The following is a 51,384-nucleotide window of genomic DNA, read 5'->3' as shown; positions in this document are numbered from 1 at the left end:
GATTACTCATTTGATAAAGGAAATATATTTTTTTTGAAAAATTAATTTTTAATTTTTACCCGGAATAAAATGTCGAGTAGCGTTTACTAATTTTCAATTTCTTAAAATTCTATCAATTTCTATGGAATCTCACGAACGTGTATGTGTGTGTGTATATATATATATGTTTTTTTAATTATGATGAATGAGTCAATCATACTTATAAACGATCACCTGTTTGACAAGGGTAAGACAATTAAGAGATGGTTCCTTTTGAAAATAGGATGTGAAACGAAAAATTATTTCACTCCAAATAAAATATCGAGTAAAGTCTACTAATTTTCAAAATTTTATAAAATTCTACCAATTTTCTATTGAATCTCAACTTGTCAATGTGAAACAAAGAAGATACCTTAATCTCCTTATTACGCAACACAATCACTTTTAGAAATGTTCAGGTCAAAATTAGGGTAGTTGGAAAATGGTAGGAGAATCTCTCTGCTCACTCTGCTATATGTTGTCCAACAACTTAAACAAGGTTATGCCCACAAGGAATCTATGACTTTTATCATCGTATAATCAAAAAAGCTTAAATCAAAAGTTGTCTTCCTTGCACAAGAATATATGTCATATTGTTATTCGAGTCTCTCTACCTGCACCAACAAGTTTTGTAGATTCAAATTTTTAGTTAATTCTGTTTGTTTTGAGGATAATAACTCAATTTCCTAGAATTTATGCGCACAATGTCTTAGTTTCAAACAAGCCTTACTCATGTTATTGTTAAAAGAGTAGTGATACAAGGGGCAACACCCGACCCGAATCAGGATCACTCCTGTTGTGGGATCTCGTATTTGTGTCTTGTATAGTTATATTATTATTTTTGTTACGTTGGCACGGGATGTCTTTTGGCATAAGAGAGGATCCTGATTCCACCCGACTCACCCATTGTGTTGGCACGGGATATCTTATGGCATAAGAGAGGATCTTGATTTCACCCGACTCACCCATTGTATGAGGGGTCATTATTGCGTCACCCATTGTATGAGGGGTCAGTATTGCGTCACCCATTTAAGCATTTTCTTTTTTAAAATTATACCAAGGGAACCTACTTATCAAAAAAAATTATACCAAGGGAACCTCATGCGAAGGTCAGAAGGTGATCTTGCAAGGATCATATTCTTATTCTTATTCTTATTCTTCCCAAAATGGATTCTCTTTGTGACAAAGTTCTCACAAGTTCTATACTTGCAAGTATATATGCTACTTAGCCTACTTACTATCTTTTCCCTCCTCTTTCCATTCCTTTTTCCCTCGTTTGATTCTATTCCTTGAAAATCAACCACTTTTTGTTAAAGAAAAAAGCTTTGCATGATGAGCAGAACAATGCTGAATCATAAACATTTTTGGGATAGATTTAGATGCAAAAAAGAGAAGATTATCACTAATTCTGAATTATGGGATTGAATACAGAGTACCATCTATCAACATCAAATTTTCTCTCCACAATACTGGAAACAGAAAGAGACGTGAAACTGAGTTACCAAACATTAATAAACTTCTAAGATGGTTATTCTGATGGAATATTGGAAGCTCGATTACTCATTCAGAAACTGCTTACTTCAAGTATTTAAGGCCAAGGTTTTCTTCTAAAAGGGGAGAAACTATTGCAACTACTGCTTTCTTCATGATCATTTGATTCATGAGAAGAGACCTCTGTGATCCCACTCGAACCCGAAGACGACGACGAAGCAGGGGCTAGGTTTAAATCAGTCCTGCCCTTGGCCATGAAATCATAGAAAGCAGGCCTAGCTTTCTCAACACTCCCAACTCTGTTACCATTGCAGGTCTGTGTAATGGTCTCTCCGTCATTTCTAGTACTTCTTCTTTTCAAAAATATTCGGCAAAGAACCCAATTCTCCAATTGCACCCTAGAGCTCTGTAGCACATTAAGTACAAGAATTACTAACAACAAATCAAAGAAACAATAGCAAGTTTGTTTCTACATTAGAGTGCCACTCAGTAAAAATGGGCTAGTCTAGTGTAAGAGGATCCCGCATTACGGGGGTCTGAGGAGGAGGGTCGGATGTAAACAAGCTAACCTTTAGGTTGTTTCCAATTTTGAAACCGTGACTTTTAGGTCACAATACAACTTTTAGGCATATTCAGTAATTTTTCATTAGGGTAAGGATAAATGTAATAAAGGTATAATATGAGTGAATTCTCACCATGGCCGTGTCCTTTTTTTGTGAGGCAGCGTTGGCTGTGGTTTGGGGACTTTGTGAGGCAGCGTTGGCTGTGGTTTGGGAACCGGCAAGGCGGTACTCGTGCATGATCCAATCAGTTCTAGTGCCATGAGGGGGCTTTCCTCTGTAAAAAACCAGAGTTTTTTTGGTCCCCACAACTCTGCTATGGCTACTAGAAGCTACAATTTGCTTGTCTGTTCCGGTGGCCTTCCAGTAACCGGAAAAAGTGGCTCGGTTTGATCGGTTCCCATTCGGGTATTTGGCTTCCCTGGTGCTGAAAAAGTACCTCTCTTGCTCCGAATCACCTATAAAAGTTTCATAGAGTTTTGTCACTTGAAGTCGAAGAACATTTGGTTCTAAAAGGAGCTATATATTGTTCAATGTGAGCTATATATATGAATAGCATCTTGGTAGTCACATGGAAAATTATATAGTTATACTACGATGACGACGAATGACAATCAATCTGGATATGCCTTGTTATGGCAAGTAGTAGTACTAACTAACCTGGCAAATCCCAAGGATCAGGCTTGAAAACATCGAGCTCCGGGATGATTGAGGCGGGCAGGGGGCACGAGAAGGCCTTGCGTTTCAAGTACTGAACAACGAGCTCTTCGTCGGTGGGGTGGAAGCGGAAGCCAGGAGGTAATCTAAGAACACCATTCTTGACAAAGTTGAGCTTTTCCATTCCAGAAGAAACACCTCACACACTTGAAGTAAAAAAGTCCCAACACTTCAATTCAAATTGAAACCCAAAACCCAACTGAGCTCGAGTTTCTTGGGACTTATGTAGAGCTCTTAGAGATAACCCATCAAAGTGGAGTATAGATGTACATATAACAAGAAAGGGGAAGGAGAAGAAAAGGAAGACACACAAGGAAAAGGTGAAGGGTGGGTATGTGAGTGGGAAAAGTGAGGGTTCTTTATAGACGAGAGGGGGAGAGAGAGGGGGAAATGGAATAAGGTCGAACTGTTTTGCGTAAACCAGACTCAATCTCCTTTGCAAAATGCTTAGGGGCACCAAAAGTTTCTTTTTTCGGTCAAATTAAAGGTTGATTTAATCTGTAATTACCTCGATAATTCAATGAATTAATATTTTATAATTTGAATGAAAATAAATAAATAAATAACATTAATTAGGAAAAAAAAAAAAAGCCGGTGATGTTAATTAAAAGACACTAAAGAGAAAAAATAAATAAATAAATAAATAAATCATTATTTTATTTTGTTAAAAAACCGAAATGGAAATTCACCCATTTTTAAAAGATACTATAAAATAAAAAAAAGAACAAAAGCCAACTTCGACCTTTGTGCATGTGAATAACTGTAGCTGTTAAAAGATCTTTTGAACATTTTACTCTTTCATATAAAAATGAGATTTCTCTCTCTTTCAGATTGAAATTTAAAATTACATGATTCTCCTTTACATGAAGTTGAAAGGTCAAGCTTGAAAGATAGAAAGCATCAAGTGAGTAGTAATTGTTGGACGGTGGAAGAGGTAAATTGGTCTATTTGTGTAAATCTGATTTTCATACAAGGGACCACAGGAAGTTCTGGTTTTGAAGTTGTATGTGACCTAGACCTGGTAAAGGTGAAGTGGCCTCATGTCACGCTTACTGAAGGAGCTCCTTATCATATGGTGAAGTTAAAGTACTAAAGTACCCATGTATTTATGAGTTATATGGTACAGTTGGATGCTTGCAAGAGAGAGACAAGAGTAGGGTGGTTGGTTGGTTAATTATAGCTCAAACACAATGCCTTCACCGCTTATGGCAATACTGTGTGAAACTACAAACTGTAAGATTAATTTGGTAAAAAAAAACCATGTGCGAGTGTCATCATTTGGTGGGCGTTGACCAGTCAATATCCGGCCCGGCCCGGCCCGGCCCGTGAGCTAGTCTGACCTAGGCTGATGGATGGGCGAGCGGACTAGTTGGTCTAAGACATGTTTTCGACAATTAACTCACTTCGAGAGAAGACCTTTTATCTTTTTAAGTATTACAGTGCAAGATGGTCGAAAGTAAGAATTCTGGCAAAACACAGCTCATTGTGGTCACAACAAGCCATTTTAGATTCTTGTTTTCTCCACCATGCCAGTAAATCAAGACCTTTATAATTTCAGTGAAAAAAAAAAAAACAAGCTCTTTTCATCTTTCTTCTCAAGTTTGGGTATGAAAAAAAGATACTTTATTCTTTTAAAAATATATTTAGCTATAATTTTTTATTTTATCCTCTTGAGTGGCAGGGGTGGTTCCTTGAAAGCTACAATGAGCTGGAGATTCTTCATTGACATCTCTTTTTCCACTAATTACTTAATCATTTATTGATTGTAATAAATAAAAATAAAAATAAAACTTCATGGATTATTATTGAAAGGGGTTATTTAGTCATTGTGCAATTTTGTGACGCCCCCAGAGGGGTGGTTGGAGGAATAATAAAGATGGAGGAGTATTTATGGTGTAGGGGTCCGAATGCAACTTGCCTCGTAAGACTTGGAACACTCGTGCCTGATTTGGGGATAAATGACAAATAAGCCATTTTCAATTGATGCCCCCATTTCTAGATTTCTTCTTATCTTCTTGTCTCACTATCTCAGATCAGATGTAAAGAATCTCTATCAATTGGCTGAAATGACCGGAACACCCTTACTATGACTCCTAATGACGTTTGCAAATTGCACCACAACACAAGTAGATCACCATTTTTTAGTCATTATTAACAATCTAACTTTTCCTTGTACATTTTACATGCTACCTTAATAATAGAACATAGTACTAATTTTGCACCAAACTAGTGTTTCACCAAAATAAGATGTAGTTATAGGTGGAAATGAATGGAGGGCCCCAAAAAGGTCAAAAATGGAGGCCCCAAAAAGGTCAAAAATATCAGTGGATATATAGCTAACAGAGGATGAAGCATCATTTATCAGTTTTGAATTTCCAACAATGGATGGTCTAAAAAGCCCATTTTTTATCCGACATTGCACAAAATTCTACAACCCAATAAGGGTATTAAAGTAAATTAATTTATAGATGAATTAAATTAATTCATGAGCAAATGTTTTAAGAGACTTGAATCTTTTATTGTTTAACTTGAGAGACAGATCTGTTAAATAGAATCTTATACTTTTCAATTTATTAGATTAAATAAAATAAAATAAAAAGAGCAACAAGAAGAAGCAACTTGATTATATAGGGAAAAAGGAATATTTTTTTGGGACAATTTTATGGAATTGGAATGAAAAATAAAGAAAAAAAGACAAATCTCGATAAATAAAAAAAAGAAGATTAGATTCCCAACAGCAAATGTTCTCAACCCACTTGTTTGGTTGTTTAAGAAGAAGGGTTAAGTGTGAAAAGAAAAGTTTGTCTTTTTGTAATCCAATTTGCGGCTGTGATTTTCCTTTCCTAGTGTCTCTCTTATCTTCAAAATTTTGTTTGGTTAGGAGTCAGAGGAGTTTGCGTGTGGGTGTTGAAGAGGGTTTTTGGGGGAGAGAAACGTCAAAGGGCTGCAATTATTGTGTGGTTTCAAGTAAAAAATGTTGTTCAGTGGAACATTTCTTTATGCTTTTAATAATAATCTAAAAGCTCTCTCTCTCTTCTCTAGTGGGCCTTTGGTTGGGGTTTTTGGGAATTTCCTTCTTCTAACCCTCTTTTTCTTTTATGGGGTTTCTGTCTAATTGAAGAGTATTTTGGTTTACACTTTTTGAGGTTGCCCTCCTTTGAAGCATTTGAATACCATGGTGTGTTGGGATACGCATTGACTTTTTTTTTTTTTTTTTTTTTCATCTTTTAGATGATGTAATAATATTTTATATATACGAGCATTATTCAATAGTGTAAGACAGCCTAGTTTGTCGAGCAAATGCCTCATGTTCGAGTCTCTATTCTTTCTTGTTTGTTAGGAATACATATATAGATAGATGGATAGTGGGATAGAGATCTAGAAGTGGGATTTTATTATATGAATAGATGGCCTAAAAGTGTAGTCCTTATGAAAATATATATATATATAGAGAGAGAGAGAGAGAGAGAGAGAGAGTGGGAGAGAGATTTAGAAGTGGGGTTTTATTATATGGATAGACAAAGGAAATTATTAAGTGAAAAGAATTGCATCAAGTAAAAGAGGAAATGATGTTGAAGAAGAAAATAGAAGTGATTTATGTCAATCATTCAAGTATTATGATCTTGTTTCTTGAAGCATCATTCCATTTGTTTCAACTAGTGTCTACATTACTGTCACCATGATTTGGATATAAGTAAAACGTTTATGCTTTAAGTTGGATTTTTCTTTTCTTTTTTTCCCTTTCTTTCTTGAACTAGACACATTTCGTTAGATAAGTAATACACACTATTCCCAAAAAAAAAATAGAGAAATTGATACATAATTTCCGAACACACTAGCCGACATGCAAGCAAATGAATCAACTTTGTCTAAGTTTTATTCTGTACGTCCAAATTAGGTTCTAAAATCTTCCTAATTAAATCCTTATTTGTGAATGATCCAGAGACCTTCACGAGGTGATTGTGCATGGATGACGCTTTCAAGATATACAAGGAAAAAAAAAATTACCAAGTATTATATGTTCCTGCTACATTTTAATTATAGTTTCAATTGTTTCAAGCTCTACTTAGTCTATACATGTTTGTGAAATTCAACTAAGAAGTCTCAATTCTTTTTTATATATGGCTTTTTGCATGAATTTATTTATTCTTGTTAGTACACATATTGTAACTATTAAACGTACATTGAATGTACTTTTATGTGTATGAGACGTAATTTGTAACTAAAAGCATCTATGTAAAATAACAAAAATGCAGTTGCTTTCCTCCCACGTGCCTACTTATAAATGTGGAAGACTTTTTATTCTTTTTTGGTAAGAAATGTCAAGCCACACATGACATCCAAGTAACTTCCTCAAAACTCAAATGAACAAAAGATGAGAACAAAGTTGTCTATGGTCATGTGAACATCAACCTAAATCGAAAGGAACATTTGTTTCCCTCATTCTTCGAAGGTGAGTTATGCTTCCACTCTAAAGCAAACTAGATCACCTTTAACTTTACTGCACATGTTTTTTTTAAAAATAATAATAATAGTTTTAAATAACCAGGTATTCGGGATTTTTCAACAACTAAATATCCAGAACATCGTTCAAAACACCCTCTCCACACAAGTCGGGTAAAGCTCGAGCTTTCACCTACGAACATAACTCCCAAAAAAATGTTTACACTCGAGACGTTGAACCTTAAACTTGATACTTAATAAGGCACGAGCTCAAGTAGCATAAGGTAGGAGGTCTTTGGAAAAAAAAACTTCTGACCTAGATCCAAACAATTTAAATAGAGATTAGCCCATGGTTATGGCTGGGCAAGGCTCAGTTTGAAGTTTGCCTTTGGGCCCAAAAATGGCTGGTCCTCTAGACGAACATAAAAACTTGAGATTGCATTTTCACACGTTTCAAGCCAAGGAACTGTTTTTTTCTTTTTCTTTCTTGGGCAATGACATGGGCTACACACAGCCAGAGGGAGTGTAGGCTAGTCCTCTCACTCCAATATATGCTAGCACACAACTGTGTGAAGCTTTTATGCAACCCTGGTTATTTGCACGTACCATGTTGTTCAAGCGGTTGAAATATTCTGTGTGAAAATCTGTGTTCGATCCTTGCACTCTCTCCCTCCTCTCCAACCGGGCACGCCGGGAGATTTTTACAGCTAACCCCTGACATTCTTGCCATTGACCCAAAAAACTAAAAATAAAAATAAAAATAAAAATAAAAACTCCTTAAAATACCAAAGGTTCCCCTCCCCATAACCTTGCCATGCCCTTTTTTTGCTGTTGTCCTAGCACCATATATCTTTCTGTATATATATAGTGTACAAAATCAATAAAAACAAGCCAATTAGACAAAGTATACGAGCGAAAGCCTGATTGCCTCATATGGAACCCCTTATCTATCATAAGCTGGCAGTAGAAGATGGCGATTCAGTCATGGTTATATGATTTATTGATCACAAAAAGTATGCAATTAAGCAAAATTTATTTGAGCAGAAATAACATGAAAATTCAATATACAATAATTGATTGAGACCTTATTACAGAAGTTCGATGTCTTACATCTTACCCAACAAAAAAGACTAATACAATAGGGCTACCAAAGGCGTGTCAAGTAGGAACCATCAAAGCTTGGCAAACTTGGGTTTTCTTTTTTGCTCATATGCTGAGACTGCCTCTACAATATCATCAGAGATGAGGACACCAGAATTCCAAGTAGCAACATAATCCAAACCTTGATCCAGTGTCAGGTCCCGACTTCTGAGTAACACAGCCTTCGTCCCAGTCACAGCAAGAGGAGACTTCGCAGCAATTCCTGAACATAGAATCTCTTAGTAAAACAATCAAAACACATTCAACAGCAGTGTCTTCACAGGCAGGGGAATTGAATCTAGGTCGTGACTGATCCATCTATCATCAACCCAAAAATTGATGCAACCTGCTGCCACTTCATAGTCTAATCCTTTAACCAATAGCTTCAGTATTAAATTGAACAAACCTCATATTGTGAACGTTTGATTCGGTTTGGACAAATATTCTTTTACTTATTTATTTTTAACAACGTTAAGAAAATGGTACCATCTTACAGCCTGGTTTTTCTTCTCTACAAAAACCCTGATTTACACATGTATAGCACATCTTAAACCTCAGAAACTAACCTACTGAAAGCTTAACTTTGACAGCGCAAACAACAAACATGGGAAATTTTGAAAACAAAAAGACATAATATACAATGATAAAGTTTATTCAAATTATATTATTTAAAATTGCACACCAAAGTCGGCATGTCTTTTTTACTTATTTTAAAAACTTGATTAAGATGTCAAATCTTTAACTTGCAAAGCATTTTCTAAAAAATTTCCAGTGGTTGGCATGAAGATTGAAAATATTTTCCAAATAAACAAATGTCTCATTTTGCTTTTATTTTAGTGACCCTTCCTATCTGTATTTTCATGTACCTAAATTTATCAAAACTCATTTGATCTACGGAAGTCCAAGCTGAATCCTTGAGTTATTTGACCAACTAGGGCTTTCTTTGAAGAGATACAACATGTAGTAGCCAACCATTCTTTCCTCCACCCTCACTCTCCCTTGTTCCCACTCTAGGATACAAAATAATAAAAAAATTCCAAATTCAACTACCCTCTGTAATACCCCGATATTTTAAAGGATTTATTAATTTGAATTAATTACTTTTATTTTATTTTTAAATAATTTATTTGATTCAATTTGAATTAATTGCGTTTATTTTAATTTTTAATTGATTTGTTTTATCGAGTGCTTAGATTAATTGTTTTATTTTATTTATATTTCGTGAATTATTGATATGATGATTGTTGTGTGTGTACTTAATTATTGATTGAATTGTTGGTGTGTTGATTTTATTGGTATGGTGTGACTTGATTGTAATTTTTGTTTTGTTTATTTGCTTCATGTAATTAGTTTTTAATTTAAGTGTTTATTTAATTATTTAATTTATTTAAATTAATTGGATTTGGGCTTAAGGGAAGTTGGACCAAAAGATGTGGTCTTGGGCTTTTATGAAACTTTATTTGGTTAATTAATAAAGGCCCATGATTATTTAATTATTTAAATGATAAACTTTGTATTAATTATAAATATATATATATAATTATATATAAATATAATTAATTAATAATTGTTATGGAAAGATATATATATATATATATATATATTTATATAATATATGTTTATAGATATAAATTATTTAAAGATTATTATTTTAATTCATAGTCCTAGTTGGAATAGAATTTGGATTTTAATATGTATATACACATAAGGTTTTAGAATTAAAAGTTTACATGTTAGAAAAATAAGGGAGGCAGAGAAAGAGGAAAAAGAAGGCCGACAAAGAGGAGGCCGAATCTGAAAAGGAGGACGTTTGGATTGAAAGAGACAATCAAAACTTGAAGCGTCGGTTTCGTTTCGAAACCTTCAGGCGAGTTCTTTTCTAACTTTCCTCTTAAACCTCATAAGGATTTCACCTTGAGTATCAAAATCTAAGGTTAAATTTATTGATTAAATGATGGTTAGAACGGAATATTTAAAATATGAATTATTATATATATTTTTTGAATTTTAGATTTTTATTGTTGTATATTTTGTTTACATCAACAGATAGGCTGGATTTGGACCCAAGAGGGGTTAATTAGTGTTTCTAAAATTTCTGGAATTTTTCTTAAATTTTCTGGAATTTTCTGATATTTTTCTGATATTTTTGGTAATTTATTAGAATTTATTTTTATATATTTATTGGAAATATATATATGTATATTATTTATACATATAAACACTGTTAGTGGAACGGCGCCTCAATAGGGAAGCAATTCAGTGTCGCGCGGTACATAGAATAATGGTGCGCACACTGATCTAGACCATTAGATTACTTAAATATTAATGGATTGATTCAGTACATTGCGGTACATGATATGTTAATGCACATGCGGAATCCAGCGGTTAGATTTGATTGATGAAAGGGAGATAATCTGGTGCGGGTGCATACATGTGAGCTCAAGTGAGCTAATCTGGTGTGGGTGCATTTGTGTGAGCTCAAGTAAGCTAATCCAGTGTGGGTGCGCTCACAGTAGTGTTTGAGCTCATCCAATTATTTTGTCTGTTTGTGACATAAAATTAAAACGGTCATAACTTAGTTATCTTAAATCGAAATTGGGTCATTCTTGAGCTAAAATTCAAGGATTTTTCGTCCTCTTTCCAATGGTACTAATTTCATTATCAGATTCCCATCCTACTAGAAGATATTTACGTTTTAATGAGACGGTGTCGGAAAACTATTTAAACTAATATGGAGTATTTATGGGAAACCATTTGTGACGATATTTAGTGACGTTTAATTTACGTAAATGTCATTAATTAATAGTTTGGTGATGGAAGGAGTTATATATATACTTAATTATATATGTGTATATATGATTTAATTAATTTATGTGTAGGATGGAAGGAACTATATGTATATATATATTCATTAATGTATATGTATATATGATTTTAAATAATCAAGGATTATTATTGAAGGTATTATACATATATATATTATATAATATATGGGTATATGTATATATCATTTAAGATAATTAAATTATTATTCTTATTTGATATATTATATTAGGCTGGTTATTAAATTAATCTTATACATATAATATGCATGAAATGATTATGTGTGAATTAATTTATTTTTAAGTTTAAAGTTGATATACAGTTGAATTGTAGGCATGGATGAGTTGCCATAGGCGTAAGTATTTTGCTTAAGTATTTGTATGAATAAAATACATATACAGAAAGCATGGTTGAATTGTTAATTTAAAAGTATAAATATATATACTTAAAGGATGCATGGTTGAGTTGCCAATGTATAAATAAATATATTTATAATGGCATGGTTGATTCGCCAAATGTGTAAATAAATATACTTGTGGAGGCATAGTTGATTTGCCAATGTATAAATAAATATATTTAAGGAGGCATGGTTGAGTTGCCAATATATCAATGAAAATATTTATAATGGCATGATTGATTTGTCAAAGCGTAATTAAATTGTTATGTGTTAGATGATTAAAATATCATCTATGGTTATTGTATGCATAGACTGGATTAGGATTAGATATTCTTAAATTAGAATAGTCTAGTACTTACAGGTTAGTGTATTATTTTATGCATATTAATAAAATATTACTGGTGCAGATATAGATGATTTGTCAAAGCTTAGATTTTGGATTTATGATTTAAATAATTAAAATCATTATCGGGTTTGGGATTAAATATAATATTCTTTTTATTATAATTTATTGTTTAAATGATTAAACAATTGACTAGAATGGGATTAAGGTTAAAAGAGTTTCTTTTTAAAATAAATGGTATTGGTTTAGGAATGATTATTATTTTAATAATTATTTAATAGGTATGAAAATTTAATAAACCTATTAATGGATATGATTAGTATAGTATATATAATTATATATAGACATATATATTGTGCTTTATTAAAGTTAAAACTTTATTAGGTTTGGTTTTGATCAGAGATGATCTGTTTATTGGTTTTCAGAGGCCTGGTAGAGTGAACTTGCTCGTAGGGTTTAACCCACGATTTTATTTTTCAGGTTATTAGAAGTTCAAGTCTCAAGGTTGAGGATCCGCAACTGGAAGACTTATCTATTCTTTCTATTTTATTTCAAAGTAGGATATTATTGTTTCAGTTATTATTAATGAATTTATGGATAGTGGATTTTGGTTAAGGGGTCCTTGAGATTATAGGATTTCCGAGTTGTAACCATTGACGAGTTATTAATGAAAATTTTTATAGACTAGTTTTTCTTCAGCATATTGTTTATTCTTTTATTTCATTTTGTATTTTGTGCTTGTTTAAATACTTTAATCGTTTTGATATCCCTTAATTTTGTACGCGGATTTGATCAACTCGTGTTCCGAAATTACGGGGTATCACACCCTCTCCCATTTTCATTCTCTCACAATAAACTCCTCCATCAATCTTCTTCTTTTCTAGTAGCATTTTTCTGTCCTAAAAATAAAACCCCAAATCTAGCTTAACTCCTTCGGTAGCCCCCCATACATCAATGGATGGTTTTGATAGTGATTGTTTAGTGGAGATAGGGTGTGAAGCAATATGATGTAGAGAGAGCCAAGATTTGCATCAAGCAATTTTCACAACCTAACACACCAAGCATCAGAGCAAACAAGACATTCCTTGACATTTAGTTTTTTCATAGAATAATGCTTGGTTTGTAACTATGAAAACAGTTTTCTGAGAACAAAAAACTGAAACAAAAAATAGTATAAAAAACTATGCTTGGTTCAATTTTCAGAAAACTCATTTATAAAAACGTCTATTTTCAGAGAACTATAAAAGATTGTTCTCTGATAACAATTTTCTGTTTTCTGAATTCTTGAGAACTGTTTTCAGAGTTACAAACCAAGCAAGCCCTTAAAATTTACGACTACTCTCTTAATGCAGCCTCTTGTGTATCTTCAATTCTATTTATATAGTTGAATCAGTTGCAATATAAGTTCCTTAGAGAGATTATATGGATATTTAAACTGTAGTGGATTAATGAGAACTTAAACAGTAAACAAGACCCTTTCAAGAAAGATTATGTGAATAAATTTTGAGACTAACCTAGAATATCTAGAGAAAGAACTTTATGGAAATGCACTATCAATGAAATCAATAGAGCTTATAACATGGAGAAGGCAATCCCTCTATACCAAACACTGTTAACTTTCCCTCCAATTTCTTTCTTTCCTTGTCCTCCCATTTCTCTCCAATCAAATCAATCCTTAAGTTTTTAAATTAATGCAATATGCTAAAAGATGGAACCCTAAAACACCCTATCAGGTAGATTAGAACAAATAAATTAAGCAAAAAGGAAAAAACAGAACGGATGAAAGGATCAAATTACCTTCAGCAATAGTTCTAACACCTTCTTCCATGGCTTTCTTAGAAGCAAAAACCCTAGAGACCAGGCCCAACTCCTTCGCCTCCAATCCCGAAAACCTCCGTCCCGTCAAGGCTAACTCCATTGCATTACCGTAACCAACGATGCCTGGCAACCTCTGAAGCGTTCCGAGATCGGCCGTGATGGCCAAATCAACCTCCTTCACAATGAAGAAAGCTTCCTCCGTACAATACCTAATATCACAGGCGGTGATGATGTCAACACCGCCGCCAATACAACCGCCGTGGATACCGGCGATCACTGGTTTCCGGCACCGCTCAATGGCCGTGACTGCCTCCTGAAAGCCCTTGATCTCCCGTCGGAGGCGTTCGCCGGTGCGTCCGCGGTCACTCGGCTGGACAGCCCCGGTGATTGTGTTTAGGGTTTTGAGGTCGAGACCGGAGCAGAAGTGATCGCCGTTACCTGAGAGGATTACGACGCCGACGTTAGGGTTTTGGTCAAGAGAGGATAAAGCCTTGGGGAATTCAGTGAAGAAGTCGCGAGACAGAGCGTTTCGAAGTGACGGTCGATTAAGGTATAGATAGAAAACAGGTGAGTTTGGGGTTTTCTGAACAATTTGGAGAGTGGTGTAATTTTCCATTGTTGTCGTCCACAAATTCCGACAGAGAAAATGAAGAAAATTTGAGGAGCTAGATAAAATTTGAAAGGGTAGGACACACACTCTACGACGTTGTGTTTGTGTAAATGCATAATTTTTCACCGAGTAAATTTTTACTTTTACTCAATTACCATCTACATGTGTTATGTTAAAACGTCAATATTACAAATAGAGATTTTTTACTCATTTCATCATCACATCAACCCCCACCCCCACAAGCAACTCTTTCTCCTCCTTGTGATTTGGCAGGCATACGACTGCAGGTGTCCGGATTTTTATTTTTAATCATGATGTTGTACACTCTTTAAAAAAAATTATTTATTTGATTTAAGAACACATTTTTGTGAAACACATTCCGTTTGCTATAAAACAGAGAATTTTAGAGTTACAATAATCTGCTTTAAATATCAGATGTTGCGCAAGTATAGGATTCCCAGAAAGGAGGGTGATGAGAGCATTAATAATATAATTCATCAATCACTTTATAACATATTGCTGAAAAAGATTACAGACACCATAAAACGTTTAAGAGTAGAAACAACCTACAAATTCTAGCAGAGGTATAACATGAGACGTGTTTGCTCACAAAATTTTTAAATACGTCCTAATCTGATTCTCAATTTACACTCTTATTCCTCTCCTTTGAGGAAAAGAAAAACAAAAGTTGCAATAAAAAGAGAGGAATATTGAGCCCAGTTTCCTTCCCATGATCTCCAAACACTCGGCAAGTTGTTTAAACACGCTCATGGAAGGCTCAACTTTCAATGTCTCTCAACTCCTCTGGTCTGAAAGCAGAAAAGCAGCAAGGTGGAAGATGGAGCTAAGTGTTTTATGTTCGAGTATTACCCGTTAGTGCCATCAAAGCTGCCTTGAGCACTTTGTCTTCTTTTCTCTCGCCAATTCTCTCCCCACAATTTTGCAGCTGCAACAGCTCGTTCCCTTTCCGTATTCTTTGCATTTTCTCTTGGAGAGTCATCCTTCTCAGGTCCTTCAAGGTCCCATTTGCGTCCGGATTCTTCCCCCTCTTCGTTCTTTGATATTCTTCCATTTCTCTCATCTTTGCTTCTTTTATCATCCTTATCCCCGGAAAATCTGTTGCCATGCCCAAGGGACGCGTTAGGGTCATACGCCTGATTCGACAGATAAGAGAGGGCAGTGACCACATCCCCAATGAGGGGACGGGCAGCAGCCTGTTCTTGAATACACATGGATGCCACAGCTAGAGCCTGGTAGAGACCTCGCATTGGAAAATTACCCCGGAGCAGTGGATCTGCCAACTTTGCTAATCTCTTGCGGTCATTGAACAAAGGACGCGCCTGCAAATTCATACAGACATTACCAACAGCCAATTATTACACAGGTAACATTGCCTACACTGGCAGTGTCAACCATACTGGAAAATTCAACATCAATAACAACCAAGCATTTTTCCCAATTACTTGGGGTCGGCTTAAATGAATCCTATTTTTCCATTCAGCTCTATTTAAGGCCATAACCTCAGTCATCCACCATACTGGAAAATAAGGAAATTAAACTACAAGATGATAAAGTGGATTACCCATATGACAAGGTTCTGTTCTGCTTGGGGTCGCTTGTTGTCAATGGCTTTACGTCCAGTAATAAGCTCTAAGAAGACCACCCCAAAACTGTAGACGTCAGACTTCACTGTCAACTGCCCGGTCATGGCATATTCAGGAGCACAATAACCGTAAGTGCCCATGACCCTGGTTGATACATGTGACTTGTCACCCGTAGGACCAAGCTTTGCTAGCCCGAAGTCAGAAAGCTTTGGGTGAAATCCTTCGTCCAATAATATGTTAGATGACTTGAAGTCCCTATAAATAACTGGAGGGTTTGCTTTGTCATGGAGGTATTCCAAACCTTTGGCTGCACCCGCTGCTATCCTCATTCTTGTATTCCAATCTAATGGTTCTTTATCAAGGGGAATATCTGCGTAAAAAGCATTTTAAATATTAATGAAATAAATACTAATAGTTGGTTACATGATTTAAGAGATCCAAATACCAAAAATTATAAAACTTTCTCCAATTATTTTTATATATGATTAAGTTCTTAATATGGCTATCACACATAGAAAAGGAATAAATGAGAAGGTTCACCCTTTTCACTATAGTATAAGATCCTAACACATTCTCATTAGCTCAGCCTACATCCTTTTTGGTCAGCCACAATAGTTTCATCACTTCTATCTAATACGAAGTCACCTCTTCTCCTTGACACTATCTTGCTCAAACCATCTCACAGGTCCTTGCTTTTTTCTCTCTCTTTTTGATCGCTAACTCAACATTGCAAAGCATCATTCAGAAGGATGGAAAGCCTACACAAACCCACTCCACCAGGTCCAATTTAAGGTTCAATGGATCCTTCCTAATCTTCCCCCAAATGAAGCTCATTAGTTACTGTTGTCCAATCACATGCTTCTTTGTCATTCATAGCTGGTTCAGTTGTCGACTTGTGTTCCTACAACAATTAAATTAGTCTCCATTTCTCAATATCAAGCAGTGAATGCAATAGTTTAACATAACTGAGTGTTGTTGCAGTTTCCAAAATGACAACATGCACATTATGTGAAGCACAAATCATCAACATCATCCTGGCTTGTATCCCATACGAAGGAGTTCGGATTTATGTGAAGCACAAATAAAAACAAGAACGATAATGTGATCAGACAAAGGGAATCACATGCTTCTTTGTCATTCATAGCTGGTTCAGTTGTTGACTTATGTTCCTACAACAATTAAATTAGTCCCCATTTCTCAATATCAAGCACTGAATGCAATAGTTTAACATAACTGAGTGTTGTTGCAGTCTCCAAAATGACAACATGCACATTATGCGAAGCACAAATCATCAACATCATCCTGGATTGTATCCCATACGAAGGAGTTCGGATTTATGTGAAGCACAAATAAAAACAAGAACGATAATGTGATCAGACAAAGGAAATCACATGCAATAGAAGGTTACCATGTAGATGATCTTCTAACGATCCCAAGGGCATGAATTCATAGACAAGAAGCCTCTGGTCCCCATCAGCACAATACCCAATCAAATTCACTAGGTTAGGATGATGCAGGAGGCTGAGCATGAGAACTTCCACCAGAAATTCCCTGTTACCCTGAAGCCCATTCCTGTCCAATTGTTTAACAGCAATGACCTATTTAAGACAAACATCATCATCAGAACAAATGCAAAGTCAAGAGAGCAAAAAAATTTAAATAATAAAAGCATGGTCATTACTTGCTGAACAGAATTAAATGTAGCCAATCCTACAATTTATACGAATATATGAGTTTGGTTACAAATATGAAATGATGTAGAATTTGAGATCATCACTATTCTTGTAGTTGGTTGGACCAATTTAAAACCTAAAATGGAATTAATTTCAAATTGAATTCTCCAAAATATCCCTCTTGATGACAAATAAATTAAAATAAGAAAATAACATTCTTCTATAAAGCGGCGGTGGTGTAGGTGGCGGCGGTGGAGGTAGCGATGGTGGAAGGTGGTAGCGGTGGTTGAAGGTGGTCGTGGAAGGCGGTGACAGTGGTGTACGTGGTGGTGGAAGGCAACGGCGGTGGTGGAAGGCAACAGTGACAGTGGCGATGGTGGTGGAAGGCAGCGGCAGTGGTGTAGGTGGTGGTGGAAGGCGACAGTGACAATGGCGGTGGTGGTTGTTGTGGTGGAAGACAGTGGAGATGGTGGTGGTGGAAGGCGTTGGTGGCGACAGCAGTGTGGTGGTGGAGGCGGCGATGTGGTGGTGGAGGTGGCGATGCTGTGGTGGTAACGGTGGTGGCAATGTGGTGGTGAAAATGGCGGCGGCGATGGTAGCAGTTTTTGGACTTTGAACGTGAGGGATTTTTGGGAATGTGAAAAAATATATATATATATATATATATAACTTGCGAATGGAATGGTCATTCCATAGGTTGAGATGTGGAATGAATTTCTTTCTTTTCCACCTAGAATGATCATTCACACTTTTCCTACCAAACAAAAGAATGGATGCAATGGGCATTCCATTCTTGTATGCCAAATAGGGGTGCACAAAAGAATCGGAACCGTGGAACCGGAACCGGAACCGTGAGAACCGGAACCGTTTTTTCCTGTTCTCACGGTTCCGGTTCCGGTTCCAGTTCCAGACCGTGGGAACCGTCAGGAACCGTATATATATATATATATATATATATTTAATTATATGTATACCACAATTGTGTCTACAAATATTTGTAACTATGTGTTGACAGATGACTTAGATTAGTCAACAAGAATCATTACACAGCATGTGGTGGTGGTCCACAAAAACTCAAATCTCAAGTCTCTTATCTAAATTCTAAACTTAGACCTAATCTCTCAAATCTCAATGCTCAAGTCTCATCTCAACTTTGTTCTGAAATTTGATCGGAGCCGCTGCCTCGCCTCGCCTCATCAGTGATCAGTCCTCGACTCCTCTCTGTTGGCCACTTCGCCTCGCCTCGCCTCACCTCGCCTCAACGCCGTCGCCTCCCCTGACCTCTCATCGCCCTCGCCTGAGTCGCCTCCTCTCATCTCCTCAATCCTCATCGCCCTTGCCTGCTCTCAAGTCTCATCTCAAGCTAATCAATTCATCATCACTGTTTATTAACTGCATCGTCTTCTCCCAGAGAGAATCCAAAGCACCGACTTCTGTCATCTCTCTTAATTTAATTTAATTTTTTACTCTCTTTGAAAAATCTGGTACAGGCTTAGAATTGGTTTACTAAGTAGTAGATGATGATGGTTGAAGAAGGAAGTGGTTGTCCGATCAACATCCAATTTCAGCCCAACAAGTCTTCTGTTTTTTTTTTTTTTTTTTTTTTTGAGATAAATTAGAATTAGTTAGAGTTTATTATACTGATATACTCAATTGATGTGAGTGCCGCATGTGATGGTGTTCAATTTCGTCACTGAGATGCCCTTATGTGTAGTTTCTCTACCGTGCATAGAGCAATATTGATTTATGTTATTGTATCTTTAGTTTACACACAAAAAAAATCAAACAATTAACAGTTCTCATGGAACCGAACCGTTTTCTACGGTTCGGTTCCATACTTATACGGTTTCAGTTCCGGTTCCATTTTCAAGGAATCGTTGTGAACGGCTCTAGTTCCGGTTCCGACCGGAACCGTGTGCACCCTTATGCCAAACACAACATAGGGGAAAATATGTACGGATGAACAGTGAATGCATAATTAATTAAAATGACACACACTATTGTTGCATGAAGCTAGACATAAACTCAAGTAAAAGAATCATCAATGTATAATGGAAATTTAATGGAAACATAGTTAATATAAATTGTTGGAATAAAGGGCAAGCCCAGTGCACAACACTCCCGCCATTGTAGGGTGTGGAGGGCTAGATATACATGGAAAAAAGTTATAAGAAATTATTTAAAATTAAATATAATAGGTGAGATGACATATAATAGAAAAGAAAGAAAAAAGTGAATTCATGTGGCCGACACTATTCATATGAGATTAAGGTAAGAATGATGATGATGTTGGTCTAAAGAGTTGGAGCAAAATGCAATCCCCATCCCTTCTTCAACTTTTCTACGTTTGCAAACGGGGATGGGAATCCCACACTCTTTTGTGATATTTGATGTTTGAATTAAAATTGAAATGATCGAAATGGAAGATCATGTAATGCAGGGTAAACTTAAAAACTGGAGCCGTAAGAGGAGTAATAGAAGGAAGGAGTGGTAGGGAAGTTTGATCGACAATGTGAGAGGGGAGCATAAAGCGAAATTTCAAAGCCAATGTAATTCAACAAATACAACATTGAGGCTTTCCACTGTCAATGACTTGAAGTCTTTCTCAGAAGTGTCTCAGTTGCCTTCTTCTATGAAAATTTGAAAAGCATGCTCTTAAAAAAACCCATTTGAAACAACTAAGTAGCAACTAATTAAGTAAAGTAAGAACGAGAGAATTTACCTGACCCGTGCTCTCAAGACGCCCTTTGTACACAGGTCCAAATCCTCCTTCCCCTAAGAAAGAGTCTGGCATGAAATTCTTTGTTGCAGCTGCAAGCTCACGAAATGAGAATATATGGGCAGCAATATTAATATTGGGTACATCCTTCAGACCTGATGCTTCCTTCATTAACCCCACATTGCTTCTTGGTCTTGGCCTCTCTCCTCCTGCAAATTCAATCAAAACACAGATCAAGCACGATTAAGTTGTTAAATCATGCCATCTCGATCAACAATGCCAAGATCAAAACTGTAAGGCCCTCAAAATCTAGCAACACAACTCCAAAATTTTGGGAGTTTGTGGCTTTGGTGCACACAAAACCACAAAAGAGGGAAACCCAATTGAACTATAATCCAAACCAGTTATGAACCTAAGGTAACCTTAATGTTTTCAATTTATTGTTTAAAAAAACAGATCTGAAGGATAAACATGTTTGAAAATGTTTATTTGGTTTATAAATTGGCCAAACACTTCTAAACAAACAGCCTTCAAATTCCAATTGTCAATAGGTTAGCTCCAGTCAGAGTGCAATACCATGTAAAATCTAAATCGCCAAATTGAGCTCATAAACCAATTCAGAACATATAATTATTCCTTCAGTCGTTTGAAAAAGTCAAACTATTAATTTCTTAAAACCATCAAATAGATAAAACTTATGCAACCAAATTAAATATGTTTTTAGATCTCATTTTATCACATAAAAAGCCAATTCTTTACAATCCTCGTCCAATTTTAATTTCAAATCGAGCAACAAAACATGATAAATCTGATAGATAAGATCAACCAAAATCATATACAAAACCCAAAACAACAGAACAATTAATAAAACAGAAATACCCAGATCAGATCAAACAACAATACATCTATATATATATATATATATATATATATATAGGTATAGGGAGAGAGACTTACCAGAAGAGAGTTTAGATATGTTGGAGGTGACTGTTGGAAGACCATCTTTGTGATCATCTCTCTGTTTGTCCGTATTAAACTTTTCATCCTCATCCCTTGAATCAAAACACGGAAAGCAACCCATTAACAATTAATTAATATCACCAAAGTAAAGCTTTCAAATCCCTCTTCTTGAAGAAGCCCTGTATATCCAGAATGATCAATGTCTCATAATCTTTCACCGATCATTTCTCTATCTCTCTATATATATATCCTTAGTTGATATATATCCGATGAGCATGAAGACGACCAAAAGATTAGATGTGAAAAAGACAAAAGCAAATCAACGGAATGGCAAGTAGAAAGAAAGAGCTAACAACAACAAAAATTAGGAAACGCGGTCTTGAATAGAGATGATTGGCAGTGTTGCTGTGACAGAGCAGTGGCCGGCTGTGTATTGCATCTGGTGGGGCTCTCTGTATATATATATATATATATGTTTATAGTGTGTGTATAATGTCTTTATCCATCCATGCCCCTACCATTGACCAAACTATAAATACCCATTTATCTTCTCTCTACTCTCTAATATTAAACCATCAATACCAATATATATTACATAAATTTACATAGATTGAGAGAATATAGTAACTGCAAAGAGTAATAAATCTGGTAAAATGGAAGAGATAGACGTGTCAAAAGGTGGAACAGGCAAACAGAACACAGAGATGCGAGTCCATGGTTGGTTTTTTTAAATGCCTTTTGTGTGGTGTGGTTGGATCTCTCCTGCACATTGATTGGTGCCCACTTTAAATCAATCATGCAATACAAAATATCAAGAGAGATTGATAACGTAATTAATGGATTAAGTTTTGAATTTTTAAATAGTTGTTATAAAATCAAAATTTTAAGGTTGATTATCTCGTTATAATTCAAACTCTTGTAAAGAGTTTATTTTTAGAGAGATTGTAAATTATCATAATTGTATATAAATGTGAGAAAAAAGTTAAATAAAATTTACGATCAATTTTTTTTTTTGTAAATTATCATAATTGTATATAACTGTGAGAAAAAAGTTAAATAAAATTTATGGTCAATTTTTTTTTAAATTGATAATCACACACACTTGTCTCTTCAGACTTTATTTGATCCCCTTGGTTCTTTTTCTTAACTTATATATCAGTATTAAAGTTTTAAACACACAAATAACATGTTATATAAAATTGGTAAAAATATTATATCATAACAAGATATAAACACTATTAAATGATTTAGTTCATTCTCAATCGGTTCATTTCTGCTTTGTGTTGTGTTAGATACGATGATTCTAAATTCGGTTCATTTATGTATTCAGTCAGTTCAAATTAAAATTAGGAAAAGATTTATGTGAACTTTAACATTTTTCTTTATTTATTTGGTAAGAAAGTGTTCATAATTAGATAAGAGGGCTTAACAAAATTACTAGAAAGCCCCTAAGTGTGTGATTTTGACTTTATGATCGGCAAAGTCCTAATTCTCTGTACTTCCTAAAATGTATGTCAATGTTTAGGCAACCTTTTGAAAACTTGGGTGGGGTGCTAGTTTGTTGAGGAAATATTGCTGCCCCCACGTGATGCAATAGCTGAAATCTCGTAATCATGAGTAAGGCAATTGAAGGAGTTTACAATTGAGATAATATTAATTTTAAAATAAAATGTTAAACTAATTTAACATGAATACATAAGTTAATTAGCATAAGCTGAAACGGTTTATTCATTTTGGTGAGCCAAAGTCGAACATTCTGAAGTTTGAATTTGTTGGGTGTTAAATTCTTATGGCTAGCTAATGAGTAAAATAACTACCACCATCATATATGTCTAATGTATATATACTTCAATCTAACAAATGTTATTGATGGCAATGGAATTTGACCCCCTTTTTTTACGCTGCTCAACGACTCTCAAATTACTCCAGCAACAAGAACACCAGTCATGCACTAAAATATAGTAATGGTATACGTACCCACAATGTATATTGTGGTTTAAACCATCCGAAAGTTAAGGTGACAATTCGTATTGATATGTCGTGTTTGTATCGACACAATTACGATACGAACACGATTACGATACGATTATTACTCGTGTAACACGACACAATAGGTGTAAATGAGCCAAGCCTTGATAAGACACGAAAAAACACGTTTAAATCATTTTTGACATAAATATGACATGTTTATTCTACACGTTTAGCTAAATGGATCATGATTTACACGAACATGACACGTTTATCTGACACGTTTAGTTAATCGGATTAATCGTGTCATAATCATATTTATAGGGTCATTTTTTACACGAACACAACACGTTTAGTTAGCTGGTCAATCCGTATCAATACAATTACAACACGAACATGATTAGTTCAAACCTTCTTATCTCTTATCGTGTCAAATATTGCCACCCCCTAATGTGACTTGTGTTCCCATTCTCTTCATATCAAATCAAGTGTCAATCCAATAGGATTTTCTTTGATGCTTGTTTCCGTGATTACAAATATGAGCCCATAGTCCTTGCATGTCTGTTTGAGATTGGAACTTATTTGTACTTTAATTCTCTTGAGAAGATTAGTGAAAAAAAACAAATTAAATTCTTTGATTCGGGATAGCTCAGCGGTAAAGACTCTCTTACCTTAAATCTTAACAGGTTTGAATCCCATTGCCGGTCACCCCGAAAATTTTCATTTATAGTAATTGTCTGGTTCATGTGGGACGGTAGATTGCTCGTGTCAAGTAGTAAATTATGCTTTTAAGAGGTCCAATGACACCTATCGTCAAATATTGTAAATATGTGGATGAAGAATACTACTTCAAAAACAAATAAATAAATAAGTATCAAGGACCTTATGATCCGGTAGTATTTCTCTACCTCCCAGAGTAGATTGTAAGCAAAGACGGACAGAGGGGTGGACAAAGGTGGGTTGTAGCCCACAAAAAAAAAAATAGTATATTTTTTTTCTATACTAATATTAGCCCAGCCCAAAAAATAATAATAATAATAGTATTAGCCCACCTTAGCCCCCTACCCAAGTATCAAAAGTGTTAAAATAGTAATGCGTAGCAGGATTGAAGATGAATTTCTTGTTGATTGTATGATCATCAACCTTGAACGAGAGCTTATTTGGAAAATTGACTTGAAATCTATTATTGACGAATTCGAGTCTTTAAAGACTCGTCGAGCACAGCTTAGATAGATATTTCGTAATATTTGAATTCAAATATTTATCAATATTATGTTATAATTTTTTATTTTTTTTTGCTTTAAGAAATTTTATTATTAAATTTATATTTTATATTAGCCCATCCAACGAGAAATTCTAGATCCACTCTTGATTCTAAGGGTTCGAGTCTCACCAAAGTGAGTGCATAAATGTCTTGTCAATAAACCAAATAAATAAATAATAAAAAAGTAGTAAAATTTCTAAAAATCTATTACTTTAGAAATTATTAGATGGTCTTACACCATTGACACTAGTATAGACTCTTTACCGAAAAAATGACACACAAAAAATTAATTTTTATTAAATTGATCCACCAAGTATCTACCGTTTATCAATTGACTGTGCTTATATACACAGTATATTTCCATACTCTTATATATATATATAGATATACACTTATATTTCCCATACTTATATGACGGTGCTTTATCTCATATTCCTCATTCATTGACCGGGTCATGTATACCGTTGGATAGAAAATAAATTAATCCTCCGTCTATCAAAAATAATTGCCCAAAGCCATGGAAGGTGCCATAGTGGGGCGTAGTCAGCGACTTTAATTTGGTTCATATTCATTCCAAGTCATAAAGCTGGTTTCGACTTTATCAAATTTTTCACACTTATAATATCTTTATTGTCCCCATCAACTATGAAATTAAAGATGTAATTATTCCAAGAATGAAAAGCATAGAAAAAATTTCATATTTACACTTGAAAACAATTTAGTCCTCAATGTTAGCAGTACATGACAGAGAAGAAACGCGCCACCGACAACTAGTTTTAGTCTATAGACCCTACACCAACATTATTTCAAACCCAAACTCCATGGTCAGGGACTTCAAAGCCCGGACCAATTAGTACTACTTTTGTCTTTTAGTAGTTTTAGGTCATTTTCAATTACATTTCTTTAATATATAACATGTTATAAACTTCTTGATTATCAATAATCATATGCTTAAATCACGAATCAAATTTTAACACATCTGGGATGGCAATGGAGTGGGTCCGGAGGATTCCAACCCCATTCCCACCTGATTTAGCATAACTCATTAAACAAAATGGATTAAGGGAGATGATATTTTTTCATCCCTATTTCGCAACTGTGTGAATTTTTAATTTTAATTTTAATTTTAGTTTCAAAATAATTTAACCAATTTAATAATCGTTTTAGAAGAGAGGGTGAAGTGCTGAGCAGATGAAAGGGGATATTTTTTCATTCAATTTTTTTTTATTTTTATACTTTTTAGAGCATGTATATAAGTTCTACAATACACGCACCATCAAGTTAGGAGGGCATTTTGAAAGCGAGGCTTCAAAGACTCACCCTTCGAATTCTTGCCAATACTACTATGCCTCTGTGAATGTTTTATCATTTCTTTGCTCCAGCTTCTTTGACAACATAAAATAGACTAAAAATCTAATATATATATGTATATATATATATATATATATATATTGATTCGTCTCATTAATTTGTGCACGCCATCTAGCCAAATGCGCAGTGAGATTTTATAAAAAAATTATGGTGGTAACATATTTTTAATACATTAAAGTCCAAGCCAACTGTTTAGAGGTTTGTCCCACCTGACCCGTTACACCAACCTCCTTGCTCTTTACCCCAATCCCTCTCAATGTAAGTTTGCCACCAGGACTTTTTATAGGACTGGAAGTTGTTCATGGGTCAAAGTACATATCCACCAACACGCTTGAGATGATGAGTTATTATTTTTTAAAAATTTTAAAAGAATTATATTATATTTTAAATATCTAAAATTAATAATTATTTATTTAACAATCACATTTATAATTAAAAGAACAAATATTTTTTTTCTTCAAAAAATTTACTCTATTTATTTAATTTATTAATCAAATAAGTATTCACATACACACTTTTGATCACATTTCGATTCAAAACTCCACATGTTATACCATCTGGGGGTAGAAGAGCTTCCCTAATTCACTCCAATTAAGTAGCATTGATAATTAATGTTTATGGATTCAAAATTGGCTTAAAAAGTCGTATTATTGTAAGTTTAATTTGGTTTTTAGATAATGACCTTGATCTAATTTGGTCAACTACTCTTAAATAGGAATCAAGTTTTTATATGGTGGGTGTGTTTCAACTTCCAAGATCTAGAGAAACTCTGTGCACAAAGTAATACAAAAAGACAAACAGACTTTTGATGGCATGCGTGAGCTTGACACGACACAAATGAGAAATTAAAATTAAAATACTGTAAATAAAAGAGTGGAAAGATAAGTCTAGTTAGTAGAAGTTTGTGGCGGGAATGAAGGTGGTGTTGGTGTTAGTTATGGGATGGAGATGGGATTCCTTCCCATTCCCGCCTGAGAACCCGCCGGTATTCGCCGCATCCGTAGTACTCCTCCGCCGCCCAACTACAACGTCAACTAGTGAACGCACGCCCGACCCTTTTCTCACTCACTTGGAAACATGTCACTGCTTTAGGTGGACATTCATTATATTAACGCCAACACAATATTACACACTATATAATTACATACTACATAATTATTTCTTCTTCTGCCAATATATATATATATATATATGTGTGTGTGTGTGTGTGTCTATATATATACATATTCACAAAGGGACTCCTGCACCAATTCTACTGCGTCACGTTACAAAAAGTACAAACTGGATTGATTATGTGAATGGGCCTTGATTCCCTGATCAGGTGCCCTTCTGCCACCTACAGTTATTTGAGTTTTATGAACCAAATGAAAGGGAAAAAAAAAAAAAGGAATGGAGAGGGAGAAACTTTAAAATTTACAATTTAAAAACGTTACATAGTGTAGTTGTATTCAGAAATGTTCTGTATATTATTGATGTAGTGGGGATATTTTTAAAAGTAAATTACACTGATTTTTTCTGGGATTTGAGTAAATTATATATAAGTAAATCGTTATTACTTTGTTCTCCATTGAGATTTGGCGTATCTGTTCGTGGCACCCCAGCGCACACCTTAAGCGCTTGGTGGACACCTTCGGAGCACTCCGTGGGCATCCTCAGAGCGCTCAAGGTGCATCCTGACGCGCGCGTCGAGCACTCGTAGCAGAGTAGGGAGAGCTCGGAACAGTCCAGAAATGGACTTTTCGCCCCTTTTTGCATATTAGTTATGATAATATACATTAATGTTAACAACATACGTGCATATACAAAAAAATTATATAAGTGGGATAACTTTGAATAACGATAATATATATGCGACACCCCTAGCGCGTTTTCTTTTCTTGCGAAGTAAATTTTATAAAATAATAATTTTGTTTTCCCTTAAAATGAGGTTATTACTGATTTTTTACATTCAAAGTTATCTTTCACAGTCAACTAACAAATTTAGGGAAGGTCCGAGCATAGTTAGTAAAATACAGTACGGAAAAAATACGGATACGAAAACGTACGAGTATAATTTGATATATTTTTTTTAAACGAAAATATGTTTTAAAAAAATGAAATCGTAAAAATACGAATACGGATGCCTACGTATATAATACGTTATATGCACTAGAAATTTGGGACAAAAAATTCGGCTATACATATCTTATTATTTTCTTATATATCATATATTTGTAAGGACAATAAATAATAGGTAACAAATAATAAAATAAATATATTACAATTAACACTGTCACAATAATCATAACAGAAATAAACTATCTAAATATAATTAATCAATAACCATAGGTCCAGAATATGATCAATTCATCACAAAATTAATGAAAAAAATTATAATTTAATTAATCAACTATGTTGCCTAAATTAAAAATAAAATGCAGATGCCTCTTAGGTACTTTTGAACAAATTTCAATATCTCTACCTTTTACCCCGGATAAATGTGATTTGACTATTGAAATACCTATATGATAATTAGAGTTTTGTTTAGCATGATCCCAAAATGCATCCCTTTTTTTTTTTTCCTTGATAGTTTATATATTTATAATAAATGCATAAGTATATAATGTGATATTTGTGAAAATATCTTTATATTCTATTAAAACATATAGTGAATGTGGTGATTTACAAACTTCCAAAATAATAATAATAATAATAATAAAGATTCTAACAAAATTTAAAAGATCTCAAAACAAAACAAAATATTTATAAATGTCTACGAACATCAATAAAAATCTACGATTCTTCAAAATTATAGTATTCCACAAGGTATATATATGTGTTTCATTACTTTGATTAAAGATCAAACATTGGATTGACAATAATAAGAGATAAAAATATATATATATATATAGAGTGATAGTAGAACAACTGAGTGCTCACAACCTTTCCCGAGATTGCACAACAAATATTATTATTTTGATGGTGTGAAAGAGAAGGGTTATACCAAACAAAAGATGGTAGTTTGTGTTAAGAATGTGTATTTGACAAAAATACATTATTAGAAGTGAACGAAAAAAAATAATAATAATAATTAGGTTATCCAAAAGTATAAACATGAATTAAATGGAGCAACTAAAATGAATAAACGCGTTACATACGGGATGATTAAAAAAAGGCGTATTTTACCGTATCTTTTAATTCTGATTGAAAATGGGCGTATTTTCTCAAAATTTGTACGTACGCGTTTAATTCGCGTATCATATGCGAATTTACTAACTAGGAATCCGAGTAATAAACGTTGAATGGTCCAAAATGTGTCTAATTAATCCAAATTTCAGAAAAGGTAAGTGAAATTTACCCTATTTTTAATTAGAAGGGAAAAGGTATAATGACCACTGTCTTTTATCTTCTCTAAGTAACTCTCGATCTAACCCATGGTTTAGTGTGCCAACTCAGAATGAGACTTCCCTTCTCATTGTCTCCGTTTGGATGAATAGAAGAGAAAAGAAAAGAAATGATAGCATTAGTTATGAGATAAAAGAAAATAAAATAAAGAGAAGAAAATGATAATAATAATCTATATTCATATTTGGATAGCTATGATTCTTAATTGTTTGGATAAAATAAAAGAGAGAAAAGACAAAAATGATAACAATCAAATTACTATTATACCCTTTTAATTAGATCAGACATGAGTGGAATAACCATTTCTTCTTTTTAATTGTTAAGGGTAATTTCGTAATTATAAAAATATTATTTAACCCATTATCATTCATTTCCCTCCATATTTTCTCATTTTTATAAGGATAACATTTGAGGGATAAGGAGGGATAGGCCTATCCCTCCAAACTATCCTCCCTATCATTTCATTTCTCTGTACTAAAGCTATCTAAATATACTACTACTTCTCTTTTCTTTTCTTTTTCTATCCTTCTAAATTATCCCATCCAAACGAAACCGAACTTGTTTAAAATAAATAAATTTGTAAAAAAAGCACATTTGTGCTTTATGTTTGATCTAACAAAGACTAGAATGAGACATCCCCTATTCTGTGAAGCTGAACTGTCCTTAATTAAATCCCACCGTGATAACATGTTTGGTCAAAGGAATGATCGGATACGCTCTCTCTGTGTGACGCATTAGTGAAAAGCAAACAAAAAGATTGAACCAAAATCCCAATTTTCCATGCACGCCTTTCTACTATTGTCCGATTGATACCACTCATCACTTACTAGACAATACACATTCACACTTGCTCAATCTTTCGTCATTATAATAAATCTTCTAAATTAATCAAACCATCTTTGTTGACCAACAACATTCCTAGTTGCTAGTTAAACAATGGTAATCTTCTGGTCGTCAAAGGCATGCAACATGCGCGTCAGAGACAGCATGTCATGTACTAGTAAAAAATACTTTGGAACTCACCCGACAAGAAGCCCCAGACAGCCGTCTCTATATGTACAGTGTACACACTAAACACATATACTATACCTATATATAGCCATATATATATATATATATATATAACCTTATCAGACTTGCCTGCAAAAAGCCTGTTCTCATGTCTCTAAGGTCTCGTCCTCAAAAACCCAGCAATATATATCTATGTTCTACACTTCTTTTTGCTTTTGATTGAATTACTCTCTCTCTCTCTCTCTGATCCAGATGATATATAGCCACCCTCCATAGCTGACATGTTTGCCTCAATATATCACTCCCATTGCTCACTTTTGAGTTATGAAATAGAATATTTGTGTTTTGTCCACAACATGTGCGGACAATTTTCAATCCTTTTAAAGCAAATACTACGTAGACCCTCTAAACGCACGCCTTGCGACAACTACAGACAACACTCCCTCCTATTTTCCAAAACACCCCTCCATCTCACTCGATCCCCTATATAAACCCCGCAAACGTATCCCACCCTTTTCATCAATCATCTTTTATTACAACCACTTGATTCATTTTCTAACTACTCAATTTGCTTGATCATCAACATCACAATTACTAATATGCAATACCAGGCTGAGCATTACCAGGCCGAGACTCACTGGAGTTCTAATTACTACCCATTGGAGCGAGTGGTAAGGTTGGCCTCCGAGAGTGCAGTGGTCATCTTCAGCATTAGTACATGTTGTATGTGCCACGCAGTGAAGAGGCTTTTCTGTGGCATGGGTGTCAACCCCACCGTGTACGAGCTCGACCAGGACCCCAGAGGGAAGGAGATTGAGTGGGCTCTCATGGCCCTCCTCGGCAACTCACGCCCCGCCGTGCCTGTCGTCTTCATCGGAGGGAAGCTTGTTGGGGCCATGGATAGGGTCATGGCGTCCCATATCAGTGGCACTTTGGTCCCCCTTCTTAAGGAAGCTGGGGCTCTCTGGCTCTAAACTTCATGCTCTGATGTATATCTATATATATACTATATATATAAATCTATAGTACTGGAAATTACATTTCGAAACTTTTATTATATACAAGAACTGAAAATCGAGAAGGCTGTTGCTAGGGAGGAGTAAGTTTGTTCATTGCTTTCTTCCTCCATTTTGGGAAACAGTAGTAATGTTGCTTTCTCTTAATTCCATCTCTCGCTCTCGTGTAATGGTTCATCTTCAATGGAGTAATATTGAAATTGATCCATGCTTTGTATTATAGAGATTAGTAAAATACACATCCAACCATATTACTGCTTAATATTGTTGGTCCAACTTCAACCCTCTCCATATCATCGATCAAAACTCAAAAATAAAGGGAAGAAAAAAATTGTATGAACAATTGGCATAGTAAACCTTCATTTTCTTCATATTTTTTATTCCAGCTTCTTCACAAAGAGAGCACCAACCCTTCTTGGGTATTAGATTACTTGAACCAAATACAAAAATTGAACAGATGACTATAATCCTGTACAAAAGACTCTGATCCACTTGTAATCAAATGTTTCCACGTTCAATTTTGCAATTTGTTACTCTCCGGCTTTCGAGCTGCTTCAACTTGTCTCTCAAGTCTTGGATAGTCTCAGAAGCAATCTAATGATAAAAGGTGGTCTTTCTCAGAAGGGGCAGAAAGAAGTACTACTTGTTTAAGAACACAAGAAATAAGAATTTTGCTAACCTTTAGCCTGTTCCTCAAGGCCTCCTCCTCTGAGTCTCGCCGGTTTCTTTCCTCTGCGAAGTTGTTAATGATAGCATCTTGCTCTATGTTCAACTCCTCTATTGTGCGTTCGGACTCCTTGATCTGATCATACAGCATAATGTTACTTGCAATAACCCAATCAGAAAACCAATTTTTGCATAACATCATAAAAAATCTTCAAGCACTTTCATGAAGTTTTAGTTTTTTCTCTCATTTTTTAGCTGTTGATATCTTCTCTCTCCATGCATGCAAGTTTAATTTTTTTTTCTTGTTCAAAAATTCTAATTAAACGTGGTATAATCTCAGAGAACTGTTTTCCTATCTCTGAGCCACATTCAAGTGTTTAAGATTCTCTAGCACCTATATAGAACATTCAAGAAATTTTGAATCTCAAGTGCAAAGTTGAAAAGAGGATACACAACTAGCTTGGCACTTACTTTGGCTTCCAGTAATTCGTTCTTATCTCTTGCATCCCGTAGATCATGCAACAGGTCAACCACTATTAATTCATCATTTTTCTCCAATCTACAAGCAAGAAAAGACATGTTTCACAGTTCAGAAGAAGCACAAGCTAGCAAACATCACATTGCACTGAGATTTTTAGGAAAATTGTAACCTTTCCCTTAATTCACGATTTTCTTCTTTCAACTTGACTAAACTCTCTACATTGGAATTATCAGATGCATGTCCATATCCATTGATGTCAGCTCCCTTTACATTGGAATTATCAGATGCACGTCCATATCCATTCATGTCAGCTCCCTATTTGTCAAAGGAAAAAGACGACAGTGTATAGAAATTTAAACCAGGAAAAATGAATGAGAAGTGTCAGTATTGCAAAAACTGTAATCCAAATAAATCACCAACACCATTTTGTAAAGGTAACGCTCATTTCAGAATACTAGTAATTGCAGCTACTTTGAACATGTGAACATGTGTGTGTGTGAGAGAGTAATTTCTTTGTTTGGATAAGTATCATATTTTCTTACTTTAATACTGATTAAAGGTGTATAAGTAAAAAATGTTTATGTGACTTTGAGGTAGTATTCTACAAAAATAAAGGGCTAGCCCAATCCGTGAGGCTTCAGCCACTGCAGCATGTTACCTCCACGTGTATAGGCTGTTTCCCGTTTTGAATCTGTGACCTTCAGGTCACATTGCAGCAACCTACTGTTGCGCCAAGGACCTGCCCTCCAGTATTCTATAAGGAGGAATCGAAACTACAAACCACACAAGTGGATCAATTCAAGTTGTAAAACAAAACTGCAGATGATACTTTACCTTAAAAAATGAATGGGCAACAATGTGATCAGTTCCTCCATTTGGTGCACAATCTTGCTTGCCTTCCTCACAAGCTGGTGATGCATTGTAATGACTCCTAACTGGTGTGACATGATAGGCCAATCTCGTCTCGTCTTCACTTGTAATCTTTGCATGCGATGTCCTTCCATTTTTTTTGGCAGATTTTGCTTTTGATCCACCATCACTGTATACATGCCCGGTCAAATTTAAACATGAATGGGATTTATCATTATCAGAAGGTGTAGTTTCTCTACATGGTGAAACAGAGTCCTTTGAGTGTCGTCGCAGGGCATAACCAACTTTATGGGATTTATCCTTATCAGAAGGTGTAGTTTCTTTACATGGTGAAACAGAGTCCTTTGAGTGTCGTCGCAGGGAAAAATCACCTTTATGGGATTTATCATTATTAGAAGGTGTAATTTCTCTACATGGTGAAACAGAGTCCTTTGAGTGTCGTCGCGGGGCATAACCAATTTTTTGGCAGTTCGAAGACCTAACAGAAAATTTTCATTAAAAAAAAAACTTTAATGAAAGCAGAGAATATCATAAAGCAAAAAGATAAAAAGAACAAACCAATAACTTTTCTGCATTACAACTAATCGTGCCTCAAGTCTCGAAAGCACTATTGTGCGCTCAAACCCCTGTTTATCATGAGCTGGTTCAACAAAATTAGCTTCCAATACCCCTGTTACACAAAGAAAGCAGAAGGGAAGTGAAACTGGCTAACAATTCACACAAGTGATGTTCAAATGCAGAAAACAATATAGATTACTCGTTGCAGTTCAGGAAACAATACCTATAACCCCACGACCATCACTTCCAGCAGCATTCCAGACCCTCCAAAATGGCTGACAAAACAAAATTTCAGGTAAACAAATACATCAAGTAAAATTCACAATTATTACAAGCACACCGCTCAGCAATTATGCGAAAAAATCATAATGACATGCCATTTCTCTTACCATTCCATGAATAAGCAATTAAAAAAACTAATAATAACTTGCTCATCTTCTTTAAAGAAGTGTATTTTAACTAGTTCAAATTATCAGTACTCATTTTCCCGAAAATACATGGTATAGATCAGTACTCAACTAATACTAGCCAATTAGATAGAGAACAGCAATTTGTATATATATATTCATACACATGCCACAGTAACTGCTAGTTATTAAATAAAAAGGGTCATTACACAGTGCACGATAATCTATGGTGCTGGGAGGGTGGACTGGATACTTAAACTTGGGCATTATTTGCACAAACCAGCTACTTTCAAGATTCAAATAATGGCCTTGCTGGTTATTAATAACTATAACTAATAATGTCATCAGAGAATGTGACAGCACAAGGGCAGAAAAGCTTGGAAACATGAGGGTCCTGCGGATCGGTAAGCCACATAATAAGCTCTACAAGTTACTGTTTTTCGTCAAACCAATTTAAATAAAAATTACCAAATCAGAAAGATCACAGTAGATGGGTTTAACATGTACCTTCTCCCTCTCTATATATGTGTGCGTATGTGTGTATAGGTTTGATCTGTGTTATTTCTATGTAACTTGCCTTTTTAGAATAGACATTATGTTTTTGTCACTGGACAACTTTATTATTATTATTTAAATAATGTCCTCATCAAATAGGCAACAAAAGCATACATAATTTAGGACCAGGTGAGGGACCAAACCAAATTCAGTTTACCATAGAAATACCCCCTCCCCACCCCCAACTCCTAGCATGGCCGTACAATCCATATGCCTATAGTGATGAGATGGACAAGGTTACCCTGTAAATTACCAGCAGATTGCTATCTCTAAGACAATAATGATAATTATAGAGTAAAATATAAGCGCTATATAGACTACACTACACTAAATTAGAATACCCCATCCCCATCCCATCCCCATCCCCTCCCCCTCCCCCTCCCCCTCTCCCTCCCCCTCCCCCTCCACACCCCCACCCCCAACTCCTAGTATGGCTGTACAATCCATATGCCTATAGTGATGAGATGGACAAATTACCCTGTAAATGACCAGCAGATTGCCATCTCTGACAATTGTGATGCTTAAATAGAGTAAAATATAAGCGCTATTTAGACACTACACTGAATTAGCACTTCAAGCAAGCAGCCTCATTTGGAAACCATAATATATAGCATCCTCAAACAATAAAAATGATAAATACAATGTAAAAACTCAGAGAATAACCCAACAACAATAGTTCTCATTCTTTACAAGCAGGAAGCAACAACCACCTATGCAGAAACAGTGAACTCCTTATCTAATAACTAATGAAAAGCGCACAGCCACAACATGAAATTTAAACTACTCTTCATTTGTATTCAGTCATAATACTTGAGAAATGCATGAAAAACTAACCTTGATAAGACGATTCTTATGATAAACATTAAACCCTTGAATATCGATATGATGCTTTGCATCTTTTACAAATCCAATAGTCACAACTGCAACCATCTGTTACAACAGTAGAACAGGACCAGGTAAATATAGTTTTGGAAAGCAGACAGTTGTGCTAAATCAAGCTTAATTATTAAAGCATTACATTTGGATCTTTTGGCACTCCATTAGTGGTAGGAATTGGTTTATATGTAACCTCTTGAGCTAACATCATGTCATTAATTAAATTATGATGATCAATATCTTTTCCACGCAAAATAATTCGGAAACCAGGTGGGAATCTCAGATACAGAATTGATGCATAACTCTGAAAAGAAAGACAGGAGAACACAGTTAGAAAAATATTAGAGGAATCAAATATCATATGTTGATTTATTAAAAAAAACAAATTATACAGTTATCCCCAAGAATCTCATCACATCTGCTGCTGATAACAACCATTGATAAGCTCTTTTGTGAGCATAAGCACAAACTTGATTGTGCCTGCAATTCTGCATGTGTTATTGTGTCAGGGTCTACAAATATCTATAGATCCCCAGAATGATTCATTTTTCTGATTATCCATATATATATACGAAGTTGTACGGAAACAAAAGCAGCCATCAATGTCCAGTTATCCAGGCAATGCAACAAGGCATTCCCAGATCTTTTATAACATTGACTGACCAGCAACAAGATCTCATCAATGCTTCCTACAATGAACATTTATATGACTTGGTAATGCACACCCCAACATTTTATCTTCTGAACCACTACTAACCTATTGATCTCTGAGACAGAGTGTGAGATAAGAAGTTAATATTTCAATGGAAACTTAATTTTAATGTATTGAATCATTATAAAGTCCAGTTGTTCTATCAATGATGTATTTAATGGCAGTAGATATAAAATAAATAAAGATATTTACAATTAAAAAAAAAAAATAACCTCTCAAAAAAATGAGTTGTACAGAACCTAATTCACATTTCGAGAGGATTTATATTCTCTCAAACATGGGCTCAAAGTGAATCCATCTGGCTAAAGTAGCACCTTATGAATATAAAAGCGTTTCAAAAATACAATTTAATGCAGTATTTGGATAAACATAACGTGAAATTAATTTTGGAATGCTATTAATAGAATGAAATTTTCAATTGATGGGAATGACAAGGAAAAAAAGAGGAGGAAAAGAATATACAATCATGGTTGAACAAAGAAATTCACACCACTAGATTTAAAGAAAAAAAAAAAAAATGATTGGGACTTCTTATAAATCACGGTTAAGAAGAGAAAACAATATACCCTTAAAGAATGCCGATAAGTTAAATAGTGTCTAGAGTTGGGATAACTTTTGGACATCTCTATCTTCTTCTCATCTCGACTGACTCCTCTAAGTTGAATGTCCTGTAAACAGATTTAGAAAATACAGCCAATCTTATAAGATTAAAAAAAAAAAAAAAGGGGCCCTCATTAAGGTTGTGTTTAATCTGAGAAAAATAAAATAAAAATCAGAGGATTAAAATTAAGGGCATCAAAAGCATACATGTTTATCGTTTTCAAAATCAAGTTCGAGACTTCCTTCGTCATCCTCCCAAAGATTGTATATTACGATACGTGTACCTCGATCTTTCAATGAATCAAACTACAGAGTGAAACAGTAGTAAAATTAGTAGAAATAGCAAAAGCGGACTACACATAGTTTAACTGTGATCCGCATGGTTGGTGTTTATAAAACAATAACCTAATACGTGCAACTAAAATTATCAGTATAGGGAAAAAAAATCAATGAAAATGCTACAGGAATAGCACAAGAAATCATAATACAGTTAATAGAAAGAAATACTGTAAAAATTGCAATGACAAGCTTGAAAGCTTGCAGAAGTACTCACAAAAAAATACCCTTATTTCGATAATTATATCATGCAACCAATTTTCAAGCAACTTCTGGCAACAGTTTTCTTGTTCAACATATATCCACCCAAATCTCTGAGTTATCAGAGGGCACAAGGATTCAACGTCAAAATGTTGAAAACACTAGCACTAGAATAAAATTATCCTACTACTTTAAGGCCCTTAAAGAAATATTCATATATGGTTTGTTAAATTCTCTGATTTCAACAGGCTAATCTTACCTAAACTTCAGTTAGTAAAGAAAGTCAAGAGACAAATAGTATGCTTACTTTTTTAAGGCTCGTCTTATCCTAAGTTTGAAAAGAGACAAACAGTATGTTTTCTGTTTAACTTAATAAACGCGGAAGGGAGTCAATAATACTGTCCATTACATCAAAGAATTAGCAAAAGCATCCATTTTCATGGTTGCCTGTCTCTACTCTCCCCTCCCAGCACCTGCATATGCAGAAGCAGCAGTAGGTGAAAGCCATTTTTCATCTATTTCGTCATGCTACTTTCGGTTTAGTGTTGTGGTGATAAAATTCGTGGTTTTCTCAATAAGCCAAGGTTCACAATACATTAAATCTCAACAACCATAAGTTTGTTTTCTTTTCTCTTGAATCCAGTATAAAAGCAATAATGCACCATTATTGGTTCCAACATATTTAATTATTTGTTCTGAAAGAAAATCATTAACAATACAAAAACAAAACTTACCTGCTGAAGAAGATCTTCTTCACTTGCAAAAGGTGACCACTGGACAATAGTTTTTAAATTTCTATTCCAGTCCTCGGGAGAAGATCGAATCGACATGTTCCAAGCTCGTCCTCTTTTCTCATAATCAATCTAATCATGCCAGACGAAAAAAAAAAAAAAAAAAGCCCGTCATTAAGAGAATTATCTGATACTTAGATAACCATAAATAAACACAAACACATATACGCACACATTTATAAGCTTTTAGCCATAACATTAGAAATAAAATTAACTTTAACACTACTAATTTCCATGCCTATCATTGTCATATATTTTCTTCTTCGATAACGTTCATTACTTAAGCTTTTGTGTTTGTGCAATCCTTTAAAACACAAGGAACTCATTAAGAAATCATCTTTGGGCACTTATGACAAAAATAAGATGTTTTCCTATACTCTAGTGTCAAAACTTGTTAGGAAACACCCAACAAAATATATATGCACAAAATAAGGCTAATTCACTTAGTTAGAAGTGTCCAATGTCCATGGAACACTATTCCCTTTTCTTATCACACTCACATGACCATGTCCATGATCTACCCAACGATATCCTAATGAAGATGAGAAGTCACAAAAAATAATAATATCAACATGTGTTCTGCATAGATAGTCCTATGTGAAGTTAATGAAACACTTTTTGGGGAAAATGCAAGCATGCACACATACAAGAAAGAATTAGGATGTTCTTACCATGGGAACCACAATATCTTCCTTTCCAGTACCCCTTAGAAATGAGTAGGACAGCATTCCAATACTTTGTGTCGGACTAAGGAAAAAGAAAAGATGATTCGATTAGTTTTTATGTATAGAATAGACATAAATCAACTGGACAAAAAGTCCATGACAAAAATAATAAAGTATCCATCCTGTCTATCAAGCATATATGCCATCATATCACAAGCAATTATGTTGCTTGACTATATTTATTCTTTGGAACTTGGAAGCTGATAACCAGTCCAAATACTAATAGGAAATAAACATGATGGAAACCAATAATAGTTGTGGACATGAGACAACAAAACACCTACCTTCTTATCTCATTCCCATGACATCGTGAGAAAACAATAACGTCTGCCCCAAGCCTCATAGTACTTGTCTTAAAACCATTTCCATCTGGGAAAAAATAAACAATAATAGTAGTGAAGAAAACTTATAATAACATCCAATCAATGATATCATTAAATTGTGATTTTTCCTTCTTTTTTTTTTTTTGTCCTTTCAGCAAGGGAAAGAGCAGCTCACATTGACCAATAGTGTTTGCCAATTTGCTTTTTGCAGAATATCCAAGAGACATACAGTGACGCATTTTGTCAGGAGTCATTCCTCCACCATTATCTGCGATAAAAAATAATAATAATAATAAATAAAACGAGTCCCCTGAGCAAGAATACTAATACAACTTCTCATGCAATGAACTGAAGAATCAGTAAAGTTTTGAAAATATATGAAATTTTCACAATATTGCACCAGTTCCCATGATGCACTCTTGCTAATTAACCTTGACAAATTCTCAAAACACCTTATTTCCCACATGCACCAACATCACAAAATAAAGTAACTGAAACATATAAAATGTCAAAACAACTCAGACATAAAAGTTTGAACTAAACAGAGAATAGGTGATGTGTCATACAACAAATATAATGCCTTGAGAAACAATGACACAGCGTAAGGTCATTAGCCAGTGTGGTCCCCATTAATCAAGAGTACTAGGAGAGGCACACTTGGTATGGAAGAAACTTTTGCCATTATATGCACAACATAACTGCTCTCAAACTCAAACATGTATTCTTACACTTGTTAGTGCCACCAAACTAGCCTAACATGGCATGACACTAGCATGAGGAATAGGTCAGATGCATATTTTCCCCATGTCAAAACATATGGGAATGAAAGAAGAATAAGAGGATTACATCCACTAGAACTCTTCAACATTAGGGTTTTTAGTTTTGTAAAAAAACTTCTGTACATGGGTCAAAATAATTTTTGTAATCTAAAAATAACTATACCAAGTGCATTTGACTAAGCAAATAATTTAGCACAACTATCACATAATCAACTGTATGAGATGCAGAGATTACAAAAGTTGAGCTGCAAAAAATGCTGTTAGGCCTCTGCATCACAAAATCAGCTTTCTTAAGACATTTCAAATTCAAATATGTATTAATATCAAAAGTGAGAATATTATATAACATGGCATGTAGCATACTATTTTCCTCCTCTGGTTCCATAAAGAAAAAGAAAGCCTAGAGAAACCTTTAAATACCACCACAAGAAAAATTGAACAATGGAGTGGCATACCTTCAACTAGCAACATTTTAGTCTGATCTTTCTTGTTTTCCAGCATATCTACATGGACATAAGTAGCTCCATTGCAAACCTCATCTAGAGCGTTGTCCAGAAGCTCAGCAAAAGCTGAATACCAGAAGTACAATCAGTAAAATATAAAAGCTTCTGTTTTTATAGAAAAAAAACAGTAATAAATCAATGTTCACAATTCCATGAAGTTTTACCTCCCAGAGCCCATTTATGGCTGGTAGCATTTGAATGTAAAAACTTAGGATGAACCCTGACACGGTCCATGCCAACTGCAGGAACAAAATAAACAAATTAGAATTTCTGGTTAATATTGCAGTGACAGTTGCTCAATAAGTAAAGGTAACCATGTATGAGGGACGACAGGAGATGAAATTGGCAAACTAATTGCTTTTTCTTTTTTTCTTTTATTTTTTGCGAAATAAGTACTTAAAATTATATGGTTTTTTTCATCTATAATTTTATCTTATGTTCATATAATATTTATCTAATTAAAATGAAAAAATATTGGATGTTCGGAATATATTTCATTTCCGTTTTCTTATTGTATTTGTGCTAATGTGCATATGTTATGCCGTGTAGTATCGTGTGTCCGTGTCATTGTGTGCAATGACTTTAACTTCCATTTTGTGTGAGTTAAATTCTGCAGGAACAATTATTTGTATTATATGATCTCCAATATGTTCTTATCTAAGCCTACCCACCATAAAAGGAAAAAATGAAACTTGAACGCATACTTATACACCAAATCCTATAGAAATTAACCTAATCCCCAAAATTTATCACTTTAATGCAGAATCACAGGAAGAACTTAGATAATTATAGTTTTTCCTTCTTCTTTTTTCACTCAATGTGCTGAATTTTCAAAAATTATCTAGTGCATAAAAAGAAAATAATCACCAAAATTATCAGAATCTGTATTTGCCTGGTTGGGATTGTTTTTTTTTTTCAAAAAAAAAAACCAATTTCTTTAAACAATCAATAATTGATGCACATTAAACTTCAATCAATCACATTAAAGAAGCGTATGGATACTGGTCCTAGTCCTAGAACAATCACTTTTTGCAAAATAATGACAAAAATTAGGGTTTTCAACAATCTTTTCCACCCCCACATATGCAAGACATACACTCGGTGTAGCTTACGGACTAAAATAATTCTATTAAACCATACAAACAACAACAACAACAAAATTAAGAATTACCCGAAAGTGAACCAGATTCATCGCCATTGCTGCCCTCGTAATCTCCTGCTTTCCAAAACTGCTTACAGCCCTGCGTGCAATTACCAACTGTGTTATCAGGTAACGGCGACGAGGATTTCACCATAGAACGATCAGTGTTTGCAACAATGGCTCCCCCTGGCGGAGGAAGCGGCCGTCGAATGGGATCAAGAAATCCAACAGGTAATGCAGCATCAATCTTCAGCCGCTTCTTCCTTCTCAAAATTCCTTCTATATCCAAGTCTTGATCCAAATCAACATCAGAATCAGAATCCGAATCACTGCTACTATCAATATCAATTAAATCGCCCATTGACTGCCCCCTGACACCGGAACTACTCATCCTGTATTTCTCTGGCAATTCGATCGCTTCAATGTTTTCCTCTTTAATTTTAACATCCATGTTGCCCCCAACAAAACAGAGTGAATTCAGGTTTAAAGTAGTAACTTTCTAGACAGAAAAAGTAGAGAGAAGGATTTTTCTGTGCAAGAATCCAATTAATGGCCGCAAGAACAGAAATAGATATTAGGGTTTTGAAGATTCAGGGGGTGAGGGGTGAGGGGAGAGAGAGGGTTGCGTTCGAATTCTATTTCAGTCTCCAACGGCGCGAGTTCGGTTTTCTTATATAAGAATCTTAAACGTAGCACACGTGTGCGATCACGTGAGTACCCTCTTCATGCACCGAGTTGCGACTATTATTACACAAGAATTGGATTCAAGTTGTGTAATTTATCTTTGGTACAGGGCCTTAAGGAGTACAACCGAGCTTCTAAATAATTACAATATTTATAAGTTGTCACTATCAATTAGAATGGTGTATTGTTTCTCATATTTTTTTACTAAGTTCTGGAGAAGTCCAACTGGGACAAAGTCTTCATATTTGAAGAATTACTTTCCTAAAGGCTTATGACTTGTACAGCAAGTTGGTTCTTGGTGATTAAGAGAGTTGTGTCTAATTAGGTTTGCTATTTTAAAGTTTATTGATATGGTAACTTTTTTGTATGCAAGTTGTGGAATTTCTGTCTAATAAAAAGTTGAGTGTTAAAAAGGCTCCAATAATGGAGTTGAATTGAGAAAGGAGAGAAGAAAATAAAGTATATATAATTTGTGTTTGAAAGATGTGAGCGTGTGTATGGTTGAATATTTTTCTTCTTTGATTCATAATAGTAGAGATTTTCTCTTTCCATGAACATAGCCTTAATTTGGATGAACCCACTTTATGCTATTGATGTGACAATGATACTTTCGACTTGATTAAAAGTGTCATACATTTTAAAATTATTATTTTTTAGGGGTACAAATTAATAAGGACAAGGCCCCAATAATGCAAGAATACAGTAGGATACTCAAAAAATAAAAAAAATAAAAAAGTGTAGGGGCACATTTTAACATAATACGGGTCAATTTGTATAAAAATGTAAAAATAAAAATCAGGTTTAAATGTCGGATAACAAACCTAAACTTATTCATATCTTCTGTTTATTTTTTTGCTTGAATTTGTGTTCTCACTTCTAGTTCTCATATCAAAATGAGGATAAATAGATAATAGAAGAAAATGTGAAAATATCTCTTAGGGTGTGTATGGTATTATCAATAAATTGAAAAAAGTTAAATTTTTTATAATAATATATATATATATTTTATTTCTTTATTTTTTTTACATATCCTTGCCAGTATCCATGCCAATTTTTTTTTTGATGGGAGAAAGACCGTGACCGTTACGATAGGAGAGAGAATGATAAACAAATGGCAAAGAGAAATAAAAATTAGAGTTTTGGTGTTTTGATTGATTGAAAGATACTTTAGCACATGTAACAATATATATGGGTAATATCGTAATCATCTAATATAAAATTATAAATGAAGCGAGGCGGGATATCTATACCACTTCATTCTAATTAACCAAAAAAAGAGAGATTAGATCGAGATAATGTATTTATTTATTATTTTTCCCCAATTGCAAGATTTCGTGAATAAAAAATATATCAATATAATTTTTACCCATAATTTTATAAACATAGGATGAAAAAAAGATTTTTTCCTTATGACATATTACCAATAAACCACAATGATTGGAGGGTGTATGTAAGCATTCTTGCTCTGATGGATGGAATAAAATGATGAGAGAGAGATGGTTGTGTCATGGTTATGGGAGAGACCAAGAGTTCTCTCATTGTCGCCGTGATGAGAAATGGGGATAGAGAAAGACGAAGTGATGAAGGAGAAGTAGTTGCATCGCATTGATAAGAGAGAAGTTGCGATGATTTAGATAAGCTACGCTAGAAGAGAGATAGTGGTTGTTGTAATGAGAGAGAATAACAGGTGAATGGTGAAGGCAAATAAAAATTAGGGTTTTTTTGTTTTGATCAATAGAAAGATATTTTAGCACATATACTAATATATATGGGCAATATCATAATCATGCAATATAGACAGTGCAGGGGTGTATATCCCCGTCCTCGCCCCACATTCGCCCCATACCCGTACGGGTTTTCTCCCCCACACCCCAAACCTGCCAAACTTTAATTAACCTAAAAAAGAAATAAAAAAAGTTAGAGATAATGTATTTATCTTAATTTTTTTTCTTCGATGGCAAGATTTCATAGACAGAAAATAAATCATATAATCTTTACCCAATATTTCATCAACATAAAAGGAAAAGGGTAATTTATACAGATTTTTCCTATGATTTGCTCTAATTACAGGGAACACCCTTCCTGTTTCGGAAATTACGCGGACTTCCCTTACTTTTGAAAATATCCTACACGGACCGCCCTTTCGTTCAACGCCAGTCAACGACGAAAATTGATGATGTCATATACTATTTTTACTAAAATTCCTAAAATACCCTTGTCTATATAATTTCATTTTATATTTAAAAGATATATATATATATATATATATATATATATATATATATATAATTAGGAAAAATTGAACAAGCAAGCTTCTGATCGGCCAGCAAATACCAGAAATTAAAAATTTCGACAGTAAAGACACGGTGGTTGTGGCGAGGACGGCGGCCAGAGAGAAGTTTAGGTCTCTTTAATTCTGAACAATTCCGGCAAAAGGAACGGTGACTGCGAACAATTGGGTTTGTGGGTATGACATTTGCGGTTGGGTTTATTGTATACTAATGTACTATGTGTGTGTGATTTGTTGTTACAGAAATTTTGAAACAGATGGATGAATTAGAGAGGCAATCGATGAAGCTGCGAAGGCAAAGACTCATCGAGATTGGAGATTGGAACTGCTTAGTGGCCAAAATCGAAAAGTGATTAGTTTTAAGAATTTTTCTGATGGGAATTGCCCAATTCTTTAAGGAGAAAGAACAAATTGGGTCTTTATTGAGAGTTGCTTTGTCAACAAGGATGATAGCTGATCTGTCATCCAAAACAAATAAATTATTTGAAATTGTAGAAAATGGATTAATAAATAAAGGAATTTTCCAATAAAGGAATTTTCCAAATAAACAAATTAAGGAATTTTCAATTGAGCCTAATTTGGCTCAATTGGAATGCTTCATCTTTGGAAACAATAATTATACAAACATGACAATCAAATTTTATTTTGATTTTTGTTTTACTCAACACATATTCCATCACCCAAATGCACTATTTAAAGACATAGTGATGATGATAATAAAGTCCATATACTATTTGGACTTACTTTGCACTTTTCATAGCATTTTACTTAAGGTTCTGTAATACGTAAAATTGATAGAGAGAGAGAGAGATTGTACTTGAACACGATGCTAATGTATACTAATGTACTGTGTGTGTGTGATTTGTTGTTATAGAAATTTTCAGCCATTGACTTTTGCAAATTACAGTCGTTGGGGAGGTCTGTGTTCATGAATTGGCTTACCTTAAAGAAAACCCAATTCATGAATCGTCGTTGCCGCTGCCAACCTTCACCCACCAGCAAATCATTTTGGCAACCTCTTCCTCCACCTCACGCACTGTTTATCTATCTCTCTCCTCACTTTCTAATTTTACGCACACACTACAAATATACACACACACACACACAAAGATGGAGGAAAATTGAGATGTTGGTGGTGGTGGTGGCCCCAAACAGTTTAAGATTTAAATTTTTTTTTTATTTCTCTCCTTCTCTCTCTCTCTCTCTCTCTCTCTCTCTATATATATATATATATAGGATACTTCAGATTAAGGGTATTTCAGTAAATTAACCAAGTCCGTTAGTGTATTTAACGGTTCGTCACACATAAGGGAGGTCCGTGTAGGATATTTTCAAAAGTAGGGGAGGTCCGCGTAATTTTCGAAACAGGATGGGTGCTCCCTGTAATTAGGGCAAATCATAGGGGAGGTCTGTGTAAATTACCCAAAAGAAAATAATACTGAAAAGTAGCATCAGATTTTATCCTAATTGCATACTTATCTGTAACAACCCGAACCCGGAGGTCCGAACCGTTAGCCGGGTCCTGACTCGAACCCGAGGTTAACTTCGTCAAATTCTTCATGGCATGCATCAAAACATCATCCTTAGGACTATCACTTTGCATCCACAATAGTTCAAATGAATTCCCAGTAGTTCGGAGAAAAAAAATAGGAGAGGAAGAACATTTGGCCCAAACAGAAGCACTTCGGTCGATCGAAGTGGAGCTTCGGTCGGCCGAAGCAGATCCTCCAGAATTGGTTGACCAAAATAACCCTTCGGTCGACCGAAAGGTGAGATCCTGAGAGTTGAAAAAGGTTCGGTCGACCGAAATGGGAGATGCTGAGAATGTGCCATTGGTTTAGTCGACCGATACACCATTTCGGTCAACCAAAATGGCTTCCTCGAGCCTTGGAGCTGAAACTAAGGTGCTGCACTTTGAAGGAGGAAAGAAACTGGAATGGGGACCCTGCAATTACTCCAAACTTGTTCCATACAATAAAAAATGTGTTACTTAATGGTCATAGGCTAGATTACCAACACGTGGTCATATAAAACATTATTGGAATTAATTACATGAGTTTCAAACTTAAACTTTACGTCATGAACAATTTACATCAAAATGAGTTTACAATATCGAGTTACATTATTATTTATAAACCAAATGAACTTAATACACTTCATGGCAAGAGCTTTACAAAACGAATTCAGGTTCTCCAAAAATGTCCATTCAAGTTCCCTCAAGACTGTGGTGGATTTTCATCTGCCAATTCCTTACTATGACCTGAAAAATATTAAGTATGCAGGGTGAGCAATTTGCTCAGCAGGTGGCACTTAAGACATGTTTCTTGTGTCCCCGTGAATCCAAACAATGAATAGGACAATGAGAAGCGGGATCATACCATGTCGGGAAAATACAACGTTATATCCAAATCTCAACATAAACAATACGGTGCAATGTAATGCAATACATGCCAATATTGCTCCCCATTTTAAACATTCAAATCCATCACTTTTCAATTCGTTATTGTAACCCCCTTTGGTACCCCCTCAGCGACGAGAGAAGGATTGGCTACTGTCCCTGACTGTTGGTACCTCCGTAACATCATTATGGGGCCCAGATAGCTCAACCACGCTAGAGCAGTCTTCCTAGTTCCCTCTAGGTTACATTAACCTACCGGCCCTTTGGTGACTCCGCGGCGACCGGGTTTTCATAAAACCATTTCATCAAAACACTTTCCCGAAATTCCCCATTTTCATTTCAAAACAATTTCTCCCATTTCTTGCCCAATGCCAATGCATAGATGTATCAATGCTATGTACATATATTTATCATCCCACAACTATTGCAATTTAAATCAACAAGGCATGGTTTACAAGAATTACTAAAAAGATCATAACATGCTTTTATACAACAAAGATCTAACATGATAAACATTTAAAATACAACACTTAAGCATACTCTTCACATAGGTCATTCAATATACATGATCACCATAAACATATATACACAACAACGAATAATTTGTTAGATTCTACATAAATTAATCATGCTAGCATCAATTCAAAAGGAGATAACTCACTAAAGCATAAGAACTTCATGGATTAAGAACCCCTACCTTGATTTGGTGCAAAACCCTCAAATGGGTCAAGAATTTTGAATTCCCTATGGAGGCCTAAAGCTGGAATTGTTGGTATGGATTTGAAGATCTCGTCGTGGGCTTAGATTTGCCGCAAACGGCTTCTAAAAACTCCTAGTATTGAGAGAGAAATCTTGACTCAAAGTTTGGTGCAAAAATGAAAAAGAAAATGAGATGAACAAGAGAGTGAGAGAAGGATTTACGGGAGAGAGAGAGAGACAAGAGACCAAATGTGGTCTCTAGACCACAATAATGGCGGTGGTGGGTCCCACCACTTACATTTAACTTTTCATTTTTCTTTTCTTTTTAATTCCCACCACATACACATATAATGTACATTTAATTATGCAACCACATAAAACACAACATCATAAAAAAATTATGATGCAAATGGACCCAACTAAAATACCCGCACGCAACAATACTGGTAGCGGGCCCCACACGAGACCGTCCGGCCCGAAAAACGGTAAAAAGTGAAAATGATTAATCTTGCATTTCAAAGAGTCCTGGATTCAATGGAATGCCCCAACCAACCATTCGACATACCCGGTATACCCCACGGTGTCCGATACGCAAAACATGAAACGACGAAAATACCCTTGCATCAACGGAAAATTCCAGAAATTGGAAAAATGGCGAAAATTGAAAACATCACATTACCGGTAAACAATAACGATGGGAGTGTGCGTGAGCATTTTTGCTGAGATCAATGCGATGCAATGATGAGAAAAAAATATGGTTGTGTCACCGTTATGAGAGAACTATCTTATTGTTGTTATGATCGAGAGAAAAAGAGATAAAACAATGAAAGAGATATGGTTGCGTCAGCGTCAATAAGAGAGAATGTGGGTAAAGAGAAAAGTTATAATGGGAGAAAGACGGTGGCCGCTGCGATGAAAGAGGAACATGAAATGAATGATAAAGAAAAAAAGAGGGTTTTTTTGTTTTAATTGATGGAATGATAATTTAGCATATGTGATAATATATGTAAGGGCAATATTGTAATAAGACAATATAAACGATGTAGGGTGATGTGTCTATCCCTGTCCTTGCCCAGCACTTGCCCTGTCTTCACATTGTTCCTGCACGGAATTTTTCCTCCCCACCCTATACTTATTGATGGCAACAAGATGGGTTTGACTAAACTAAACCTTCTCCTATTGCAAAATTTTACATCCCATATCCACTAAAAATTGAAGATCAATTTCTATACATAGCTCTATCCCAATCCCGATAAAAAAAATTAAATATCCGATTCCACCTTGTCATGATTAATTTGTACGGCAGAGAGAGAGAACTAATGAACAGATTAGATAATATATATATATATATATATATATATATATATGATGAATATATTTTTTAGAACTCATCAATTTCTTTATAGTTGCAACTAGAATCTATATACACAATTTAAAAAATATAGATTTTGAAATTTGAGAGAAGCATAAAAAGTAAACACATATAGATATAAAATTTAAAAATTCTCCATATATGTATGTGCATGTATATAAAGATGGAGAAATCTAACCAAAGTTTTCTACATATAGATATAAAAAATTGGTTGTCGACAATCTTCACAGACTTCTTCACATATATGGTTTAATATATGTATCTATAGAGAGAAACATGTTAGCTGCATGGGATTACGGTGGGTGATGGCGACGGTTGACTATAGGTAGCAAGGTGTGGGGTTGAGGGAGTGAATGGGAGGAGATTACAACGTCTGACAGGTTCGACTTAATGTAGTTTGAGGCCTAAAATGAAATTGCTAAATTGGGCCTTCTCACATTAATTATATTAACACAATACTAATAATTTTTATTCTATTTACTTAACTTGCAATAAAATAAATAAAATATTAAAAATTATTTAGGTTCTTAACTTAGTAGATAGTGATTTATTTGTTCAGGAAAATAACGTGTAAGAGAATCAATAAATTACAAAGTATAAAAGAAATATAATTATGAATAAGTATTGATATGCGAGAGAATTTAAAAATTTTAAAAAACACAAAAGGTGTGAAAATTGTTGAGAGAAAAAAAATAAAATAAAAAATGAATGAATGAGAAAAAAAAAAAAAAAAAAACTTTTTGGTCAAAAGAAACTTTTATTGACCAATAGAAGAGTAGTTGTATTTATCTAGTAATTAATATGATACATGAAACATGATTAATCCATTAAAAATATATATAACTAATATAATGAGATACGAAACCTTTCCTTAGGCAACTGCCTTAATCGTTTTATGGTTGAGCCATCCTTGGTGGTTACTAACCCTAAAGAGAAAGAGTAAAGTAAATTATATATATATAATGATTTTTTGAAATAAATAGAGTAAATAATTACTAAGGACAATGTTATAATCAGACAATATCTATAAACGAGGTGGGGCAGGCAAGACGTCTATCCCTGTCTCTGCCCCCCACTTGCACGACTTTTCTCCTCCCTAGCCCATAACTACTGATGGCAATGGGAAGGGTTTGACCAAACCCAACATTAACCAGATATAAAATTTTACATCCTATTTTCATCAAAAACTCAAGATAAGTTTCAGTACCCGATAAAATATTTAAAAACTCGATCCGACCCCGCCATAACTGATTTTCCACAGTGGATCATCCTTCAACAAAGTGAATGGTTTTGACAATTAGTTTCTAAGGCTTAACCAAGGCATACACTGGGCTAGATTTCATATCCCGCCTTTTCAACTTTGTTCTGAATTCACTCAACTCTGAATTAATTAATAAAGTTTCTATTCTCACCCATTTCTTTCCTTGTTTCATCTTTAACCATGTCTTTTCATCATCGGTCAGAAATTCACTTCTCACATCGTTCACGAGTATGGACAAACGGTTGTAATCAACTAAGATCATTTGCAAACAATGTCTTATGTATCAGTAGCTGGATATTAGAACCGCTAATCTCGACGATTCGATTCCTCATCCATATAGGCACATCTAGTGATTGGTTCGGACCATTATGCTTCTTCGTCTTCTTCTTCTCACCATTGATGATCAAGTTTTGATCACTGGCCAAACTATCCTTAAAACATTTTTTTTTTTTTAGGTATAGTCTTTAAAAACCGTCCTTAAAATCTTCTTTTTTGGCATGGTCTTCAAAACTATCCCTAAAACCTTAAATAGTCGTCCCCAATTCCATAAAAAATAGTGCGGCAAAACTTGGCGCTTCATTCCTTGTTTGGCGCTTTTATAAGAGCAAAATTATAATATATAAAATTATTTTATTTTACAATATACATCAAACTACGTCGTTTAATATATCATTACATCCATATACCTAAAGTCTTTAGTTCTCAACCAGCCTCAAGCCCTCACGCCTCTTCCACCCTTGCAGAAGACAGAGGCTTCTCCACCCTCTTCCACCGTCGCAAAAGACAGAGGCTCTTCCACCCTTTTCCAGCAGCAATGGCCGAATGA

The 51,384-nt window shown here is 34.7% G+C and overlaps 5 protein-coding genes across 5 annotated transcripts; 1 reads left to right on the top strand and 4 right to left on the bottom strand.

Moving 5' to 3' along the window:
- Positions 1–1,392: 1,392 nt before the first annotated feature.
- On the bottom strand, positions 1,393–3,187 carry LOC132276178 (NAC domain-containing protein 83-like). Its single transcript, XM_059777494.1, has 3 exons — positions 2,730–3,187; positions 2,205–2,527; positions 1,393–1,915 (listed from the first exon to the last, which is right to left on the bottom strand). Exons 1-3 carry the CDS (start codon positions 2,908–2,910, stop codon positions 1,607–1,609), a joined length of 813 nt encoding a protein of 270 aa, XP_059633477.1. The 5' UTR covers positions 2,911–3,187; the 3' UTR covers positions 1,393–1,606.
- Positions 3,188–8,243: 5,056 nt separating this feature from the next.
- Positions 8,244–14,462, bottom strand: LOC132276177 (delta(3,5)-Delta(2,4)-dienoyl-CoA isomerase, peroxisomal). Its single transcript, XM_059777492.1, has 2 exons — positions 13,730–14,462; positions 8,244–8,592 (listed from the first exon to the last, which is right to left on the bottom strand). Exons 1-2 carry the CDS (start codon positions 14,364–14,366, stop codon positions 8,402–8,404), a joined length of 828 nt encoding a protein of 275 aa, XP_059633475.1. The 5' UTR covers positions 14,367–14,462; the 3' UTR covers positions 8,244–8,401.
- A 379-nt stretch (positions 14,463–14,841) lies between these two features.
- On the bottom strand, positions 14,842–21,777 carry LOC132276176 (serine/threonine-protein kinase PBS1-like). Its single transcript, XM_059777491.1, has 5 exons — positions 21,314–21,777; positions 20,360–20,565; positions 17,373–17,562; positions 15,943–16,334; positions 14,842–15,700 (listed from the first exon to the last, which is right to left on the bottom strand). The coding sequence occupies exons 1-5, from the start codon at positions 21,435–21,437 to the stop codon at positions 15,227–15,229; spliced, it is 1,386 nt and encodes a 461-aa protein (XP_059633474.1). The 5' UTR covers positions 21,438–21,777; the 3' UTR covers positions 14,842–15,226.
- A 9,136-nt stretch (positions 21,778–30,913) lies between these two features.
- LOC132279400 (glutaredoxin-C3-like) lies at positions 30,914–31,288 on the top strand. The gene has a single exon (XM_059781358.1). The coding sequence runs from the start codon at positions 30,914–30,916 to the stop codon at positions 31,286–31,288; it is 375 nt and encodes a 124-aa protein (XP_059637341.1).
- Positions 31,289–31,464: 176 nt separating this feature from the next.
- LOC132276175 (protein MICRORCHIDIA 7-like) lies at positions 31,465–42,468 on the bottom strand. The gene is made up of 18 exons (XM_059777490.1): positions 41,885–42,468; positions 40,878–40,952; positions 40,666–40,779; positions 39,607–39,699; positions 39,393–39,477; positions 39,055–39,130; positions 38,327–38,455; positions 37,263–37,361; positions 37,022–37,123; positions 35,886–36,047; positions 35,702–35,797; positions 34,129–34,180; positions 33,906–34,017; positions 33,312–33,825; positions 32,647–32,792; positions 32,468–32,555; positions 32,010–32,132; positions 31,465–31,924 (listed from the first exon to the last, which is right to left on the bottom strand). The coding sequence occupies exons 1-18, from the start codon at positions 42,303–42,305 to the stop codon at positions 31,829–31,831; spliced, it is 2,583 nt and encodes an 860-aa protein (XP_059633473.1). The 5' UTR covers positions 42,306–42,468; the 3' UTR covers positions 31,465–31,828.
- Between the last annotated feature and the right edge of the window lie 8,916 nt (positions 42,469–51,384).

Source organism: Cornus florida, unplaced genomic scaffold (assembly GCF_030987335.1).
Source record: "Cornus florida cultivar Cherokee Brave unplaced genomic scaffold, ASM3098733v1 CherokeeBrave_3.0.0_Hap2_Chr10, whole genome shotgun sequence".
NCBI lineage: Eukaryota > Viridiplantae > Streptophyta > Magnoliopsida > Cornales > Cornaceae > Cornus > Cornus florida.
The sequence above is the reverse complement of the archived record's forward strand: the minus strand, read 5'-3'. Positions and strand labels throughout refer to the sequence as shown.

Excerpts from the sequence above, each read along its gene's own strand:
- LOC132276178 (XM_059777494.1), bottom strand. The coding sequence starts at position 2,910 with ATGGAAAAGCTCAACTTTGTCAAGAATGGTGTTCTTAGATTACCTCCT. Across the intron at positions 2,528-2,729 it reads TGATCCTTGGGATTTGCCAG|GTGATTCGGAGCAAGAGAGG; the intron begins GTTAGTTAGTAC and ends AAACTTTTATAG. Across the intron at positions 1,916-2,204 it reads AAAAAAAGGACACGGCCATG|AGCTCTAGGGTGCAATTGGA; the intron begins GTGAGAATTCAC and ends AATGTGCTACAG.
- LOC132276177 (XM_059777492.1), bottom strand. The coding sequence starts at position 14,366 with ATGGAAAATTACACCACTCTCCAAATTGTTCAGAAAACCCCAAACTCA. Across the intron at positions 8,593-13,729 it reads TGTTAGAACTATTGCTGAAG|GAATTGCTGCGAAGTCTCCT; the intron begins GTAATTTGATCC and ends TTCTATGTTCAG.
- LOC132276176 (XM_059777491.1), bottom strand. The coding sequence starts at position 21,437 with ATGGGTTGCTTTCCGTGTTTTGATTCAAGGGATGAGGATGAAAAGTTT. Across the intron at positions 20,566-21,313 it reads CATATCTAAACTCTCTTCTG|GAGGAGAGAGGCCAAGACCA; the intron begins GTAAGTCTCTCT and ends TTGAATTTGCAG. Across the intron at positions 16,335-17,372 it reads GTTAGAAGATCATCTACATG|ATATTCCCCTTGATAAAGAA; the intron begins GTAACCTTCTAT and ends CTTTTTACGCAG.
- LOC132279400 (XM_059781358.1), top strand. The coding sequence starts at position 30,914 with ATGCAATACCAGGCTGAGCATTACCAGGCCGAGACTCACTGGAGTTCT.
- LOC132276175 (XM_059777490.1), bottom strand. The coding sequence starts at position 42,305 with ATGGATGTTAAAATTAAAGAGGAAAACATTGAAGCGATCGAATTGCCA. Across the intron at positions 36,048-37,021 it reads CTTATCGGCATTCTTTAAGG|AGTTATGCATCAATTCTGTA; the intron begins GTATATTGTTTT and ends CTTTCTTTTCAG. Across the intron at positions 35,798-35,885 it reads GAGTGCCAAAAGATCCAAAT|ATGGTTGCAGTTGTGACTAT; the intron begins GTAATGCTTTAA and ends CTGTTGTAACAG.